General features: G+C 31.5%; 6 protein-coding genes across 10 annotated transcripts; 3 read left to right on the forward strand and 3 right to left on the reverse strand.

Annotated features, from left to right (window-relative positions):
- Positions 1-624: 624 nt before the first annotated feature.
- LOC114196258 (60S ribosomal protein L35a-3) lies at positions 625-2,299 on the reverse strand. Its single transcript, XM_028086845.1, has 4 exons — positions 2,064-2,299; positions 1,330-1,365; positions 1,017-1,245; positions 625-935 (listed from the first exon to the last, which is right to left on the reverse strand). The coding sequence occupies exons 1-4, from the start codon at positions 2,093-2,095 to the stop codon at positions 894-896; spliced, it is 339 nt and encodes a 112-aa protein (XP_027942646.1). The 5' UTR covers positions 2,096-2,299; the 3' UTR covers positions 625-893.
- Positions 2,300-6,448: 4,149 nt separating this feature from the next.
- On the reverse strand, positions 6,449-10,416 carry LOC114196255 (metal-nicotianamine transporter YSL3). The gene is made up of 8 exons (XM_028086843.1): positions 9,867-10,416; positions 9,112-9,506; positions 8,845-9,017; positions 8,566-8,663; positions 8,348-8,482; positions 8,066-8,255; positions 7,834-7,948; positions 6,449-7,641 (listed from the first exon to the last, which is right to left on the reverse strand). Exons 2-8 carry the CDS (start codon positions 9,491-9,493, stop codon positions 6,704-6,706), a joined length of 2,031 nt encoding a protein of 676 aa, XP_027942644.1. The 5' UTR covers positions 9,494-9,506; positions 9,867-10,416; the 3' UTR covers positions 6,449-6,703.
- Positions 10,417-30,607: 20,191 nt separating this feature from the next.
- Positions 30,608-38,330, forward strand: LOC114164067 (ATPase family AAA domain-containing protein 1-A). Of its 4 annotated transcripts, none has more exons than XM_028048547.1 (7): positions 30,608-30,974; positions 32,057-32,357; positions 35,628-35,786; positions 35,928-36,223; positions 37,002-37,134; positions 37,557-37,650; positions 37,855-38,330. In XM_028048547.1, the coding sequence occupies exons 1-6, from the start codon at positions 30,777-30,779 to the stop codon at positions 37,580-37,582; spliced, it is 1,113 nt and encodes a 370-aa protein (XP_027904348.1). In that variant the 5' UTR covers positions 30,608-30,776; the 3' UTR covers positions 37,583-37,650; positions 37,855-38,330. The 4 variants fall into 4 exon arrangements, with proteins under 4 accessions (XP_027904348.1, XP_027904349.1, XP_027904351.1 ...); XM_028048548.1 differs by having other exon boundaries at positions 37,557-37,634; XM_028048550.1 differs by lacking the exon at positions 37,557-37,650.
- Positions 38,331-41,813: 3,483 nt separating this feature from the next.
- On the forward strand, positions 41,814-43,679 carry LOC114195912 (AAA-ATPase At2g46620-like). Its single transcript, XM_028086357.1, has one exon. It carries the CDS (start codon positions 42,052-42,054, stop codon positions 43,480-43,482), a length of 1,431 nt encoding a protein of 476 aa, XP_027942158.1. The 5' UTR covers positions 41,814-42,051; the 3' UTR covers positions 43,483-43,679.
- A 14,584-nt stretch (positions 43,680-58,263) lies between these two features.
- On the forward strand, positions 58,264-60,407 carry LOC114164508 (UPF0160 protein MYG1, mitochondrial-like). 2 transcript variants are annotated; one of them, XM_028049206.1, is made up of 5 exons: positions 58,264-58,686; positions 58,774-59,184; positions 59,350-59,421; positions 59,620-59,850; positions 60,283-60,407. In XM_028049206.1, the coding sequence occupies exons 1-4, from the start codon at positions 58,333-58,335 to the stop codon at positions 59,842-59,844; spliced, it is 1,062 nt and encodes a 353-aa protein (XP_027905007.1). In that variant the 5' UTR covers positions 58,264-58,332; the 3' UTR covers positions 59,845-59,850; positions 60,283-60,407. The 2 variants fall into 2 exon arrangements, with proteins under 2 accessions (XP_027905007.1, XP_027905008.1); XM_028049207.1 differs by having other exon boundaries at positions 58,313-58,645.
- LOC114164509 (rhodanese-like domain-containing protein 14, chloroplastic) lies at positions 59,972-62,337 on the reverse strand. Its single transcript, XM_028049209.1, has 6 exons — positions 61,967-62,337; positions 61,795-61,841; positions 61,375-61,467; positions 61,147-61,285; positions 60,959-61,061; positions 59,972-60,373 (listed from the first exon to the last, which is right to left on the reverse strand). Exons 1-6 carry the CDS (start codon positions 62,172-62,174, stop codon positions 60,259-60,261), a joined length of 705 nt encoding a protein of 234 aa, XP_027905010.1. The 5' UTR covers positions 62,175-62,337; the 3' UTR covers positions 59,972-60,258.
- Between the last annotated feature and the right edge of the window lie 9,752 nt (positions 62,338-72,089).

The following is a 72,089-nucleotide window of genomic DNA, read 5'->3' on the forward strand; positions in this document are numbered from 1 at the left end:
AAAATTAACATTGATAAAAACGAAAAAAAAATAAAGAAAAATTTATATATATATATATGTATATATATATTTTTCTTAATCGATGGATATAAATCCGGTGATTTTTCATCTGAATTTCGAAATCAAATAACTTTCTGAACATGCTTTTTTGTTTTTTTGAAATCCATTTTAAAGTGCAGATTAGATACAAGTTTAAAAGTTATTTTAGAGTTCATGAAAATTTTGAGATGCAAAGAAATCCTTCAGTGAGGAAAAAGAAGTGCCCCAACTCTATTCGTGAGAAGGTTTATCATTAATATTGGAGAAAAGGTTAAAGCTTTCTTCCTGTATCACGTTTAAGGTACAGATGTCAATCCTACCAAAAGTAATATAATGGAAACATAATCCACTACGAAATAATTATTTTCCTTAACATTATTACGATTATTATACTTTCAAATACAATTTAATTTTGAAAATAATAAATAAAACTACAAGGCCTATAATCTAAGCCAACTAAAATTTAAGAACAATTATTCATAAACGCAATAAAATATTTGCTTTGCTATGAAGAACCACAACTATATAGGTTAGAGTATATAGTTAATCCGTTGTTCTACCTAAATAGTTAAAGGGAAAATAATATTTTCATCAATCAATCATACTTCTCTCCCTTGCACCAATAAAAATTAAACTACACTGCAACGAAATTAAGCTATGCAGCTCAGTCAAAATTAAATTCACTTAACAAACACTTAAAATCTGATAAATCTAATACTCAGTAAAGAACCACATCTGAGATTTAAAGGTGAAGTCCACCCAATTACATAACCATCAATTACAAAACCATGAAAATATAAAAAGAAATGTTTCGAAATATCAAGCAAAAAGACAAAAATGACAACCTAATTACCTCAGATGTTACTTGGATACATGAACACTCTAACCCGTGCTCCCTGCAATGCATCAAAAACTCAAAAACTTCAAATACCAATAAAATAAGCGACTTGATAGTAACAACGTTGTCAAATAATTACCATTGATCTGGGAGGAAGGTTTGACTTGAATTTAGCACGAACAACACCACTGTTACCGTGAGGCCTTGTAACCTTACCCCAAATGCAACGGTAGTGGCTTCCATTCTTCTTCACCTTAGCCTTATAAATATAGGCCATTCTCTTGCCAGCATACCATCCTACTTCTTCTTTGGTGTTCACTCCCTCAATTTGGATCAGGGATGTGTTGGGATACTGGTTTGACTTGGACCTAAAAGATATTAAGTGTGAGGCAACTAATAAGGCAATGGCAAAGCAAAATGAAAATAAAATTAACAGGGCAAGAAGCATTTACCTTTTGTATCCAAGGACTGTACCTCTCACATAGAGCCTAAAACAAAAGGAAAAAAGTAGCGGTGTTAATTTCAACTAAAAGTCATGCAGTGATTGAGGAATGAGGAATGGATGTATATGAAAATAACTATATACGCAGCAAATAACATCTGAATCAATACAAAAGCAAAACATGTATTCAAATCATTTTATCAAATCGTTTTGTTTCTAATGAAAAGGAAAGTGAAACATGCTATCTTTGTCAGGCTTAAGGTAATGCATCGGGGATCCCTTGGTAGTAGGAGCATGGAAAGGGAAGACAGACCACGGACTAAGAGATAGAAATTCAGTGACAGCAGATGTGTGACAAGGGCAATATTTCGCTATTTAAAGAAAAAAAAGGATATCTCTGACAAGGGCAACGGCTGGGAAAGAAAAATCCCTTATCTATCTTTCTCTTATTGTCTCAAAGAAATCCATTCCATAAAACCCGTTAAATCTGTAGCACCAACAACATTCCAATTCTAACAACCATCAATAACCCAAAATCCCTTCAACTTCCAAGAACCCTAGTGGGTAAAATAACAATCAACGATGCAGACAATGAACAAAAACAGGAACATCCGGTTTTAGAACTAGGATAAACGAATTCGAGATTGTGATTGGAGTTTCAAAAGAAAAAGAAAAATTAAGTGTTGAAGATAGAAGGTAAACTTTAGCGATGGGCACAAGCCTGTGTGAATGAAAGAAGCATACCTGACGCGCTCTCCTTGACGTCCCTTCACCATCTTCGCAGCTGCAGCTAACACACGAAACAACAGCAACACTGCGGTGCGGTGCGGCGTAACCCTACTTTCAGAGAATTGGGTTTTTAGGGATTTTATAAGAATCTCTAGAAACCCTCCGAAACCTGCGAATTTGGATTTTATTTAGGCCCAATAACAACTGTTTATTGGCACTGCCGCTGTTAGCCCACATTAACTGATTCATTGTGTTATGGAAAAAAAAAAGTATTTATATATGAAGAATGAAACATACGGAGAAGTTGTGGGTACGTATAAATTAAATATACTTGAATGAAAATATATTTTATTAAAAGTAATGTAAAGGAAATTCTAGGAGCTTAAATGGAAAATCGTTCATGTTCAATATCATCATCGAAAATTAAATATCTTATTTTTTTTATAGTAATGTTGAGATCAAATCTTATTCTTTTTATAATAATGTTGAAATCAAGAATATAGAAAAAGGAAGGAGGAAGAGAAATAATAATAATAATAATAAGACATTTGTTTATAATTTAATAAGAGAGAAAATATTATATTTAATGGGTCACAAAATTTAATTTTTATTAATGAGAAACCTTTTCTCTTTAATTTTACAAAAATATTAGAATTGATAATAAAATCTTATCTTGCTAGGTTTTATTTTTATATGAACTAAAAAGTTTTTTAACAATAGTTGACAGCTTTGTTTCTCTTAATATATTTATCGTCAACATTTAATTTTACCTCTTTTATATATAATTATATTTATTCATTTTTCAGATGTATAAATAATTTAAATTAACATTATATATTTTTTAGCATAAAAAAAGAAAAATTAGTTTAGAAATTAAAAATAAATTAAAATTTCAAAATCAACTTAAAAATTTCTTTTTAATAAAATATATGCTCATTCCTTTAAAATAATAGTTAAAACATCTTTTTAATAAAGCTCTTTTAAGTAATTTTTTTTCAACACTTATCTTATTAACCCTTTGGGCTCTCCTAAAATAATAATAATAATAATAATAATAATAATAATAATATTATTATTATTATTATTATTATTATTAATAACTACAATTTTCAAGTTTTAATATCATGTAGAGTAGTTTTATTTATAATTGAATTAAGAATGTAGGAAAACTCAAACTTACATCACCATCGTGAATGTGTTGGCAAAGGAGGAAGATTTAAGTTCAAAAGGTTTTGATAATGACAAGGAATTTCAAGCAAATTGTAGACAAACATTTTTAACTTCACCTTATAATTTATCTACTTCAACCCATAACGTATATTTTGAAGACAAGTTAATTGATTCTTAAAGCTTTCTTGTAATAAGTTAATTATGTTTTGAATAGTTTAAATTAGTTTAGAAACAGCAGTCAGCTCTAAATCTATCTAGGATCCTTTTATTTTTTGTAAAATTCATTGTACTAATTGATTATCACACAGGATAATTGATTATCTTAAGTCGTGTTCAATTTTAGAAAACTCACTAGAATAATCTAAGTTGTGTTCAATTTTAGAAAACTCACTCGAATAATCGATTATCTTTATGGATAATCGATTATCATAAGTGATAATCGATTATCTTTTGGCAGTTTTGAATTTGTCTTTCCAGCTTCTTGACCTAGTTTTCATACCTCTTTAAATATAACTATTTTCCTCTTCTAAAATCACCTTTTTAAGAATTAGAGTTCAAGTGTTGTGACTGCAAAGTGTTTCTTTGAGCATTCTTAAAAATTGCTTTGAAAATCCTAGTGTGGGTAGAGGGATAATTTTTCCTAAGTGGGTTATTGGGAGATTGCGTGTTACTATTGTTACTAGAAAAGTTGATCATCCTTTATGTGATTCAAAAGGAGTGTTTCTTCATCTCTAGTGTTTTCAAGTAAGGGTGAGCAAAATTATTCAATTTGCCCGAAACCGAGAAACCCGAAAGAAAAAATAAGGATTCGAGTGACGATGTTTTTTATTCGAATTAATTGAATAAAATTATACGAGTAGATACGGATATAAATGGGCGTGTACGGGTATCAAATTAAATTTTCGTGGATACCCAACCCAACCCACATTAAAAGAAATTTTTTCTTAACCTTAATTTGTAGTCGCCTCATCTCCTCAATCTTCTACACCTGCCATCTTCCAACATCATAGAACACAAGCGCAACACAAATGTCTCTTTGTTTTTTGTGATTCTTTCTTCAATCCAAACCTTCAAACACCTCCCCAGTTTGAGAAATGATTTTACCTTTGAAGAAGGAGTGTCATAGAAGACAGTGAAATTGCCTACGAAACTTGCGACGTCTCATGCATGTGAACCATCTCCTTTGATTCCTCCAATCTCCTTCGATCTTAAGCGTTCTCCTTCGAATTGTTCTGATTTCCTTTTATCTGTTCATATCTCCTTTCATCTCCTTCTATTTCTTCGGCTTTTTTGTAAAAAGGGGTCACTTTGACCAAGAATTTGTAAAAAAGGGTAGTTTGAATTTTTTTTTGCAAAATAGGATCAAGTCGTCGTGGTGGAGGACGACATTAAAGGTGAAGTCGTTCTCCACCGTACCGGTTTCTTTTTTTTTTTTTTCCAAAAAGCGAAACCGTGCTCTCAGAAGCCGGTTTCTATATATTTTAAAAGTGAAGTCGTCCTTGGGCCTGACGACTTCACTTTTTGGTTTGTTTGTTTTTTTTTTTTTTTTTTTACACATTCAGCTTTATATATATATATATATATTTAATTATATATTATTTAGTTTTTGTTAAATATTTATTTAAGTAAAAATATGAAAAATAGTTTTTAAAAAATTTTAAAATACTTAATCGTTAAACCTTAATACAAAATTAAGAAGATAAAATGATACAAATTAAAAAAATATTAAAAAATCCTTCGATAATTATATTTGAATATTTAATTTGTTAATGTTTATTTTATTTGTGGTTTAGTTAGTCTACTAACTATCAAGTATCATTTAATAAAATACTAAATTTATAAAATCAAACGAAGAAGTAGAGAACGTTTTGACCAAATCAGAAGAAACTGTCGAAAAAATTGCCATTGAGGATGTCACTTTATTTTTCTACTGTAAACAAATATTTAAAAAAAAAATAAATAATATATAATAAAATATATATATATATATATATATATATATATATATATATATATATATATATATATATATATAAAGCTGAATGTGTAAAAAAAAAAAAAAAAAAAAAAACCAAAAAGTGAAGTCGTCAGGCCTAAGGACGACTTCACTTTCAAAATATATAGAAACCGGCTTCTGAGAGCACGGTTTCACTTTTTGAAAAAAAAAAAAAAGAAACCGGCACGGTGGAGGACGACTTCACCTTTAATGTCGTCCTCCACTAGTCGTCCTCCACCAAGACGACTTGACCCTATTTTGCAAAAAAATTTCAACGGACTCATTTTTACAAATTCTTGGTCAAAGTGACCCCCTTTTACAAAAAAGCCTATTTCTTCCAATCTGCTCTGATCTCCTTCGATATGCTTCGATACCCAGTCAAAATTAAATACACTTAGCAAACACTTAAAATCCGATACTCAGACTTACTTAAAATCCGATACTCAGACTTACTTTGGAATTAAATAATTACCATTGATCTGGGAGGAAGGTTTGACTTGAATTTAGCACGAACAACACCATTGTTACCGTGAGGCCTTGTAACCTTACCCCAAATGCAACGGTAGTGGCTTCCATTCTTCTTCACCTTAGCCTTGTAAATATAGGACATTCTCTTGCCAACATACCATCATACTTCTTCTTTAGTGTTCACTCCCTCAATTTGGATCAAGGATGTGTTGGGATACTGGTTCTACTTGGACCTAAAAGATATTTTCAAGTGTAAGGCAACTAATAAGGCAATGGCAAAGCAAGATGAAAAAAAGTACATGGACTTGTTTTATGCTTTGCGACATAAATTAAAAAACGATAATTAAATTTAGTGTTTGTTTAAACTCTGATTATTTGACCATGTATTTAAGGTACACGTGTGTGTGTGCCTGTAATAATGTATGAGTTTGAGTTAGTTTTGGATGGAGTACAAGACTTGTAGTTGAGAGGTGAAAATGTATATTCTGGGTAGTTCGTATAGCAAAAAAAGTAGGCCCTTTCTTTGTTAAGCTGAAATAGAAAACAAACTAACAATGGGGGCGAACTCAAACGTTTTAGGAGGTGCAATTAGTAACACTATTTATCCTTTTTCCAATAAAAAAAACTATCATTTTTATCTTATTTTTTATTCATTTTCTATTTTAAGTATTTGCGCAGAAAGAAAAAAAAACCATAATTTCCTATACGAATGCTTAAATATAAAAAAACATATTAGAAATACTATGACAGCAGTTTTCAGACGTTGTTCCAAAAGCCGACAGCTTAAAAGATTCAAAATTTGACATACTTGCGTAGAGTTATATGCTTAAATTTTGAAGATGTTCACTCTTACACATTTGTGCTGAGAGATTGAAGTGTGTCAAAATATTTACATGGCTCAAGATCTAAGAGCTGAATTTTATGAATGTAATTGATAATAATCATGGTAGCAACTACTAAGCTTGATTGCATCTGTTTCATGGTATCTATTCTAGATATATTTGAATGGTATTGTGAAGTTCTAACTGGCACTGGATGCCAGAAAGCTCATGCAGATTGGTGGACGAACTTTTAACAAAGCTAGAATCGATGAAGGAAGAATCCACAATCCATCTCCACAAATCAAACCAGAAGCAACAGCAGGAACCATCAAACTTGCTTCACTTCTGTGTAGTTTGTGCCACAAAAACACAACCAAACTACCCATGCACATGTCAATGGCAAAGTAACCACCAACTAGGAAAGGAACAGCCATGGCCATTGGAAGTGGAATCCAATTCCTAACCCTTTTGGGGCCAAGATCTCTGACCAAGTTGGCTGCTATGGCAAATGCAAAAAATCCATAGCAGAGTTGGAGACAGTGCAGAGGAAGGGCAGAAAAGCCTTCCACACCAAGAATTGCCATGTTTCTATAAATGATTGCATACGGTGCCTTGTAATCCCCATTTGGGTTTCCTACATCAAAAGCCTTGTAGAAAAGGAAGAATGTGAGAGGAGCAACAACACAGCCTATTGCTGTCCCAATTGCTTGGCTTAGAAGCATTGAACGAGGGGAAGTGAAAGTGAGATGGCCAGTCTTGAAATCATGCATCAGATCAGATGAAATGGAGACAATGGATTTTATCAGACCACACCCCACAAGTCCAGCTACTACACCATCACTTTTTCCTGCCAAGGCTGCAAGCACAAAGAGAGCCACTTTCCCATAGTTATAGGCCATGTTCATGTCTGTTAAGCCTGCACCGTACGCATTGCAGAAGCCCAGAGAGGGTGCGAAAAGATACGCAAACACCACGTAATACCACTTCAACTGCGGGAACATCAAAGGGATCACAATGATAGAAACGATGGAGAACAAAATGTACCCAGCACATGCCAACCATATGGGTATGCTCTCTCTTGCAAACACCTCATTCCTTCTAAGATCATCCATAGGTACCGGTTTCTGGTTATCTGAAACTGCAGAGCCAAAGATATTAGATTTTCAAACACAGACACATGCATAGACACAACAGAAAAAGTGTAAATGTTTGTTCATATGCCTTTGATTATGTTACTCTTTTTCTTTTGCTGGTGGTCTGCTGAGACGATGAAAGCAATTGTTTTTATATGGGAAAAAGCTGTGATTAGTAAGACTTGGAGATTACTTACATGTATTAAGGTTTTTCCTTTTCACGGAGGCGTGGATATTGGTGGCAGTGAAATAGAGGACTTTGACAAAATTGTAAAGCCCATCACCAAGAATCAATGCAATGGAAATAAAAACCTGCAGCAACAAAATGAAAAAAAGGTAAAAATAAAAATCAAGGCTTTAAAAGTTGGATGAACTAAAATAAATATAAATAGTACATAGCTTTGATACAAATTCTGGCAAAATTTAGACCTTATAGCCATTGAGACTCTTCATGCTGCTTTCTGGTATACTTGAGGGAAACCATTCTCCTTTTAGTCCCCGGATTAACGGCCACATAATGCCCCATGAAATCACAGCACCCAGAAGCAAGGATAAATTTACAAGATGGGAACAGATCATTCCTGCTCCGACATAGGTCATGCTGAAATCAAAATAGAATCTGCCAAGTTGAAGCGCTTTAATCAGAAACCAGGAGCAATTATTTCAGGGTTCAGAGACTATTCCTACTTGAATAAAGACAAAGGAGCATACGAATTTTTCCATGCTTTCAATCCAAAAGTGGGAAACTGAACAAATCCACAACTATCTCCACCCGTGTAAAACCATTGAAAGAAAGCCCAGAAGAAACTGGCTGAGAAAAATTTCAAGAAACCATGAACCTGCTTTCTGCAAAAGTTGAATTGGTCGAGCTCTAATAAACACTCACTTGTCTAACTTGAAAATAGCAGTAGGACAAAACATGTTCATACTTGGCCATCGCATCTCCTTTAGGAGTATGGAACCCGTTGATAAGAACAGCAGTGGCAGTTCCACTTGGATAAGTTAATTTGTAGTCTATTATCATAATCTGTTAAATTACACAAACTTATCAGCACCTCCACTCAAGTCAAGCAGAACCAAAATCCTTAAAAGTGAGACCGCCACTTCAAAATGACAGGACAAGACAAATCAACTTACAAAAGAACAACATCTGGACAAGTACTTGCATTCAATGACCATGTGAAACATCATATGACTAAATGAAATACCTTTCTAATGGGAACCAACGCCAACAACCCAACAAAGCTGGTGACAAAGAGAAAGGCTGTCATCCATCCAATTCCAGGCTCCTTAGTACTCGCAGGATTGTTCCCTTCTGTATCAAACCCTGCTTGCTCATATGTCTTCCTATTCAAACCCAAGAGGTAAGACCCAAAACCACCTACAGTTACACAAGTTCAGTTCAATACACACACACACACACTATCATTTACACAAACACAAGTTAAAAGTTCAATTGGAAAAGACCGACCCACCTCCTACCGCGATGCTATAGCAAGCGACCGCACAAGTCTGGATTACGGTATTCTCCTGTCTAGTGAATGGCGTTGAAACAATTTTGGCCTTCGCAAGAATCTTAGTCCAAGCTCTTATGAACACAAAACCAAGGAGAGCAGCTGAGACATTGAGATTGGGGACTAACCCAGTTGTGAGGTTCAGCTTCATCACAATCACACTATAAATTGTTCCAATCAGAAAGCTAGCCACCAGTCCCCGAATTGTAATCTGTTTTGGCCATGGTGCTATTCCACTCACGTCATCAGGCACAACCGGAGCCTCTTCAATATCTTCTCTTCCGAGATTCTCAATCTCCTTGAGTTCTTCGTTGCTTGTTGCATTAGTACCCATTGGATTCATTAAATCCTCAAACCTGATTGAATGATCAGTCACCAAAGAAACGAAAACGGGACAAGAGGCACTCAATCAGAGAGAGAGAGAGGATAAAAGCAATATTCAATGATTGCTTGACAAACCAGGTTGCGGACAACATATAAAGAAACAAGATTTATTACAGGTTCGTGATTCCGACAAAACAAATAGAGTAAAATCAGAAAAATAATTTTAAAACAGTTCACAAGAACAAAAATATATAAAGAAAGGTGGAAGCTTTGTATAGAAAATAGCAGAAGAAAGTGAATCGGAATCGGGTTCCACGGTTCAAATATTTGATGCCACGTAAGGAAAAAAAAGCAGTGATGAGTGAAAGATGAAACAGGGTCAAATATGTTACCTCACTACGACTCAGTTGCGTATAGAAATTTCAATGATGGAGAATTCAATCTCTCGGTGGTGACAGGGACCAGTGCTTGAATTGAATTACGAAGCGGCGAGAATAACTAAGCGCGTGCAAAGAAAGCCACAAAAACGACGACGCAGAAGAAGAAAGAGAGGTAGAAAAGAATGGAGGGAGGTAAAGATTGAAAGGGGAAACGCGGAATTTATAATTGTCATTGGAAGCAAAAGCTAGCTAACCTTAGAAGACACTTTGGGTCTGTGTCGCTGCATGTAGTACAACAACGTAGTGGGTATTGTACTGCAAATGATGTTTTTGTGAAGGAATAATGATTTTGTACTAAACTTGTGAAAAGTCTTAAAGAGATTTTTCTACTTTCCAAATAAGCTTGCAAGCTCCACACACAAGAATGAAAATAGTTGTCGTTGACTTAGTTGCAGAGTGGGTGCTGTTGAAAGTGGGTGTCTGGTCTTAGTTTCATCAGTTTCTGGCATGAAAGTAATCAAAAAGCGGTTATGTGTTGTTGGCTCCTGTGTGAACGATGGCGTGTGGCACAAACATGTGGGTGATGAGCGTGGAATAATTTATGAATGTGGTAGTGGCTGTGGAGTGAGGGAGACACACTCCTTCTTTGAAAGGTCAACCAAACGCCAAATGAATAACTACGCTCTCAAATCAAAAAATAACATCTACTTAAAAAAAATGTTACAAAAAAACTATATTAATTTAAAAGTCAAATCTAACATTTAATTATATTGATTTTTTTACATTATTTAAATATGTAATTAATTACTTGTTGGAAATTAAAAGCTGAAAAGTTCAATACTAAATGACATTTAAGATATACGACCTGTAGTTAAACTCAGTTAAATAAATATTAAAATAAGTTGGAATGAAATTAGAAAAATAATTTTTCACATTCCGGTGACCAGAATATTAGGAGAACATACTTCTCGCTTTTTAACAGGAGAATAAAAAGTATACAAAGATGAGAATTCTATTTTGTTTTTAATAAAAGATACCTTATAGTTTTTCTGTAAGCTTCTAACATTGATGAAATTAAAAAGATGATAAATAAATAAATAAAAAACAAAAAGATTCCATAGTGGAGAAATTAGAAAATGAAAGTGGGGCCCACATGCTGCCGAGAGAGATCATTTACCTTGTATTTGATTTTCGGACAAAAGACGTGAAAGTTTTAGTTCTTTCGATGAAGAGAAATATGACGAGATTTGAGGAAAATTGAGAAAAATATTTACGACGCGATAAATATTATAGATTAAATAGATATTTTAAATTAAGACGTGTTGTTTAAAATTAATATAAATTATATAAGAATAATTTTGTCAAAAAAAATTATATATTGATTGAAAATATTTTAAACAAAATTGTCCATTAAAAATGTAGAGATGCATGGCATCCACCTTGAAAAAGATAAAAAGAAAAAAAAACTCAGGCACGTTGCAAAAGTGAAAAGGTGAAAAAACATGTAAGATAGAATGGTAATTGTATTTTAAAAATATTAATCATTTTACATTATATTAATTTTGTATAAATATAATGTAAATTTAAAAATGTTCTAACTCTTTATTTTAAAATTTAAAGGATTGTGGGTTTGTTGTAATGGAAAGTAAAAAATTTCCTTGAAATTAATATGTAACATTGATTTAATTTCTTGAAAAAGGTAAATAAAAATATACATGTAAACACATTATAGAGTTTTTGCACCCAGTACAAATTAAGTATACATTGATTGTTATAAATTATAATAATTCCTTTAAATTATATTATATATATATTTTTTAAGAAAACTTGTATAGTAGTCCTATTCATCATGATTAAAATTGATTGTCTTCTTCGGACAAAGAAAGCGAAAGAAAGAAGTTTTTGCTAAAAACAGAAATGTATATTAATTAGGGAAATATTAATCATTTTAGAATGTTATTTTTGCATATTTGGGGGAATAAGAGAAGATAAGATAAGACAAAGGTAAATATAAAATTTTATTATTTAAATACAGAAAATAAATAATTTTCAAATCTTTGACTAAAATAAGAACTGTATTAAATGTTATTGTACATTTTAAATTTAATACCATTAAAGCTAAATAATTGAGTAGATGGGGACACTTACCCTTTTCATAATTTATCTTGTTCACTCTCATTCTGCTATTTTTCCCTCAATAGAAAAATCATGCAAGTGTAATTATACATGAAATGGAAGTTTATCAGAAAATAAATATACATATTTCTAAATTTAAATAAATAAGTATAAAGATTTTTCTTTTCTTTTAAATAGTATAAAAATATTTTCTCTTTCTTTTTTAGAAAACGTCTGTGACGTTTTAGTGAAGCTACTTATTTTATATGTACACGCTAGCGCGTTAGATATAAAATAAGAAATTGGAAAGCTACTTATTTTATTTAAATTAAACTTATTTTCTTCTATAAAATATCAGCCCAAGAACCAAACTATATAATATAATAAATTTTAATATAAAACTTATTTTTAAGATAACTTTTTCCAGTATAAATCATAATACACAAATATATAGACACACTAAATTAAGGAAAAATAAAAAGGAGAAAAATGTTATAACTGTGTTTTACAGAGTGGTTGCTCTTATTATGGAATATGGCGTATGCCTTCGACAAATTCGGGTTAGGGCACCCAATTCATACTGTCCTTATTTTGTTTTCTATTATATTAATTAATTTTTTAAAATAAAATTACATTATTTTGTAGGTATTTAAATTCTGACGTTAAATGTAAACAAATAATTTTGTTGTATTTAAAGCTTTAAATATTAAAGTGTAACTTAAAATAATAAAATTTAAGTTAAATTAGACAATAAATATTTTATCATAAAAAATTATAAAAGGTTATAACAATATAAAAATATATTCATTTTTTTTATTTATCTAAACCATTTTATTTTATTTTTTAAAATGTAAAACATTTTAATTCTCTTTATGTTTGTGAATATTTGTGAAGTCGTTTACATTTTGAGTAAATTTTTATTTTAACTCTAATAGTTGGTTTAGTATAAAACAATTATATGTTCCTCAACTAAGAAATACAGTATAATTGGTATGGAAGCTAATGCCATAAATTTAATCCCAATGAGATAATTGGTTTAAAAGTTTGATAGAATTTCTCAACTTTTGACAAATCTACAATTATATCTCAAATTAAGATTGATCTATACTTTATTACCTTCTAAATGATGTTTTTTAAGAAAAAAAATTACTTCGACTCAAAAAATTTAAAGGAGTCAAATATTTTTTAAAAAACTTTAGAGAGATTTTTCCAAATAAAAACTAAATTTATTTGATATTATATATATATATATATATATATATATATATATATATATATATATATATATATATATTATTCTAGCAGTGAATGAATGTTAATTTAATATAGAAATTTTACTTGTTGTAAATATATGTTAATAGTTTTAATTTCATTTTTTTTTTTTACTTTCATTATTCACTTAGGCCATATTTTTAAATGATTTTAATCAATTTTAAAATAAACAAAGTGTTATATTTGTGAAACGTGATATATGAATATATCAATATGCAAGTTAACATCATGATTACAAATAACAAAAATATTTGTATTTTTAGATATCATAAAAAAAATTGCGACCGCATTCATAGATAATGAATAACTGGTATTTTAATATCTATCGTTAAACGGATATCATACTATGTTATTTGTACACACGTAAAAAATTAAAATTATATTTTATTGAATTTGGTTTAATTAAAATTAAATTTTATATTATATTATATTATATTAAAATTAATTAAATTTATATTTAATTTATGTTATATTTTTTATTTTTTTAACTTTATTTTAAAATCTTATAAAATATTTTTTATAAATATTTATCGGTATCCGGTATACGGTATCCGGTATCCATAAACATCTACAGTTTTATTTAAAACTACATATGTATTTTAAATAGATAGCTGGATAGCTAACATAAAATAGAACAAATGACGAATTAGGTTTTTTATTTAAATCGAGTAGGAAATATATACTACTGTCTCTCGTTTAGATATTAATTTACAAATTAATATTTATTGATAATTAAAATAATTTTAAAAAATTATATATTTAATTTTAAATTAGTAATTAAAATAGTTTTTATTTTATAAATTATTCTCTAGATTATCATTAATATTAACTACTAGATTCTTATTTTCAAAAGGACTGATCTCTAATTTAATTTCTAATTCAAAAATTAATTTCTAAACATATTCTTTTTGTCATAAAATTAGTTATTATTTATAATTTTTCTTTGTAGTAAATTATACTTGAAAATTTATTTAATTCTACTTGAAAATTTATGCTTTTACTAGCGTTTCTTGTTCAACAAACTCTTATTAAATAAAAAAAGTAGGCTATGACAAATTTTTTTGAAACTAGGTTCTTTAGATCAAGGGAGTTAAGAAACCGTCACCAGTTACTCTTTTAAATTAACTTCATTATTTTTATTGCATTGTGATATAAAGCTTAAAATATCTTTCTCTTACAATTTTTGTCAAGTTTTTTCAAATAAGTTCTAATTTTGATTTTATGTTTAAATAGGTCCCAATTTTCATCAATTTTGTTCAATTGGGTCATTTTTTGCTAACACCGTCTAAATCATTAACGGCCATGAACAGTGACTGCAGTGGCGAAACTTGGACAAAAAATATAGGGGTACCAAATTAGATTTGTTATATATAATTTGTTTTTAGTTAGAAAAAAAAATTCTTCATCTTTTCTCTTCATTTTCTCTGCTTAAAACAAGCACACATAATAGTAGAATTTAAAAAATATTACTATCATTCGCTATTATATCATGATACCAAACCATGAATACCATTTTAAATAAGTCCTTCGTACCTCATCAATTTGATTTGGTGGTATTGGCAAATTTGAGGTCGTTTTACCCAAATCGTGTTCTAATAAATTTTTAAATTCATTATATGTAACTCTAAAAACTTTAGAGATTTGTTTTTTATTGTCTTGAATTCTTGGTTTTCATGAAATTTCTCAAGTTCAGTTAATGTAAATGCATTTTTTTCATCTTTATCATAAACTTTCCTCTTTAAAAAAAAGAATCAATTTTTTTACTTTTTATCATAATCTTTCTAATGTAAATTTATCACCTCTCGCCTATCTAGAAAAACTAAAATTTATATTCCCAAATCACAATTATCACAGTGCAAAACATAACAAAACTCATACCACTTAAATTGAATAAGCAACATTGTATAAATTAAAAACTTAAAAAAAAAATTACCATAGGCACCGAAGAACACAAAATCCCTAAACTTCATAATTAAGGGTTATAATAATTTGGGAAGAATTATAATTAGGGTTCATACCAATTTCATACAAGAATCCTTAAAATCATAATTATGGTTTATATTAATTTGACATAAACTTAATTTGAGAGAAACATCTTAAAAAAAATCATAACTTTAATATACATAAATCATAATAAGATATTAATCTTGATCTGTGAGAGATTATGCAAGAATGTATACTTCAATCTCAATCTATGTTTTTCTCAACCTTTATTTCCCAATCTATCTCTTTATATTTATCTATTTTCACACACTTTCATGATAATTTACATGATGGAAAGGTCTTATAGCCCTGAGTGACTGCCACGTGTCACTTTGTGGTTTTTTTTTTATTTTTTTAATTTTTAATTTTTTAATTTTTTGATTTTTTTTTGATTTTTTTAAATGTACACATGTCAACTCAGTAGTATGTCACTTCGTGGTTTTTTTGAATTTTTGTTTTTATTTTTTTTAATTTTTTTTTGAATTTTTTTAAAGTTTTATAAATGTCCACGTGTCAACTCAGTAGTGTGCCACGTGTCAAAGTCAATATTCTATATTCAATTTGGTCCCAACATTTATTACTTTTGTTCAATTAGGTCCCAATATTTGTTAACATTAACCAATTTGGTCCCTCTCCAAATTAAAACCAAATTTAATTTTTATATTAAAATTCACATTTTTATTATATATTTTTATATAATATATTAAAATTCACATCATTATAACTTTGATATAAAAATTAAATTTGGTCACATCTTTGATAGGGACAAAATTGGTCAATTTTAAACAAAAATTGGGACTAAATTGAACAAAAATAACAAATATAGGGACTAAATTGAATATAGAACATTGACTTTGACACGTGGCACACTACTGGGTTGACACGTGGACATTTAAAAAAAATTTAATTCAAAAAAAAATTCAAAAAAAAATAATAAATAAAACCATGAAGTGACACATGATACGCTATTGGGTTGACACATATACATTTAAAAAAAATTCAAAAAATTCAAAAAAAACACAAAGTGACACGTGTCAGTCACTATTTATAGACGTTAATGATTTAAACGGTTAGCAAAAAATGATTCAATTGAACAAAATTAACGAAAATTGAGACCTATTTGAACATAAAACCAAAATTATGACTTATTTGAAAAAACTTCACGAAAATTGGGACAAAAAAGTATTTTAACCTAATATAAATATATTTGTAAGAGAATTGTTTTAGTTATAAATAATTATCCGTGTATAAATAAGAAAAACTAAAACGGAATTAATTGCTAGAAAATAATATCATATAAATTATTAAAATTAAAACACAAAGTATGCGGCAATTTAAATAATCATTTGATAGTTTTAATCCTTTTAGTTTCAACCGTACATAATATATTAGGTGTCATTCTTTGTATGAGCAACCTAAACATTATTTTCAATTATAAAGAAGTTGCCAATAGAATATATAGTAGTGAATCTTTATCTTGCACATTCTTTTATGGAAACAATTAATTCGAATAATATATAGAGATATTTGTGTAAGAGTTTGTACAAATTATTGTATAAACTCAGTGATCACTAAAATTTATTGTTTTTGCTTCGTATTTTTCTAACTTCGGCTTTGTTGTTGTAATAGAATAACGAAGTACACTAATAACATTAAAAAATACCTTATAAATAGAAAATCCTTTAGCCATGCTCTTTTTGTGCAACCATCTTCCACATGCACCATGTTAATTATGTTTGTTAGATTTTTAAGGAGGGGTATCACTGAAGAGATACAAATACCAATAAAATCTGAGTCTAACCATATAAAACATTTTGACACTATTTTTAATTTAAAATTTTAAGATAATAAATTTATGAATCTTTATTTTTACTTGGATTTCTGACAATGTTGACCATTACTGTGTGACCAACGTCAAAACGCCCATGACATATGCTAGAGGTATTTTTTTTCAGTTCACGTGTCCTCAATTAAGAGTTTGATTTATTCTTTGCTTATATTATATAAATAAGCTTTATGTGTGCAACAACCTTACATTCATATATATATATATATATATATATATATATATATATATATAGTTTTGGATTTCCCCTCATGTTACGTGGCAATGCATGTGCCACAAATTATTACTTTTGAAATTTGGAACCAAACATTTTCTGAATGGTAGTTTAACTATAACTTGTTTTAATAATGTTTTGAGATTTGCGACTATTACAGACATTCAGACGATAAATGTTACTTATGTTTACCATTTTTTTATTTCCTTCTTTTGTTTCTGTGTCTCCATTTGCATTGATTACGAGTGTTCTTTATTAAGGCTCTCTTTGTCATAGAACACATATTTTCTTATTTGGTATCTATCTTTGCAATAAAGTTTGTGTGTGTATCGGTGCAGACGGATTTGTAGTTTTGCGTGTGTTCTTTTTAGTGAATTTTCAGTGATTTGCAAGAGTCGATTTGCGAAATGCAATGTTTATTTCATCCATCCATGTATGAGATGATTTGAGTATATTATGTGTAACATTACCAAATTAACCCTATTATTTTTATCAAACACGTGAACCCATTGCTCCTTTCCTAGGTGGTGAGTAGTGGTGTTATTTCATCAAAAGAACATACCAACACTGATGTGTAGGTGAAGTCAAGCAATAGTGTGGTGGTATTCTTTAATTACATTTTTTATCAATGTGAGTGAATGCACCGATGTTGGTTTGTGGTGTGGGTGTGTGAGTGCAGACACATGAACTGTGAGTGAGGGAAGGAAGATGGTTGGCTAAGGGAAGGGATGCGCATCGATTACATAACCGGTGCGGTGATGTGTGTGTGACATCGGTTACATAATCGTTGTCGGTGCAATTGGAAGAGTGACACCGGTTACGTAAACGATGTCGTGTGTGTGCTGATGTTTTTTTAACTTTTTTTTTACAAATTTTCTTTAAATTTAATTGTATAACTTTTTTCATATTCATAAAAATTTAAATTTTTTTATTTTAAAATTTCATATAATTTTAATATTTTTTAATTCGTATTAATCATTTGTAATTATTTTTATAACATCAAATTACAAAATCATTCTTTTTTCATCAAGGGTATTTTGGTAACTTTATAATTCTATTTATTTTTACAATCAAATCTCTCACTAACTTTCATAAAACTTATCTTCAAATTCACTTACTTTATTCTCTAAATTCATTAAAAAACACACACATATTCATTCACTCAAATCCACACAAAAGAACACACACTTAGGTCTTTTTTTTCATATATTTTCTGATATGTGTAGGAAAAATATATTGCTGGAAAAAGAAGGTCTTTAGACGTAGGTTTGTCAACAATTATTTGTTATGCTCTGTAAATTCGTGTAAACACTATAGAAGATTAATGATTTATGTCTTCCTTCAAGTCACTTATCGCTAAAATTCAAGAACAGAAAATATGAAAATGTTGATTTCTGTCTACTTGTTATATAAAAGAAGAGTAACTGAATATGGTGAGGGATGAAAAGAATCTTCAATAATGGAGTCTGAATGCTTTTTTCTTAGAAGATGGATTGAGAATTGTAGCAACGTCACCTGTTATGTAACAAAAACATCAAGATATGAGAGAGTAATCGATGTTTTGGGGTCCTTTTCCCCATTAAATTTTGCAAAAAATGTATACTAATATATAATAATGTGACATTTTTGTATTTGGAATGTTGATTTTTCCTTTTGAATATCACGATGAGGTCATGCTGAACAATGTAAGATATGTTATTTATATGTTTAACGAATATAATAAATCAAGTTGTTATCCAAAATGGCCTTTCCAATGATGTTCAACACTTTGTTATCACAAGTGTGGGGTACTGCTTTCCAAATCAGTCCATATCTTCAATAAGCTTGATATTGACCATGGTTAATTCTTATAATTAACTATTAATATGATTTATATCGAAAATTGAGAAAGTAGAAAATCCAAAAATTTAGTGTTTTAAGAAAATCCATGGTTTAATTAAAAGTTTAAACATATTTTTAGTTTATCTAATTTTGGTTTAAAAATTGTGTTTTACAATGGAATTATAATGTTACTACTTTCTTTTCATTGAATTGACACCCCATTTCACATCACTTACATATTCTCTTTGTTTCAATTTTCTGATTTTCATTGGCCCATACTACAGCACAAAAAAAAATCTAGGAAAAAGTTGAGCATCTAGCTAAACCTTTTCACATTGAATGAATGATTGTGAAGATAAATATTGACATTTGGATATATACCATCATCTTCAGATTTCGGTGGCATCAATCAACCTAAAGGGTAAGTAACGAATAAAATAGGATTCCATTAAAGAAAGAAGTGATCCTAGCTACAACTATCATTCACTTTGTTCTATTGCGATAGCCATTTTTTTTAACATTTATTCAACAGTGAAGATTCGGAAATCCAAGTTGTTTCTCACCACACAGCAGAAAATGGTTCTGCTGTTAAAATTGTCCAACGACCCGGACGGTCCGGTCCGATGACTAGATAGGTCAATTTGGCCGTCAGTTCGTCAATCAGACAGGTTAGTCCAACCCAATAATAATATAAGTCGCTCTGATTTAACAATTTAGATGAGCTTGATTTGGGATAACAACTAAGATAATTTTGACCGATAATCAAGATGGATTGGACTTACAATTAAGACAGACCGGGTGTGACTAACAATCTAGACAAACTAGACTGACTTTTTAAATGTGTTAGTTCTGAATCAACGACGAAAAATTTAATGATATATTTCTTTTTAAAATATCCAAAAAAATAATATATATATATATATATATTTATATAATGACGTGCTTTTACATGATTTTGTTCTACTTTTTGGTGAAATCTTTCATTTTTTAATTCAACGATGAAAGGTTCATAAATCAATGATTGCCGCTATATTATTAAAGTTGTTTTACTATTCGAAATGCACCAAAGGGTAAAAAAAAGTGTTAGAATTTTATGCATTTGGATGTATGTTTTTTTTTTCTCAAAAGATTGTGTTTTTTAATTCTAGTTCACAGAAATTCAAGTTTTGATATATTATACCATTTTAATAGTTAATTAATGTATATTAATATGATATTTATGTCAATTTTGAAAGTCTTATATATATATATATATATATATATATATATATTAATTTAAATGATGCAATAAATAAAAGTTTTTCTTCACAATACGAATATATTTTATCATGCCTTATCCTTAATTATTTGACAATTGTAGTGCTTTTTGTTTATATTTTTATGTTATACTAGTACAAATAATTGAAGTTAGAATACATTTTTATGCCCTTTTTTAATTTGTTTAATTTTGAGTTCATTTCATGATTGTTATTACGATCTAAGTTATAAAAAACGTCAACCTTTGTCTCTTTGTCTCTCCTGATAAGAGTTTGGTTTTGTTTATATAAGATTTTGAAATTATATTTTATTATTAAAAACATCTCATTTATTGATTGAAATTTTTTTTATATGTACTAAATCTATACTTTCATCTACTAGTTACTTATATATCAATTACTCATATCATAATATCATATTTCAATTAATTGACTCTCATATCGACATAGATTAATGACATGTCTAACTATTAGACTTTTTTACATTTTATGAGATTTTTCATACAATTTTATTATACAATTTTACAATAAATGATTTTTTTTTTAATTTTTTGTAAGAATTTTAATTAACAAATAGTTATTTTGTGAAAAATTATTTCCTACAAAATTATAAAATTTACAAGTATTTCGTATAAAATTTTATACAAAAAATATTTCATGTAAAATATTTTTAAAAAAATTGATAGCAAATTCTTACAAATTATTATTCATAACAAAATTTGTAAGTATTTTTTAAGAAAAAGTTTTCAAAAAAAAATTGGTAGAAAATGTATATTTTTTCAGGTGTGTCTTTCACTCTAATTTGAGTGAGTTAAATTAAGTTAAAATATTTGTACCTATTATACCAATTACACTCAACATAGAGTTGTATTTAAAGGAATTAAGATAAATTGCTTATGACTTATCAAATACACTTCTTATTCACACAACAAACTAGGTCATAGAACCCAATTGATTCACATGATATTTTTATCTATGTGATTCTATAATGTTATCATAGAGTTAAAATGATCTCATTCCTCATACAAGATATCACATAAAACAAATAATTTCATTCTTTTATATATATATATATATATATATATATATATATATATATATATATATATATTAAATGTTAAATAATTTATAATAAATCTTCCATTGCAATATAATAATATTCAAATACAATATATTAACCAAATATAGCAAAATAGTGAAAGATAAACAAATTTTAGCATTTAAAAATATTTAAATATTTAATTTTTTTAAGTTCATAATGCTCCCTCGCTTAGTTTAGCACTTGGTTCGCTCAGTGAGAAATTCGCTCAATTAAAACTTTGCTCGCTTAGTTAAAGACATCAGCATAACAAGTAAGTGTTAATTTGACCAACAAAAATTTTGCCTGTTCAGCAAGAAATGACTCGTCCATAATTCTCTCTAAGCTTTTGGATTTCTCACAAAACTAATTTCGCCTAATGAGATAGTGACTCACCCATCTAACCAAAATACTAATAGTCCTATTTAAATATTGTCCAATGAACCATGCTTTATGAGTTATCTGAATTTTAAAATTTTGAATTTCACTAAACAAGAGGATGACTTATCTGACAAGTCTACATAATTCAGAACTCCAAAGAACAATTTTAGTCACCAAATTGGTTCAAATTGAATTTTTCTCTTTAATTCTTATACCAAATATAAAATATTCAATTATATAAGGACATCACTGTAAACCAAGTGGACTCAAAAGAAAATACTCTACCTTTTCACTATTTACGTAAAAAAAAATCATTTTCACCTACAATAAAACAATCTCTCATTTCTTAATATACTCATAGTCTTTATACATTTCTCATTCAAATGAATAATCATTACAATAGACACTACTCACATGACCAAAAATTAAAATAAATTCAACATTAAAAAATCATCAAGTACTCAAACATCAACTATTAAATTTGGTGATTATGTCACTCCCACGTTCAAATCTTCTAAGCTAGAGTAATAATACAAAACAAAACTTGAATATTTTTTTTTTAATTTATAAACATTACATGTTAATAATAAAGTATTCAAATTCTATATTGGATAAACAATTTTTACTCTTAACTATTACCCTAAAACTTTTGTACTAATTAAAAATGGTTTAATACATTATTAATGTACGTCAAATTTATTTAAATTTGAAGCATATGTTTAAAATTATACGGCTAAAACTTATTTCTTCCTATTCTTATTTATTTTTCTTTAATAATAAAGAGCCTTGTGCTTATATTTTTGCTTTGGTTTTATCTTATTTTTAAGTTTTAGTTTGGTCTTTTGTCTTTTGAAAATTACATTTTCACCCTTTATTTTTATATTTAGATATTTAAAACTAAAAATTAAAATATAATTTATGCAGTATTGCTTATTTATTATAAATATATAATATTGGTTTAATCAGTGGTTTAGTTTTCTAATTCGTTGGTTTGGTTCATTTTGATTTCCTTATTATTTTTTGATTCATTTTAGTCCTCCAATATCGTAGATAGGTTCAACTTGATCCTCAAATTGTTTAAAAAGGTTTTTTTTTTCAATTTAGTCTTCCTATTTAAAACTTTGATTCAATTTAATTCTCTTATCTTTTAAAACGATCCAATTTTATCTTTTTCGATTTTATACCAAATTAGTAACTAAACTTAATTATAACTTATATATCCATGTTAATTATTTTTAGAAATTATACATCAAATCACTCATATCCTATGTAAGAAATTTGAGTATTTAGGTGGTGTGTAAAAAAGAAAAGTTTGAGTATCTAGTTGAAGTAATTTGATATATAAATTATAAAAAAAATATTTTAACAAGAATATATAAGTTGTAATTAAATTTAATTACTAATTTAGTCTTAAATTGGAGAGGACAAAATTTGTTCATAGAGAGACTAAACTTAATCAAAATTTTAAATAGAGGGACTAAAGTGATTTTTTTTATAAAAATTGAACCTTTTAAAACAATTGGGGGACCAAATTTAAATATTTTTAAAGAATTGAATGACTAGATTAAACCTAAAAATAATAAGAGAACCAAAATATACTAAATCATTAATTAAGCTAATAATATTCTAAAGTTTAAGTTGTGTGTCATTTAGATTATTTATGCAAACGTGTGTTTATGCAATCATGTACTTTTTTAATTTTAGAATATATATGTATATATTATGAATTTGTGAGTTCTCGTACAAATCAAATCAATATTCATATTAAATTATAAGACATTTAAATAAATAAAAAAACTTGTATTAAATTTAATCAATATTATATATGACTAAACACTAGGGGTGGTAAAACGGGCTAGCCCCTACCTTTTTTATCCGCCCCACCCTTGCCCACCAAAAATGGGTCTAGCCGGACTGATCCGCTATTGAAAAATGGGCAAAAAACTGTAGCTCGTATTTATTCAAAAATCTAAAGTAAATTCTCATATTGTGAACATCCTGTCATATGGCAAAGGTAACGTGATGTGATTGTGACCACGTGTCAATGTTATGACAAGTGTCATATGAAAAATCTCATTTTATATAGCTTTATAAATTTATATTTCAAATAGTTGTATAATAATATATATCAATATTTTATATACAAATGTTAGAGCTAGTTTAAAAATACAATTTTATAAATTCAAATATCAAATTTTAAAATATTTTTATAACAACTTAAAATAAGTACATTTAATATTTCAAAACAAAATTTAATGTAAAATATAAATTTAAATAAACTTAATATTGTTATAAATATTTAATAAAAATTTCATTACAACGTTTATATAAAAATAAACTTGATCTCAATTTGGAGAAAATGAAATTACTCAATTTAAATAACAAATGTGATCGAATTGAATCAAAATAAAAAATACATGAACAAAATTAAAATTCCAAAAATGACATTTGACGTTGACGGTAACATACAATACTGTCACGTTACAATGTCATTATCACACGATACAATATTAACTTGACATATGACAAAAAAAAAAAATTTATTTAAAAAAAATTAAAATATAAAAATAATGAACCGATATGTGGTAACATTATTAGTATAATACTACCATAAAAACAAAACTACATCATATATTTTAAAAAATAGAAACTCTATTAAGAACAAAATATAAATACATATATTTAAGTGTCAACCGAATATTTTAACTTTATTTTAATTACCAAAATCTATCTTTACTCACATACAATTGTTTACGCTTGGAACTTTATACAGTTTTAATATTTAACAATGAAGATTCGATTTCTGTTGGTGTGCTGGTTTAACAGTGAAGAGTCCAATTGCTGCAGCATATGCTTATATTTCTCAAATGAAGACACTGAGTCACAGCACAACCTATAACTCTATGTACATCGCTAAACTCTTTCACTACTATTTACACCCGTTTTAGTGGATTGCTACTGCGTATTTTATTTATATTTTTTCACAGCCTTCTCATAGGAGCCAAAAGACATTTTTCTTTAATAGTCTATAAATATTATAACTTATGAGGTTTCATTCAATTCAACAAAGTTTAACTAAAATATAGTTTTCAAAATTATATCAACATAAAGAAAGAAAAAGTCTTTCGAACAAAAGGAGATGAGCTACCTATTTAGACCGACATGAGGCTATTTTTTTTCAACCCACAATTATTAATTACACTAGACATTACATTTAAGTTCGTATTAATTTAAGTTTGGATTTCGCATAGATCGCATTTGAAAAGGAAAAATTTTCGGATCAATATTTTGTGATTTTATTTTCAGAAAAAATCATATAAAGTCATTTGACGATTATTATCGATTCATTGATATATGGTTGTCAATTGACTATTTTGTAAAATGTGACAAAGGATAAAAAGTGCACCTTTAGCTTCACTTGATTTCTTTAATTGATGATAAATAAGAAGAATCTTTCAACTCACTCACGTTGACATCAAGATTAATAACACCTTCTAATAAGTTGAAAATATCATTGTGTTGGTTAACTTCAACTTCGTTCAAACCAATTACTTATATGCTATTACATTTTATTATATATAGAGAGAGTATATGAATAAAATAAAATAAAGGTTTCTCTTATAACATATCTCTTATATCTATCATTTTTCACAATCTCTAAAAAATTTTAACTATTACATACTATAATTATATGACCTGTAATATTTCATATTGTAATGTGAATCTTAAAATTTTATAAGTCTGTATCTCAATTAAGTCCGCATCAAACTTTCAATATTAAAATATTGATTTAAGTAAATATTTATTGTACATCCTATAATAATAATAATAATAATAATAATAATAATAATAAATAGAATTAAATTAGTCTTTTATCATTGCATCGCATCATTGTTCTATTTTTATTACAGTAAGCGCTTCTATCATTACTACTCATGCATAGGAAGAGGAAGAAGAAGGAAAGAAGAATGACGAGGAAAAAACAAAACGAAAGAAAAGTTTATTTTAAAAACTTTTCTGAAACATATTTTATGGGAAATATTTCCGAAAACTCATTCTTAAAAGTATTATATATAAAGTTTGTTTTGAAAGTTCTTTTCTAAAAATTTTATTTCAAAAAGTTTGTTCCTTTATATATTTGATGCGTTTAAAAAATTGTTTCAGAAGTTTATTTTTTGAAAAATCTGAAAAGCTTGTTTCATAAAATTTCCTGAACATATATAATCCTGAAGTCCTTTTATGAAGGATAAAATTGTTATTTTCAAATTTTGGTAGGTGCGCTAAGAAAGTTGGGGTGCTGTACCGACATTAATAAGAAGGCCATTTTCCGAACACCCTCTTTTTTCCTTCGTGCACCCCTCACTTTTATAATTCTCCTTATATCCTCACTCAAATAAAAAATACTAACTACTTTATCTCTCCTATATTTCCCATACATCTCCCCAGCCCTCCTCCCACTCCACCATATTCACAATTTCCCTCTAGCAAATAACACGCAACACACTTCAGTTTGCTCAATCTCGAACTAAAGGAGTGCGTATTCTTCAGCTTCTTCATCTTCTCCTAAGTATGAAGTGTTGGTGATGGCTCCGGTCGGGTGCTGAGACAATGGTGGCGACGACCTATGGTGGTTGATGTCATTCGGCGTCATTGTCAGGAATATCACGACTACAAAGGTCAGGGTTATCTTTTGCTCCATCTTTGAAAAATGCAAATCTACATTGTGTTCCACTCGTAGCTTCTAGCTATTGTGCGCGTCGTTGCAACACAATGTAACATCATCAAAGACAATAAGTCGGGCTCGACTGAGAGAGAGGCACGTTATTGTCTTTGGACTTGCAACGAAGGGTGAGATTGATGAGGGAAAAACTCTGAAGTAGATAAAGTTTGGAGGTGAAGAATGAAAACATAAAGAAAGAGTTTGATGAGAAGAAGAAAGTGGGTAAGTTGAAGTTGAAGTTGCATTGCAAAATTGTAGGAGTGAGAAGTGATAGAGATAAGTTGGTTGAGAACAAAACCCATGCAAAAGGAATGCCAAAAAAATAAAATTGCATGAACTCCCGAATTTGTCAATCCGATATACATCACCGAATCTGGGAGTTCATTATGGATTGGGCAATTCAGTAAGCATCTATGAATTTTGGATCATGTAATTTGGAATGGTCTTTAGGATCGGGTAGTACATGTTGGGCACACAGATTAAAACTGTAACAGTGACACACACACACACATAAACACACACTATGTAAAGAGAACAAAAGTCAAAGAGAAAATGAGAGTTATTTTCTCAAGCACACTGAAATTGTAAAACTGCATTACATCAAAATTAAAGTATAGGTAATAAAAATAAATGTAAAAAGATAATTAAAAATAGACAATGAAACAATACATTTAAACTTTAATTTCTTTCAATATTTCCCCTTAATTAAAGAATCTAAACACCTTAAACCCATAAGCTCTCTTAACTTCTCAAATCTTGAAGGGTTGAGTGGTTTGGTAAACACATCAGCCACTTGTTCTTTAGAAGCATAATGCCCTAACTCCAGCCTTCCTTTGTTGACTTGATCTTTCAATAAGTGGAACTTTGTTTCAAATATGTGTACTTTTTCCATGCAAATTTGGATTTTTTTGATAGACTAATGGTTGGCTTATTGTCTACAAACACCTGGACTGACTTTTCATACTCCAACTTTAACTCATCCAACACTGCCTCCAACCATAAGCATTGGCTTGCTGCCTCTGCTGCTGCCACATATTCTACCTCACAAGAGAATAGAGCAACAATGTTATGCTTCTTGGAACACCAAGAAATTGGTGCATTCAAGTATATAAATAGATAGCCATATGTGTTATCCCTTTCTACCTTGTAACCGCACCAATCCAAATAAGAGAAGGCTCAAAAGTAGTTGCATTATCATCAACACCTTTAGGGAACAATAGACCATAATCAGTTGTACCCTTTAAGTATTTAAGAATGTGTTTTGCAACAACCATGTGAGAGGCTTTCGGGTTGTGCATAAACTTGCTTACCAGGCCTACTCTAAAGTTTATATCTGACCTACTGTGGCAAAGAAACCTTAGTGATCCTGCAATCTGCTTAAACAAAGTTACATCTACTAGTTTCTCATCCATTTTTTCAATGAGTTTTAATCTTGCAATTACTGGTGAGAAACAAAATTACAATTCTCCATGATGAACCTCTTCAATATTTCACATACATACCTCCTTTGATGCACAAATATCCCTTCATTGGCCGACAAAGTAGTTTAAAGAGCCAAGGTCAGTCATCTCAAATTCTGATTTCATGCATTTAAACTGCTCAATCTTAGTTTCAACATTTCTAGTCGCAATGAGATCATCCATGTATAGGCAAACCAACAACAAGTTCCCTTGTTAAGTTGTTTACATGTAAACTAGAAATTCAACTGTGTACTTAATAAAACCTTGCTTCGAAAGGAAATTATCAATATGCTTATTCCAAGCTCTAAGAGCTTACTTAAGACCATACAAGGCCTTTTTTTAACCTACACACAAACTGCTATTTTCCTTTTACATCAAAACCTGGTGGTTGTAATATGTAGACTTCTTCCTCCAAAGGTCCATTAAGGAAAGTTGATTTGACATCAAGTCAACATATTTTCCAGGTTTTAAAACTTGTCACTACTATCACCAATCTCATTGTTTGCAATCTTACCACTAGAGCATATACATTAGTATAATTAAATCCATGCTTTTGAAGGAATCCCTTTGCTTTAAGCCTAACTTTATGCTTGGCTATAAAACCGCCTCGTCTAAACTTGGTGTTAAAGATCCATGTCATATCGATAGGATTCTTATCTAGTGGAAGTGTCACTAATTCCCAAGTTCGATTCCTTTCAATTGCCTTAATCTCCTCAACCATAACACGAGAATGGTAAAACCACTACATTGAACAATAACACAAATTTAGATTAATCCAAAATCAGTGAAGGTTGGAGTAAAAGAGATGACATCATGACTCACATATTTAGCTTATCTATTTAGTCAATTATGTTTTTTAATATAGTAGTCTTTATTATTGACATGATTATCTTCTTTTGAAAAATATAGGTTCTTAAACATGTGAAAATAGTAAAGAGGTAATTTAATATGGCGATCTCTTGCGATAAAGTGCATTAACTTCTAAACAATATGATTTTTGCAGAATATTGCATATGAACGACTTCTACTAGTAAATTTCGGAAAAAAAAAATTATGTTCAATTGGATCACTTACATAGCAATCTCATGCTTCTAGGTTAATGATTGTAGTTACATTTATTTAAGCTCAATATTTTAGTCATTAGTTTATACTTAATTATATTTATTAAATTATTTAATTAACAATGAAACATTAATCTACGATGTTTCTTATACAATTATAATTTATACTCAATGTTAAAAATAATCTCGTGCATCGCACAAGTAAAAAAACTAGTTCATCTACAAAGGAAACAATATATTTGTTACCACCAAGAGTTGTGTCAATCAGCCCACACATATCCGAATAGACCATTCCAAGTGGTTGCTTCGATCTATGAGGTGCAGTGGTTTGGAAGACCTTCCTTGGTTGTTCTTCATGGTAGGAACATACAAAACATCATTCATGAAGGTTGTTTATCCATCCTTTCATTTGATTAGATCATTGTCAATGCCTTTAGCCATAATTGTGCTATTATATGCAAATTTCACATCATTCTTTACACGCAAATTGAGATCAACCAACCAGTTCGTATTCCCTATCATGTGGTTATGGTTGCCATCAACAAGACTTGGTATGAATTAGACCCATTTTCCTCTTGCACCAGATTCACCTTTTCAATCTTCCTTCCTTTTTTGTTTCCATTATCTTGTCAACACTCATATGAATAGTGACCCCATTTATCACAATTGTAACGATGAATTTTCCTCTTATCCATTTTTTCTTACCATCTCTTCCTCTCCCTCTATATTAGTGCATTCTTTCCTATCACAACCGATGTTAGATGGGTGTTATTGAGAAATAGAAGTAGTGTTTCTATATGCATTTCTTACTCCTTTGAATCTCCCTTGGCCTCTCCTACTACAACCACCACGCCCTTGCTACTTTGACTAATCTTTGCTTGTAAGGCTTGCTCTACTACTTTTTCACTATTCTTCCTATCAACCACTCTTGGACACAAAAATTGAAACCAAAACATACATACACTCTATGTAGAGAGAACAAAAGTCAGAGAGAAAATGGAAATTATTTTCTCAAACACACTGAAACTGTAAAACTGCATTACATAAAAACTAAAAGTCAAGGTAATAAAAATAACTATAAAAAGATAGCTAAAAACATTTAAACAGATAACGAAATAGTACATTTAAACTTGATTACGTTTATTTGTTTTGAGTGTAACTATGGCTGTGAGGTTTTGTTGTAGAAGATGAAGAAAATGGTGGGGATGGTTGGAATTTGAAGGGGAAGTAATTGCAAGATGATATAATGAGTGGGAGGTGCACACGAGAGATATGATGCATGGGGATATAGTGCTGCGTTGGCAAAGATGAGAAAGGGGAAGATGGGAGGGAAAACAAAATTAGGATTTTTAATGTATGAGGGTAAAAGTGGAATTTTAAGTTAGAGGGGGTGCATAAATAAAAAGAGGAAGTGCAGAAAGAAATGGCCTGATTAGAAAGGTGAGAGTCCAACGTAATATTGGGCGTCGCCGAGAGATGGGCTGAGCCCACCAACCAAACCTCTTTTTTTATTTTATCATCCTTAACATCAACCCCAAGCGTTGGGATTCTTGACTTTTCTTTCTTACTTTGTTTCTGTTCGAATTTGAGTTTGAGAACCCTTGTTCATTGTTCCTCGCCACAATTACAGAGAGTGAAAGAAGAAGGAATTTTGATGATAAACTGATATTATTGTATCATAAATTGGAATTTTGATTTTGATTGTTGAAAGAAGAATGGGAGGTTCATCGGAGACGAAGTTCCTGCAAGACCTGTTGTTGTACGCTGCGAGCGCGGCGTTGAGTTGCTTGGTGTTGTTCGCGGGACTCAGACACCTCGATCCTAATCGCGAAGCTTCCAAGAAGGTTCTTGAGCACAAGAAAGAGATTGCAAAGCGTCTCGGTCGCCCCCTCATTCAGACTAACCCTTATGAGGTTTATTCGTTGTTCTATTCTTTGCATTCCAATTTTTCATATCTCAATTTTTTCAGTGCATAAACCTTAGTGTTGTTCTTTTGGGGGTCATTGGATGGTAATGTGAAATTATATGGCTAGGAAGATGTTCAAGGACTTGACTATGGAGTATCACAATGTTAATGATAGAAATGGTTCATGAGATTTTTAGGGATTCTAACGTCGGTGTTGGGAACATGTTTTGATATTGAACGAGTATATACTTGTTCCAATCCCGTCAGTAAGTTTGTAATTTGTAAAACTGATGTGCTGAATGTCACGGTGTGCATCATTGATGTTCAATGTTGGACGGTATTTCTTTTCCCCAGTGTGATTAGTTTGTAGGATCAGTATCTTGATTTTGTTATTATCATTTTTTAACTGTCTCTTTGTTGTGATTGGTTCCTGTGAAAGAATTTCTAATTATGCCTGTCTTAACTTAGTAATGACTAGTGTACGGTTGGGGAAGAGGAGAATGGTTAATGTGTTTGTATTGGATCGTAGTACCTAGGTGGTCGTATAATTATGAGTGTTTCTGCGTTTGTCTGCTTGTTGATCATTTGCCTTCACGTTGCATCTTAAGTATTTTAGGTTGGGCTTCAGACTAATTTTGATGGGTGGAATAATGTTATATTGGATTTGGATACCTATGCTCTAATTGTGAGCGTAAATATTACCTCTGTTATTGTCATTCTGTTCTCAGAGGGATGAAGCTTGGTTGTTGATGATGTACATCATGAACTAATGTCCTGATATTGTCATGTTACTTCTATATTCTGTAATGGATTTCTAGCGCTAGGAAATTGTACTGCTGAAAGGGATTTTTCAATGACTTAAGGATTAATCTATTATGATTTCCTAATTTTGACCAATTTATTTATTTATTAAGAAATCAGTTTAAACACATAATTTATCCAAATAATCACAAAAGTTAAGGTCTAGATCCATTGATGTCCTCTATGGGGATATATGGCCTTACTTCATGTTGACAGTGAAAAACTTTTGACCACATTTAACTATTATCTTTTATAAGATTTTAATTTCGTCCCTTTATGTGTTTACAGGATGTTATAGCCTGTGATGTTATAAATCCTGACCACATTGATGTGGAGTTCAATTCTATTGGGGGACTGGAAACAATCAAGCAAGCTTTGTTTGAGCTTGTTATTCTGCCTCTAAAAAGACCAGATTTGTTTTCACATGGTAAGCTTCTTGGACCACAAAAGGGGGTTCTGTTGTATGGACCCCCTGGCACTGGAAAAACCATGCTTGCCAAAGCTATTGCTAAGGAGTCGGGAGCAGTTTTTATCAATGTGAGGATATCAAACCTTATGAGCAAGTGGTTTGGAGATGCCCAAAAGCTTGGTAAGTGCAGTATATGGCTAATTTTACAATGTATTGTAAAGCTTTACTCTTCTCTCTAACATAGACTTTAGTGTTGAATTTGTGTGAAAACATAGATTTTACAATTATATTGGTTCAATAAATTAAAATATGTTATACTCTTATATTCTTACTTTTTCAAAAGGTCCAATAATTTGTCAATAATTACTTAGAATCCACGTAGAAGCTTGACACAGTGTTGTTGAAAGATGGCCATGGTGGATTTTTGGCCTGCCACCACGTGGCAGGGGCAAACAGGGTTTTGCATGGTGGCTCGTAATAGCCTTAATAGGTCTCACAGAATGGTGGTTTGAGGCAACCATGAAGGAAATCGGGATCTGTGGGACACACTACGTTAAAAGGAAGAAGAAGCCTTTAATTAGTGCGACCCAGCCCAACCCAACCCAAGGCGTGTAAAATCCCTAATTTCTCTTATCTTTTTGTTTACTATTTCTGGGTTAGAAATCCTTACTTAATCCAGTAGTTTGTTCACTGGGGTTTTTTAAAGGGTCGGGTGACACTACCTGACCCAAACCCGAACAAAGTATTACAAACTTAAACTACGTGGCACCCCACCCGATCTATTCAACTGTGGTTCTTGTGAACCATTTCTGTAATCATATTTTTGAAGTACTCAATCTTTTGTTTCAATGTAAAAGGATCTAGAAATTACTCTTTCATGGAGCAAACCTTATATTGAATATTAGGGCTACATTGGGGAAATTTTTGCTCTCATTTCTTATTTACATTTTGAATTACCAAAATGTCATCTTATTTTCATATTGTTTATCTGTTTCCAAAGATTTATATAGAAAATACTAAAAATACCTCTTTATTTTTTCATGGTTTGTAATATACATATTTCAAAAAGTAAACAAAGTAACGTTTTCTAATTGAAAGTAAAAATAGAAAATTTTCTTAAACCAAATGTTTCATGTTTTATTTCTGAAATAAAATTGGTGATTGTTTCACTCTGACGGAAAAATAAACATAGAGGTCATTTGTGCAATTTAATCAAAATACCTTTTCTATAGTTTCCCTCTCAATTTCGAAAGCCTTGTCTCTTTAATTTATTCCACCTAATAAAATAGATTCCTCAACAATGAATACATTTCATACCATACTTATTTTCTTTGAGTATGTGTTCTTATCAAAATTCAAATGTCTTTGGGTCAACCAATGTAGAAGGCAATGTTTTGACCTCAAGTTTGCTTAAGATAATATCATTATGTTTAATTACCACATCTAATGTATTGTTTGCTTAGGTGCTAGATGGTTTTGTTTTGTTTTTAAAAGGCATCTCAATGTCCTAGAAGAGGAGGGTTGTATCTCTAGTTAGCTTAAAAAATAATATCATTAAGTTTAATCAATACATCAAATGTATAGTTTTCTTTGCTGCTAGATGGTTCCATAACCATTTTTATTTTTAGAAGGCATTTAAGTGGGTTAAAAGAGGAGGGAGTTGTATGTAAACTACCCCGGGCCTTAGTTCCTAAGCAATATCAAACTTTTGAGTGTATAGGAAAAAGGCCCCCAATTGATGTTTAATGGGTAAGAGTAGTTTAGAACTCACCTTTTTGGTCCTATAAAGAATGTCAATCTTCTGATCTCAAGTCCTTTAAGATACCATTGTTAGTCATTGCAGTCGAGGTATTATTTGTTTTGGACTTGATGATTTTGCCCTTATAAGGTACTTCCATGGGTCAACAACAGATGAGGGTGTATATAAACAATCCTTAGTCTCTATTCCAAAGCGATGTGAAACTTTTGAGCTATTGGAACTACACAATTTCTGACATTTTAATTATTATTTTATTTACACTTCAAAATTTCACATGTACTCGTGCAATGTATAGAAAAATCTTTAATGTGATAGACTTTTATTATCATATTTAACATAGTGAGTCTTAACGACTTATTGTTTTTATGCATGAAGGTTTATGAATATCTTCTAAGGTGATATGTTATGCAATCTGATTTGTTTGAATTCAATTGCATGTTCATTGTTAATGTTTGCATATTATCATTAAAGTCATATACATTTTTATAATGTTTGTATCCAACAAAAATTAATGATTTTCATTTTTAATATAATGCTATTGTTTTCAATTTGATACTATTTCCCCAGACTTATGCGTATATCCTAATTTTAGTTCTTTGACCATTATGTGTTGTACCTTGTCTTATAACTGTCAGAATTTGTTTTAATGTTGTATCTTGTGAATGAAATAATTACATTGTTCATCCATGCCATGGAAAGTCAACGAAGTTTTACATTGGCTATTGACTCCTAATATAACTGTGATACCTCATGGGCTTGGGACTAGCTAATGTAACACAAGCAATTGGGCCGAATAATATACTTGATATGGAAGGGTTTAAGAGAGAAAGGCATTGGATGGTTTACAAAGTTCTTTCATGAAATGATGAGGTCTAAAATGATACTGGAGCTGGATTCAGACTAAATAAATGTTATGCTGTATGAGATTCAGTGGAAAACTACTTACCCTTATCTATTAGAAGATGGAAAAGCTGCAAAAATAGGTGCTATTAAGAAGGGTATTTGGGTGGAGATCAAGTCAAGAGACTCAATTTACAGAAAACTAACATCTTTTTTGTTATCTTCTTCGATCAATACTACAGAAATGTATCTTTGTATATAATAATTTTTTATCTTGTCCTTTCTTGTATGGCTAAAATAATTTTCTAAACCATAAGTGTCACTATAGCTTAAAGTAAAATTTTATCATAGTTTAGGACTTGTGCTGGTGTATTAGAATAAATTTTGGGATCTACAGTGCCAACAGAAAACTATTGAGCTAATATTGAGAGCTAGAAGAAGGCATATAAAATCTACAGGTCATTTGGAAAACCCATTAAGAAGGATTTAGATTTAACTGATATTGTGGTATGCATGATTTAAAATAGGACCATATGGTATCGTTTTTATTTTTCTGTGTTGTCTTGTGAAAGAATAATTGAAATATGTGACTGATTAGGAATGTAACTTTCTTTTGAAAGAAGTTAATAAAGTAACTGATTTTTAAAACATAAAGATTAAATCTTACAATCACTTCAAGTTTTGGTTTGAGTAAAATGATCACCCTGGATGTTGTTACTACTGGTTGAGTGAAATGATTACATGATATAAGTTTGCATTTAATTTTGAATGTGCTTAATTATACTGTATTTCTTCTTTTTCTTTATTTAAAGCATTTTTTTAAAAACTGTTAATATTATGCTGCTCTGCAGTGGCTGCTGTATTTAGCCTGGCTTATAAGCTTCAGCCTGCCATCATTTTCATTGATGAAGTAGACAGTTTTTTGGGTCAACGCCGTACAACAGATCATGAGGCTTTGTTAAACATGAAAACTGAGTTCATGGCTCTGTGGGACGGGTTTACTACAGATCGTAAGTTTAAACCAATTATCATGTTATTTATTTTTGCTGCATAAATATTCACAATTTTCTTAGATTTAGTTGGTTAAAATAATCTTCTCAATTATTTTTATTTGAGTAGATTTGTTGACCCACATGATGTGTTGTGTGTAGAGAATGCTCGAGTTATGGTTCTTGCAGCGACAAACCGTCCTTCAGAACTTGATGAAGCAATACTACGGCGTCTTCCTCAAGCCTTTGAAATCGGAATTCCCGACCAAAGGGAGAGGACTGAAATATTGAAGGTTATCTTAAAGGGTGAGAGGGTTGAAGACAACATAGAGTTTGGTCATATAGCGGACTTGTGTGAGGGTTACACTGGTTCAGATCTATTTGATCTTTGCAAGAAAGCTGCCTATTTTCCTATTAGAGAACTACTGGATGAAGAGAAGAAAGGAAAACGATCTCCTGTTAGTATATTTAAGTTATCTCTTTCATTTTCTTCTATGTCTTAATTTTTCATTTTCTGGCCTACCAACTTTGAGTATGTTGATTTTATTTAAGCTTATGATGTTTTGTCTTGCTATTTTAAATGTTCTCAATTTGATTCCACTTTTTTTTAAAGAAAAAAAATGGGTTAATTTAGTCTAATCTGTCAAATTGATAGTAATGATGTTGTCACAATGACAACTTGGCGCTTTGTGGGTGATGATGTGGCACACCCTTCTCTATCTCCCAGACCCTTCTACATTTTCTGCTGTTACACATTCAAGAGCCACCACCACCACTCCTTCAACTTCATTTTCCTAATCTGTGTTATGGTTCCGTGTAGCATTACAATCTTAACTCTCCTTCTTTCATCGAGAGCCCTCTCCCTTTCCTAAATATCATCGACTCTCATTGATGTGATGTCGTTGCCATCAATTTGTCAAAAGAGACTACATTGACTTGTTTTTTAAAATAATAGAACTAAATTGAGAATGTTCAGAATAGTGAAAAAATATCATAATAGTTAGACAAATTAATATATTAAGCCTTTTATTTAAAACTGTTGTATATGCGCAAGGTTATATTTGCATGCCTGGAAGTGACATCTCTGGTCAATGAAAGCAGTTACTTAATGTGCTAGATCAATTTGTGGCTCTGTTGACGTGGTTTCATATTTTCTCTAAAGAAACTGATTAGTTTTCTTGGTGGCTTTTTCATATAATAAGTACTAAACTTTATTGTTTATCTTTCTCATTTCAGGCACCTAGACCTTTGTCCCAGTTAGATTTGGAGAAGGCCCTTGCCACTTCACAGAAGACAAAGGTTGCTGCAAGTGAATACGCTGGATTCAGCCTTCAGTCACCTTCAAGATGGTCGGTGCCTGGTGAGTCAGGTGATTCTCAGATTCAGGCTGCAATCAATGAATTCTCTAAGCTTGTGGTTTCTCACATGATTAACCTCCAACCAGAATCCCAAGATCCTTAAAATATTCACTTTCTCTAGATCATTCTTCTACGGTCATTTAGCCTAGTTCAGATTGTACCAGTGATTACTTAGTTATACTAATTATAGGAACATATATTTGTTATACATCGATTATAAAAGTTCCATGGTTGGCTATTGCATTTTGTTCTGTATTTGATGCGTCAATCATTCATGTAGCACTTCCATTTATGCCAAAACTGATCTCTGATTACTATTTGGGTACATGCAGAGATAATTTTTCAATTTTGTTGTTCCACCCTCCTTTGTGTATTGTATACTATAACATGATGCCGTAAAATGACATAAAACGGTAGCTAATGTCTATTTCAGGTGTCAGATCCGTCAACATTGTATAATAAACCAAACATACAAAAGAAGGGATTAAAAAATTCCCATCTGGCCCGAGCAGTTAGGTGGACTCAAGGTTGAATTTTACGCTTTCTATTCTGTTTAGCATGTGGATAGGGAAAAATGTCATCATTTAAGTCAGCTCTAAATCACTCTTACTTCCAGTCCTATTTACACTACTAGCATGAGCAAAAGTTCATATCTTCTGTTTTATTATCTAATTAATCTGTATGATTAATACAATTGGATCTAACACTTACATGCCCAACAACTTGAACAGACTAAGCTTAAGACTGATCAGGACGGTGCAGTGCGTATCAAGTTGTTGCCAACAGCCATCAATTATTGAGACCTCGGAGAAATAACTGGCATTGGAGTGGGTTCAGCAGGGTTATAATTTTAAGCAGTGGGTCACTTATCATCGTTGTGCTTTTGTTGTCTTTCTGGTCCACCCGCATATGCTGATGATTAATTCAAACCCTTGAAAGTTGCGAGTTCTTCCCATCACATTCATTCATTGTGTAGTCAGGACCACAAATTTGTACTTTTTTTTTTCCCTCTCAAACATGGTTTCTACAGTGTAGACAGGACCACTACGTGGGGGGCGTATCTCCCTCACTTTGTTCCGGCTGATGCCTGCCTCGTGCTTCCATCATTACACAACCACTTTTTATGTTTGAGGGGAAAAGCTAAAGCCAAACATCCAATAAATGTAATGTAACAGAGTAATAAAATATAGTACACAATTCATCGCCATCCCACAAGGAACAACATCTCTTTCTTTTCAGACATTAGGATTTTGGAGTTGCAAGTGACCATTCTGTTCGAAATATCCCCGTCCCTGTCAAAATACCTGCTAGTCTTGTGTAGAAAACACCCTTGCAGATTATAGGACACAGACTGAAAGGGCCATGACAGCTCTCTCTATTTCTTCAATGTTATGACACTTTAGTTTATGGGGATTTTCGATTTTTAATGGCCACAATCATTTTTTGGGTTTTTATTTTTAATAAATTAATTTAGCCTGTGTGACGCATTGAGTCGTTACTGGTCTAAACAACGAACGGTCCCTATTGTTAACGCCATATCCTCGTCTTACGATACAACAATAAAACGCGTCTACCACAAAAATGAACTAAATGGTTTTCAAGGGTTCATATTTTTTTCTTATTGATTTTGGTTTTAAAATGACGTGGAACCATTATAACCACAGCGTAGTAAAATATTTTAGTATTTTTTTACTAGAAATTTCTTTAGTATTCTACATCATCCAGTGAAGAACCAATTGCGACATAGTAGGAGGGGATGTGATACTTTAACTGGCTGCAACAAGGGTAGTGGTTAACAGTAATATTTTAAAACTGAAGTTGTTTAAAGTATAGCAGTTTCGGTACTAGAATGAGAGAAAAAAATAATTGTCTATGCAACTTCCTCAGCAGAGTAGTTGTGTATGCTTTTGTCATGGAACAAAAGTTAATGATGCATAAGGTTATTTATCTATCATAATAATTGAACAAAGATGCTACTTGAATTAACTGTGTCGGTTATTGAGAAAGGAAAGTGAGATATTAATAAGTTAACGATCAATTAGTTATGTGTCATCCGTATAAGTGTAGAATCAAAGGTAATGTGAGGAGAATAGTTGAGGAATAAGATTGCATTCAAAGGTACGTTTAATTGTCTCCTCTGATCTCGAAGGTTGGCTGGTCATCAAAACATTTGTTTCAACGTTCAACCGCCAACAACTGTAATTGATTATTATTCCAGTTGACACATTGGTCACTGTTAAATAAAAATCAACAATTATACTTATACGCAGTCATAGCCGTAAAATTAGTTAATATCAAGAAATATACATTAATGTGAATTTTCCATACCATATTAAAGTTACGTAAAATCTTGTTTTTCTGTTCCATATTATAAACACTAGATTAATTATTCGTGACGTGTACGCAAATGTTGAATCCCACTCATGGTTAAAAAATATTACTGTAAATGTGACTTTTTCTTACGTAAAATTTCAGCTTCCGGTAATATGAATAATTAACAAGCTATTCACAAACATTACATGAATTGTATACATTTTGTGAAAAATTAAACAACTAATTTCTTTTTTTTAAATTTAATTAGCTTGTGTAGTTTGTGTAGAAATGTTCGCACTGTCAATTAGTCAGTAAATATTATAGATATACATTTTGAAAAGATTTTGTAGGAGTCAATTTACTCATCATACGTGTTGGTTTCTTATTAAGTGGCAGTGTCAAGCAAAGTAGGCTTTTTTGTAAAAAGGGGTCATTTTGACTAAGAATTTGTAAAAATGGGTCCGTTGAAATTTTTTTTGCAAAATAGGGTCAAGTCGTGGTGGTGGAGGACGACATTAAAGGTGAAGTCGTCCTCCACCGTGCCGGTTTCATTTTTTTTTTTTCAAAAAGCAAAACTGTGCTCTCAGAAGCCGGTTTCATTTTTTTTTTTCAAAAAGCAAAACCGTGCTCTCAGAAGCCGGTTTCTATATATTTTGAAAGTGAAGTCGTCCTTGGACCTGACGACTTCACTTTTTGGTTTTTTTTTTTTTTTTTTTTTTTTTTACAGATTCAGCTTTATATATATATATATATATATATATATATATATATATATATATAATTATATATTATTTAGTTTTTTTTTAAATATTTGTTTACAGTAAAAAAATAAAGTGACATCCTCAATGGCCATTTTTTCGCCAGTTTCTTCTGATTTGGTCAAAATGTTCTCTACTTCTTCGTTTGATTTTATAAATTTAGTATTTTATTAAATGATACTTGATAGTTATAGTAGACTGACTAAACCACAAATAAAATAAAAATTAACAAATTAAATATTCAAATATAATTATCGAAGGATTTTTTAATATTTTTTAATTTGTATCATTTTATCTTCTTAATTTTGTATTAAGGTTTAACGATTAAGTATTTTAGAATTTTTTTAAAACTATTTTTCATATTTTTACTTAAATAAATATTTAACAAAAACTAAATAATATATAATTAAAAATATATATATATATATATATATATATATATATATAAAGCTGAAAATGTAAAAAAAAAAAAAAAAAAAAAAACAAAAAGTGAAGTCGTCAGGCCCAAGGACGACTTCACTTTTAAAATATATAGAAACCGGCTTCTGAGAGCACGATTTCACTTTTTGGAAAAAAAGAAAAGAAACCGGTACGGTGGAGGACGACTTTACCTTTAATGTCGTCCTCCACCACGACGACTTGACCCTATTTTGCAAAAAAAAATTCAAACGACCCTTTTTTACAAATTTTTAGTCAAAGTGACCCCTTTTTACAAAAAAGCCAGCAAAGTAAGTTGTCAGCACACAAATATTTCGTGATAATTTATCGCGTGAATATAATTGGATCAAAGTATATAAAGTAATATACACAAATATTTATAGATTTGAAAATATTTACCCAGTTCATAGTTTTAAATGTTAGTATCTGATCATTGAATGTTATAATGTAATTAATTAAGGTTAAATTTTTTAATAATAAAAATGTTAATATGTGGTATTCAATCTTTTTTTTCCAATAGAATTATAGGTTGGGAAAAAAAGATATATAATTGGTGAGTTGGAATAGAAAGCTGTTAATAATAAATTCAAAATTACATTCTTATAAAATTTAAACCACTTGACTTCAAACCCAAAATTACACCCTCGAGAATTTAAATGACTTTTACGTTAAGCAACACATGTTAAGATTTATTTGGAGACTAATTCTTTCTTCTTCCAAACAAATAGTTGGCACAATTCACCAAACAAATAGTTGACACAACCACATATATTTAGATAAATCGAAACCCAAGGATGATTTAAAACAACTTATAGCTAGCTGCAACTGTGTCATTTTCTGTAAAGTGCCAATTTGTGAATCATGTCACCAACCTATCATTTGAAGAAATCCTATACATAAGTAATATCATGTAAATTTTTATTATAAGTAATTATTTAAATTTAAAAAGGTAGTTACTAATATGATAAATAAGTGAATAATTTTTTTATAATGAGTAATAATTTAAATTGAAAAAAATAATTATTAAAATAATAAAACTAAAAAATAATCTTTTATAATAATTAAAAAAATAAATTGAAAGAAAAAAAAACACTTAGTTATAAAAGTTATAGATATATTCGAAGAATATTTAAAAAAATGAAGTTAGTTATTGTGGAAGAAAAAAAAAACTTATAAAAATCCATATAAGAGGATAATTGAGAAGTGTGTGCGCAGTGTTTGGCAGCAAGAGTCAAAAACCTTGAAAATCAAACACACCAAAGAAGAACACATGCTCTTACTTATATAGGAATTGAAAATAATAAAATTGCCGGCACCTGACCTTTTCAAAGCTCCTTCTCTTACAAAGTTCATTCATTCATTCATTCATTCCTTCTCTCTGTTCCAAGTCCAAGCGCATGCATCATCTGCCAAATTAACATGCTTTCCATTTTCTTCTTTCTCTCTTCCTTTTCTTTAATCCTTTTCTTCTTCCGCAAAACCTCTGCACTTCACATCCTCAACCAATGGTTCATCTCCTTTGAAAATCGCCTTCACATTCACCAATCTTTCAAAATTCCTCGCCACAACCTTCATGCCCAGGAGAATCAACTCTACCGCAAAATTCTCATCTACCTCGATTCTCTCCCCTCCGTTCAAGACTCCGATTACACCAACCTCTTCTCCGGTCCCAATCCCTCCGACATCTTCCTCCACCTCGACCCTAACCACACCGTCCACGATACCTTCCTCGGCGCAAAGCTCTCCTGGACAAACGACGCCGCCGCCTCCGGCGGCGGCGCGCTCGTCCTACGAATTAAGAAGAAAGACAAGCGCCGAGTCTTCCGGCAGTACTTCCAGCACATTCTCTCCGTGGCGGACGAGGTCGAACAGCGCCGGAAAAAGGACATAAAGCTATACGTGAACTCCGGCGCCGGCGAGTGGCGCTCGGCGCCGTTCACTCATCCGGCTAGCTTCGACACGGTGGCGATGGAAGCGGAGCTGAAGAACAAGGTGAAGTCCGATCTGGACCAGTTCATGAAGTCGAAGCAGTACTACCACCGGCTAGGCCGTGTTTGGAAGCGGAGCTACCTCCTCTACGGCGCGCCTGGCACAGGAAAATCGAGCTTCGTTGCCGCCATGGCGAAGTTCCTCTGCTACGACGTCTACGACGTGGACGTGTCGAAGTTCAGCGACGGCGGCGATTGGAAGTTGATGCTGATGCAAACGACGGCGAAGTCTCTGATCGTGATCGAGGACCTCGATCGCTTGCTCGCACAAAAGTCAAACACAAACACAGCGAGTTTGTCGAGCGTGTTGAACTTCATGGACGGAATCGTATCGTGCTGCGGAGAAGAGCGCGTGATGGTGTTCACGATGAACGAAACTAAAGAGGATGTTGATCAAGCGGTTCTGAGGCCTGGGAGGGTTGACGTTCACATACACTTCCCCTTATGTGATTTCTCCACCTTTAAGATTCTCGCCAGTAGTTACTTAGGGTTGAAGGAGCACAAGCTTTTCCCTCAGGTCGAAGAGGTTTTTCAGACCGGGGCCCGGCTCAGTCCGGCCGAGGTTGGCGAGATTATGATATCCAACCGGAATTCCCCCACGCGGGCCTTGAAAACCGTTATCTCGGCCCTCCAGGTCCACTCCAACGCCCCCAGGGAGGGACAGAGGTTGAGCCACAGCGGGTCGGGTCGGAACAGCGACGATAGCGACCCGGGTGCGGTTGTATGCAAGGAGAGCCTCCACACCGTGAGGGAGTTCCGCAAACTGTATGGGCTTTTGCGCTTGGGAAGTAGGAGGAAGGACGAGTCCTATTCGGGGCCCATGGACAAAGAGCCTCCACGTATCGATGGTCGGGTCGGATAAAATGGGTCTTTTTTTTTTTTTATAAATGTAAAGTTTTTCCTTAATTTCCCAATGATTTTTTCTATTATATTTTTTTCAGTTAGCAATTATATTGTAACTACACACACCAGTAATAGTCACAAGAATCTGCAATTCGCATTCTTGTTTAGTCCCTTCAGAAGAACACAAATACATGCTTCACTTATTCTTTAAATTCCTTTCTTCGGTCAATGTTTTTTTCTTTTTTCTATTTTTACGCTGGTCAACATCTTTATATGTGGTTGATTTTTCTACCTGTAAACAAATTTATTTTTTTATATGTAACTACGAATTTTGAGTCATTGACTAATATCGGTAACTGTTGGATTGGAGACCATGGAATTTGAAAATGCGCGTTCTACTTTATTAACTTGTTGTGACCTATGATGATGAAAAACAAAGATGATTTCCTTTGACAAAGAAAATCCAGATAAACGACAACTCCGTCCATGCATCAGTTTCTGTTTAAACCATAAATTAGCCTAGAGTATCATAGTTTAACAAAGTTTCTTTTTTTATAAACTTTGACAGATTATTTATATAGTCAAAAAAAAGTATTACTTTATTATTTTATTTTGGTTAAAAATAAAAAAATTAATCTATTTTAATTTTGTTCTGGTCTTGTATTTTAAGGAGACAAAGAACAAATTTTTATCTCTCCTCTTCCTATCGACTTTATCACCAAATCCTCTCCGAGAACAAGGAAAGGAAGAAGAGGAAAAAAAAATTGATCCCTCCCTTAACTTCGTACCTCCCTCTTTATAGAGGATGTTAATTGCGCTCTATCGACCTTCCCATTACCTACTCTACATTTGAGTTGTATGATGATTTTTATCTATCTTAGAACGACTCAATTGTCACATCTTTTGTGGGGTCCTCGTAATCCTAACGTTAGGATTATCCACATAGTACGTGACCTAACCAAGCTTAAGGTGGGCCGACCTGAACTAGTTTGACGTGGTTTCAGATGATTCAAGGTCAGATTTCGACACGATGTCGTGGGCAGTACAAATTTTATTTATGAAAATTTTGACAATTTTGTCAAAAACAAAATTTGTCATAAGAAAAATTCCATTTAGATATGAATGAATTTGAGCAAGTTTTTCAAATCAAAAATAAAATAATTAGGGTAGCATTTGGCTTAAAGGAAAAGTGTGCTTTAAGGTGGTTGACCTAATTCCAGCAATGTCCAATCATGTTACTCAGAACTAGGGTTGCACAATGATTTATGGTTGTATAAGGGTTGGGTTGAGTTCGAATTCAATTTGACCAATCAAGCATAATTTATATTTAAAATTTTAAAATTCATTATGACCATTTAATTTGTCATGTTATTATTCAGATACAAATAATTTTGAATATAATTAAATATGGCTAGATTATTCAAATTTAATTCTCGGATAACATAATTTAGACAAAGATTGTGATACGAAAAATCCCTTCCAAAAAAAAAAATTGTAAACTATTATGAATTAATGATTGTCCATTGATTTGATACATTTACTCATATGATTGATACTCGTATGATTCAATACTCTTTATGTAAATATTTGTATTAACTAAGTTGATTTGTTTCCTTTATGGATTACATGTTGTATCTATAAATAGGACTCTTCCTATCAATAATAATACATAGATGAGTTGCTCCCTATACTCTCATTCTCTATTCTATATTGTTTCTTCTCTTCTGTATTATCTATTATTTTCTCTGTTATTCGCTTTATTTCATAACACGTTATCAGCACGATGCTCCAACCAATTGAGGACTAATTGAATCTTTTTCTCTATAATGACAGTGCTCTGCGTGTCTCAATCCAGGCTCTTTCTAATCTTTTCTCAAATTATAATTTTACCTTATATTCTTCCTCTTGTGATAAGAATTGTTTAACTTTATTAATTTTCATCTCCGTCTTATTATTTTTATTTTTATTATGACGGTGATTATTATTATTACTAATATTATTATTTTATGTGCTAGTTCTAAACACACGAAATGTTTGCAAAATTTGGATTTGTGACCCTTGATATTACAAGGAAGAATTCCTTATATTGTATTTTAAATGTTAAAATATATTTAGATGCAATGGATATTGGGATACCATTAAATAAAGAAATAAAGCATCTAAGCAACATAACAAAAATATTATGAAAAGAGATTTCACAAATATTGTGAATTTATTTCATGCCTATGTATGTATGGCTGGCTAGACAAAGCAATAAAGCTTTTGATGAAAAATCATGAGATCCGCCTAATCTGCTCCATTCCGAGAAGTGAATATGCAGCAATAAATATTATGAATTTATTTCATGCCTTTGTATAGCTGAACAAAGCGATGAGCTTTTGATAGAAAATCAAGAAATTGGTCCAAATTGGTTCTGCTCCATTTCCAGAAGTGAATGCCGCAACATTTGATTTATATTTTCATGATCGTGATCGTGATATTGATTATGAACATGATTATAAAGAAAATTTCAAAGCCACATTTTGTCACCAGAAATGGCATAATAATGTGAAAAAGGAAAAGGAAGATGTGAAAATATTGACAAAAGGATGAAAGTATATATTATCATTATGGTGGTAAAGGCCATTTGAGTTGTACTCAGTGTACACCAAAGCATCTTATAAATGCGGAGAAGAACATAGAAACACACTTTGCTTATGAAGATGGTGATTCTGATTATGGCCATATGGATGCTACTCATCTTGATATTATTATTTTCTTTGCTAAAGCAAATGGAAGCATTGATCACCTCATTGATTATGAGAGTGTTAAAAAATAAATCTCATATTGATATTTACGTTTATATGAAAAACGAATGTTTGCACTAGTACCAAAAGATATGTGTCTTATTGATAGTGCAACAACTTATACAATTCTCAAGAGTAATAAATTTTTCTCTTGTTTGATAATGTGAGACATCAATGTTAGTATTATTTATAGTACTACAAATATATTTGAAGACTCTAGGAGAGCTATTATAATTATACCAAGAAGTTGAATAGAAACTTATTAAGTTTCAATGATATTTGTCTAAATGGATATTATATTGAGACAAACAATGAAAAAACTATGAAATATCTTTATATCTCTATGATTGAGTTGAAAAAGAAAGTGTGTTGGAGAAATTATCAACATTCTCTTATAATTTGTACTCCAAGTTTATTAGTACAATTAAAATGCATGTCATGGTAAATCAGAAGTTTACAAATCAAAATGATTGCCTTGTTTGACATGATCAGTTATTATGATGCGAAAAAAAAGGGTTGAAAAACTCATGTGGACACGTTTGAAGCGTGATAGACGTATTGGTTCCAAATATAAAAACTCTTGAATGAGAAAGGGAGCTAAAATGCAAAATGACCTAATCGAAAAGGTTGAAATCCCAAAAGATTCATTTGACATAATTAATGGTTCGGTTTTAGAAGAACCTCAGGTACCTGAAATTGTTGAAAATGATGAGATCTCAATAAATTATGTTATGAATCATATAATATGGAACCAAAATAAAGTTAACATTGACGAAACTTTTACTTATAACATAGCGATGAAGGCTATGAATGACAATGAGGATCAATAAGCAATGATCATTGAAGATGGTCGGCAAAGAAAAGATTGGCCAAAATGAAAATATGCAAAGAAGCATAATTATATTTGTTTGCTAAACGAAAGGTTTTTAAACATATAGTTCGCACACCTCAAGTTATGAAACCCGTTGGGTACATGTGGATTTTTGCGCAAAAATCAATTAAAAATGATGAAATTGTTAGATACAAAGCATAATTGGTTGCTCAAGTTGTTCACAAAACCTTGTATTGATTAGTGAAAAAACATGTTCACTAGTATTGGATGCAACAATATTGCAATATTCGATTATCCTAGTTGCACAACAAGGTTTGCATTTACATCTAATGGATGATGTTACAACCTATTCGTACGGTTCTTTTGAGAATCATATTGATATGAAAATCCCTGAAGGATTTTATTTGCCCAACAAGACAAATTCTAAAGAGGGTTATTCAATAAAAGTGAACATGCTCTTTTATTGATTAAAGAAATCAAGACGTGTGTGGCATAATCATGTTATTGAGTACTTATTAAAAGAAGGATATAAAAATGATCCTATTTGTTCTTGTATTTATATGAAAAGATCCAAATAATGAATTTGCCGTAATTATTGTTTATGTAGATAACATAAATATCGTTGAAATTCCTAATGAGCTCACAAAGGAAATTGATTACTCAAAGAAATAATTTGAGATGAATGATCTTTGAAGGGCAAAGTCTTATTTGAAATTAGAAATTGAGTATTTAAATAAAGGTGTTTTTATACGTCAAGAAGCTTATATAATTAAGGTGCTTAAAATGTTCTAAATGGACAAGTCATGTCCATTATGCACTCCAATAGTTGTGAGATCGTTAGATGTTGATAAAGACTCTTCTTAGATCTCAAGAAAATGATGAAGATCTTCTTGGTCTAGAAGCACCATATCTTAGTGTCATAGAAACACTAATGTATCTTACTAATTATACTCAATCTAATATTGCATTTGCTGTAAATTTGTTAAGCAAGATATAGTTCTTCAACTACAAGAAAAAAATGGTTTGGAGTAAAACATATACTTCGTTACTTTAAGGGTACTACGAATATGAGCTTATTCCATCCAAATGATTCAAATTCAGACCAATGCGTTATGAATATGCATGTTATTTTACATATTCTTACAATGTCACAATGGTTGATCACAAACAAGATGTTTGTTCACGTGTGGTAGCACAATGGTTTCATGAAGGTATATGAAACAAACCATAGTAGCAACATCGTCTAATCATACAAAATTACGAGGAAAGTTGTGAATATGTTGGTTAAGATCTATAATTCAACATGTGCAAGAAATTTGTGACTATCCCCGACAAAGATGGAATCAACAACCATATATGAAGACAATAGTGGATTGTTCAATTGGTTCAATTGAAAGGATGACATAGATATCCAAAAATTCATTCATCTGAAAATATAACAGGTATATTTGTAAAGTTTTTGCCAAGAAGAACTTTTGAGCAAATGACTCACAAGTTCGGACTCTGTCACCTTAATGATGTAAGTTTATATGAGGGGGAGAAATAGAATATGTGATGAACAATATTGTATTAAAGAATACAAAATGTTGTACTCTTTTTCCTTCACTAGGTTTTTTATCCCAAAGGGTTTTTCCTAGTAAGGTTTTAACGAGGTACATTCTTTTATCAATGGACACTCAAGGGGGAGTGTTATGAATTAATGATTGTCCATTGATTTGATACATTTACTCATATGATTGATACTCGTATGATTCATTACTCTTTATGTAAATATTTGTATTAACTAAGTTGATTTGTTTTCTTTATGGATTACATGTTGTATCTATAAACAAGACTCTTCCTATCAATAATAATACATAGATGAGTTGCTCCCTATACTCTCATTCTCTATTCTATATTGTTTCTTCTCTTCTCTATTATCTATTATTCTCTCTGTTATTCGCTTTATTTCATAACATAAACAACATTTTTGAAATGAAAAAAGAAAAGAAAGAAAAAACTCACTGTCATCCATTTGTTTGCTGTTTCGCTGCAAGTTTGTTGTTTCTACCACATTTAATAGTCTCATATAGCTTAGAAATCGAGGTTCGAGGCAGTTTAAATATTTTTTCCTTTTCCATTTTTCGAAGTGTCTTTTAAGGACAAAATCGTAACGGAGGTAACACTCTAACTGAGAACTTATATGTTCCTATTACACCCAATAATTTCATATTGCTTATACTTATAAATCAAGACATGAGATGATTAAATATCTTAATTTTGGACATGTGTTTTTTTTTTCTTTTTCTCAAGCCTACTCAGAACTTGTATTGTGTTAATTTTAACTTACATATACACTCCTACATATTCGATACAACACAGAAACTTCAATACGTATGACCTCTAAGACATACATATATACACACACATTTATATATATATATATATATATATATATATATATAAATGTTAATATTTATATAACGTACTGTCACTTAGTAAAAAAATAAATCTAATTATCTATCTAATATAAAACGTAAAAAATGATAAATAAATAAGATTTATTCTTTATTTTTATAATTACAATATAAACTTTTACAATAAATCTATAAATTTATGAGTTTTTGGAAAATGAATGTATTTGTCTAATACATGTGAGACATAATAAAGACACCATTTAAGAGGTGTGTCTAAGCTTGATGTATTGGAACCATTAAAAAAAAATAGTGGCCCACAAGTATAGGCATAACTGTGGTGGGAACAAAACAAGTTTCTTAATTTGCTAACCGCTATACTTCATTAATTCCATTAGCTGGCTTTAGGTTGGACTATCCAAAACCCAAAACAACCAACTACACATTACCATTTGACCAAAACATTCAAACAAAACATAAATGCAAACCCCTCGTGTTATTGGTATTACAGTATTTCAATGCTTAACCAAAAACCTCGTGTTAGGGTATCAGTGTAAGTGGTCAAAGCAACAACTACATTTGTCAAACCTTTCATCATTGTTTTAGAAAAAAACCATACAAAAATAATAATCCTTTTCTGCCTGTAAAGTGTAATATTGATCTAGTCATAGATAAAAACACAAATTCTTCTTCATTATTTATATGATTGGACTATTTTATTACTTTGAACAAGTATCATGCTAGTAGTGTTTACTTTAATTACTTGGAGAAATTGCGCTTCACTCCACTTTTTTATAATGACTTTGTGTAATTAAGATTATTACATGCGTCTACTCTTTTATATCATCATGTACTTTTTTATTTTATTTTTTCAAACATTTTGACTTCACCGATAAGAATTCAAAATATATTGATGAATCAATATATTATTCTACTTAATCATGTCAAATTGACTAAGTTAACCGTTACAAATCATCTAGAGTAAGGTTGTGTCTTTTGGGAGAAATTATTTGAAGGAGAGGACAAAATAAGATTAGAAAGATTAGAGAGGAAAGTTGTTATTATTTTTTTAAAAGATTTGGAGATGATTTTCAAGTGGATAGAAAGTGAAATTTGTGAAGATTTTTGACTGAATTGACTGATATGACATATTAAAAAAAATTTAATAAATAAAAAAGTTATATTACTAAAATGTCTATATTGTTAAAAGAAATATAAAATGATATATAAATTATTTAGAATTATTTTTATAAATTTTATTGAATGATTGAAGTTATAAACAAATTATTTATCAAAAAAAAAATAATACAATATATTGGGTATGAAAATAAATTTAATAAGTAAGGTGGAAAATAATTTATTTATATGAAGATTTTATTTTATTTTTAATAGTAATTTTAGAAGTAATAAATTTTGATTAATATCCATAATAAATTTTTATTTGTGTTATTAATTTTTATTATGTTATTTTCATAATAAGGAGAAATGAATAAATGGCATGTAAGGAAACAAAAATATGAGGGTAATTTTGTAAATTTGAGTGTGTTACCCTTTAATTTCGTCATGCATATCAGGATTGCATTTAGAATGAATCTCTCTAATCATCATTCAACATCACCATCTATCACTTCCAAAGGAAAAACGTAATCACCTGCTAATCCTATCTTCTCATTCCACATGAATAGTAAATCCTCCCAAAAGAACATAGTGTAAATGTCATTTTAAGTCAGACTGGATCAAGAGTTGATTTGAGCTAGCTCCACTTGAAGGGTCTAGCTCAATCAACTCACATAGAGAACAAAGTCAAGTCAACATGATCCAATCTTATCTCTCACATAAATTAGTTTATGAGTTAATATGATATATGAGAATTTTAAGTTTATTTTGGCTCTGAAGATTTTTCTTTATGTAATAGACCTTTTGTTCATGTAAATATATTTTACCTTAACACTACAAAAAATTGAAGTAAATATGGCGGTTATAAAAAACTGCCATAATTTGCTTCATAATACGATAGTTCTATAACTGTCACATTTTGTATGCAAAATATGGCATTTGAAAATGCTATTATACTCCCATTACACATTACGCCGTTTTTCCAATGGCGCCATCTTTCCCTCCATAATACTTTTTTTTATTTACTTCTCATTTAATTCTATCTTTTTATTACACAGTAAATTGAATTTTAACGAGACAAATGCACAGACAAGACACAAAACTGGCTCATGTGAAGACAAACCCTACAAAATCCTCTCAGTCAACCCCAACCTTTGATGGTTTCGTTTCCACACTCCCCGCACCTTGCAGTTTCCCATTCCTCACTGTTTCCACCCTCCTCGTTGCAAGAGATCACCACGTTGTCGTTCCATAAAACTTCGTTGCGACTTCGCACTCGGATTGCGACCCAGCAACACTTCAGTACTCCACCTTTCCAACACCACCACACCGTTCTTGCTATCGATTTCGTCGTAGGAGATCTCGTAACTCGTCGCTGCAAGTGGAGATTACCAAGTCGTCGAAGATTGTGACTTCCTTCGCCACATTGATTGGGAACCCGTAAAGCGTCGAACATCTCTAGCAACTCTGACGATAGTGTCAAACAAGGTTTCATCGCGATCCATTTCTCCACTGCCCAAACCCTCAACCAATCGGGCACACTAGCAGTCGCCACGAGCATTCGCTCTACATTTCCTCATTTTCGGCACGGACAAGGTCCTTCCACTTCTTTCCCTTTGTTACGATTTCCTTTTTGGTTGGTTTGCACTTTGATTAGTGACTAATGTGTGACTCCTATTGTTTGCTATGATTATTGGGTTAATTATGGATAAATGATGAACTCGGCCAAGTACTAATTGTTGGTTTGCTTATTTGAGTCTGGACACTTTTCTCTTCACCAAGTACTTCAACTTATATGATCACTTTCAATTTGCTTATTTGTGTCTGAACTAATTATTGGTGTACTGGTTTATCATTTTAAGTCATCATAATTTGTTTGTTTGGCGGTCTTTTTCACTTTTAATTTAATGCAGGAAAAAATATATGAGCTAATGTTGAATAACCCAGAGATTGCATCAGATATATCTCCAAATGATCCGATTGGTCTCATATTTGGTAAGGAGCATCTAGGTCAGGTAAGAAGATTATCACATGGAGCTTGTCCCACTCTTGCATTTAAGCAATCCGCTACAAGGTTAAATGATATGAATTTTGCTTCATGTAGTGCAACATTAACAAATACGGATGAGAAGTTTCTAAAGATGAAAAATGAGCTCACAACTCTCAAAAAACAAATGCAAACATTGGTTGCCTACATTGCTTCTAGAGATGACGTTCCTGACCATTTTGCTGTTATGGCTGCTGGTTTGGTACATACTTTGGTTAATGAGGTAAAATTTAATAGTTTATTTAACAAATTACATAAGCTTATTATAATACACATTTGAATTTGAATAAGTTATAAGTTTTTCTTTTTTATTTCAGGTACCCAATGTTGGAAGTGGTGCTCCATCACCTATTGGTATTAGAAGATCAAGCAGGACAGAAAAGACAAGTTAGAAACATAGCTATAGGAACATAGGTATATAAATTTAGCAAAATGTATTATAATAATGTTTTAGATTTTTTTTTTGGCTTTTGTTTTTAATGTGAAAACTTTTGGATGGTGTTTCATAATATCAACTTTTTAAATATGAAATATGAATTATGAATGAAAGTATTAATGATCAAGATATTGTATGTGATTTTTTTAATTTTATGGAAAACATGTTCAATAATAATGGAAAGCATGTTACATAAAAATAATATAAAAAAAATCACATTCAAATTATGGTAGTTGAAACGTCGTATAACACATCCGTACAGTGCAAATAATGACATTTCTAGGTGTTGTATTTCGCATGACAATTATTTAAAAATAAACAAATTAAGACAATTTTCACTGTCATTATTTGCACACAAAATACGGTGGTTTGAAGTGCCATTATTTGAACAATGCATTTAATGGCGGGTGTTGTAGCGTTTCGTCCAAGACCGCCATATTATGCATTGTGACGGCAAGATATATGACGGTGCGCCTACCCACCATATGCACAAAATATGGTAGTCAAAACCGCCATTTTATACCCCAAATAACCGTCATATTTAACAATTTTTTTTTAGCTTAACTTAAGTATTAGAAGACCAAATCGTGTAAACTTTGCCTAATTGACACATCATAGTTATTTCATAGGACATTTAGATAATTTACAAGTTAAATGCCTTGTGTATTTGACTAGAAGTAATATATATATATATATATATATATATATATATATATATATATATATATATATATATATATATATATATATATATATAAGTTTTTAATATATAGGTTAGAATTTTTTTAAATGGATTAAAAATAATTTAGTTTTTTTTACAACTTTTTAAAATGTGATTTTTTCTCCTTTTATACAATACTTTTGAACTTTATTAATGTAAGTATACCATTTGGAATTTTTTTCCCAAACTATGCCCTATTACTGTTCAAGTACAATTTGGTTTTCGGAAATGATATTTAGACATATATTTTGAACTTACTTTTGACATAGTGACGTGTCAATCATTTTTCTTATTTAAAAAATTGTTTTTTTTATTCTTTTAAAACTGAAACACGTGTGTGAGAAGATGGGGAAGAGGTTCAGCAAAGAGAACCCATGGTTTTCTCATTTGGAAGAGAGCACTGCAACTTGAGAGAAGAGAGAAGCAATGCCTCGCGACGTCATCGAACATAGAAGTAGGGTCTGAGGTTTGGGTTCTCAACGGCGATGGGTGGTGGTTCGTTTTGACTTTGTTCTTTGTTTCACTCTCATAATCGCCAATGATTCATTTTCGTTCAAATACCATACGTGATTGAAATGTTTGTGGTTGGTTTTGTGGGTGAGTTGTAGGGATTCTCCATTCTATCATTGTTGTTGGTGTAGATATCATTTAGGATTTAGGTTTTTTCTGAGTTGAAGATGACAACACTAGAACCACTCTTAACGAAAAAAAATATGACAGCAGGAGTCACACAATGTGGGAATTTATGTGCAAATAGGCGGGGAGTTGCGTTGAAGTTTTTGTACAAATACTGGACAGTTCTGCAAGTATGAGACATCATGTTCAATGTACCTAATATGAACCATAAAATGATATTGAAGTCCTCATGAAGAACTAAAAAGTCTGTTAGACCCAATCTTAATGAAAAAAATATGACAGCGGGAGTCACTGACATGTGGGGAGCCATGTGGAAATAATTAGGGAGGTGCATTGAGGTTTTTGTACAAATACTAGACAATCATGTAAATATGAGACAACAACTTCAATATACCTAATGTTAACAACAAAAATCACATTGCAATCCTCATGAAGAACAGAAAGCTTCATTGGACCCAATCTTAACGAAAAAAAAAATATAACAACAGAAGTAACACAAATGTGGGGAACTATGTGCAAATAAGTGGGGAGTTAGGTTGAGTTTTTTGTACAAATACTGGACAATTATGTATTTATGAAACAACATGTTCAATGTTCCTAATATGGACCACAAAAATGACATTGCAGTCTACATGAAAAACAAAAAAGTTTGTTGGACCCAATCTTAACGAAAAAAATATGACAGAGGGAATCATAAATATGTGGGGAACCATGTGCAAAGAAGTGGAGAGTTGCGTTGGGATTTTAATACAAATACTAGACAATTATGTAAGTATGAGACGACATGTTCAATGTATATAATATGAATCAAAAAAAGTGACATTGCAGTCTTCATGAAGAAAAAAAAAGAGTTTGTTGAATTCAATCTTAATGGAAAAAAAATATGACAGCATGAGTCACAAATGTAGGGAGCCATGTGCAAAAAAGTGGGGAGTTGCATTGAAGATTTTGTACAAATACTAGACAATTATGTAATTATGAGACAATATGTTCAATGTAGTTAATATGAATGACAAAAATGACATTGTAGTTCTCATGAAGAACAAAAAAATCTGTTGGACCCAATCTTAACAAAATAAAAAGACAGCAGAAGTCACACACATGTGGAGAACCATATGCAAATAAGTGGGGAGTTATGTTAAGATTTTTGTACAAATACTGGACAATTCTGTATTTATGAGACAACATGTTCAATGTGTCTAAGGTTGGTTATAAAAATCACATTTTAATCCTTATGAAAAACAAAATAGTTTGTTCGACTTAGTCTTAACAGTCATGTTGTACGTACAAGTTAAAAATTTATACATGTTATGTTCTATACAATTAAGATAACTGTCTAGTATTTGTATTAAAATCTCAACGCAACTCTCCACTTCTTTGCCACATGTTAATGATTCCTTCTGTCATATTTTTTTTATTAAGACTATATCCAATAAACTTTTTTGTTCATCATGAAGACTACAATGTCATTTTTGTGGCCCATATTAGGTACATTGAACATGTCTCGTAAATATAGAATTGTCCAGTATTTGTACAAAAAATTTAACATAACTCCCCACTTATTTGCACATGGTTCCCTACATGTGTGTGACTCTTGCTGTCTTTTTATTTTGTTAAGATTAGGTCCAACAAATTTTTTTGTTCTTCATGAGGACTACAATGTCATTTTTGTCATCCATATTAACTACATTGAACATATTGTCTCACAATTACATAATTGTCCAGTATTTGTAAAAAATCTTCAATGCAACTCCCCACTTTTTTGCACATGGCTCCCCACATTTGTGACTCCTGCTGTCATATTTTTTTTCCATTAAGATTGAATTCAACAAACTTTTTTTTTTCTTTATGAAGACTGCAATGACACTTTTTTGGTTCATATTATATACATTGAACATGTCGTCTCATACTTACATAATTGTCTAGTATTTGTATTAAAATCCCAACGCAACTCTCCACTTCTTTGCACATGGTTCCCCACATATTTATGATTCCATCTGTCATATTTTTTTCGTTAAGACTGGGTCCAACAAACTTTTTTGTTTTTCATGTAGACTGCAATGTCATTTTTGTGGTCCATATTAGGAACATTGAACATGTTGTTTCATAAATACATAATTGTCCAGTATTTGTACAAAAAGCTCAACGTAACTCCCCACTTATTTGCACATAGTTCCTCACATTTGTGTGACTTCTGCTGTTATATTTTTTTCCGTTAAGATTGGGTCCAATGAAGCTTTCTGTTCTTCATGAGGATTGCAATGTGATTTTTGATGTTGACATTAGGTATATTGAAGTTGTTGTCTCATATTTACATGATTATCTAGTATTTGTACAAAAACCTCAATGCACCTCCCTACTTATTCGTACATGGCTCCCCACATGTCAATGACTCCCACTGTCATTTTTTTCATTAAGATTGGGTCTAACAGACTTTTTAGTTCTTCATGAGGACTTCAATGTCATTTTATGGTTCATATTAGGTACATTGAACATGATGTCTCATACTTGCAGAACTGTCCAGTATTTGTACAAAAACTCCAACGCAACTCCCCACCTATTTGCACATAGATCCCCACATTGTGACTCCTGCTGTCATATTTTTTTTTCGTTAAGAGTGGTTCTAGTGTTGTCATCTTCAACTCAGAAAAAACCTAAATCCTAAATGATATCTACACCAACAACAATGATGGAGAAACCCTACAACTCACCCACAAAACAACCAACCACAAACATTTCAATCACGTATGGTATTTGAACGAAAATGAATCATTGGCGATTGTGAGAGTGAAACAAAGAACAAAGTCAAAACGAACCACCACCCATCGCCGTTGAGAACCCAAACCTCAGACCCTACTTCTCTGTTCGATGACGTCGCGAGGCATTGCTTCTCTTTTCTCTCAAGTTGCAGTTCTCTCAGCCAAATGAGAAAACTATGGGTTCTCTTTGCTGAACCTCTTCCCTATCTTCTCCCACACGTGTTTCAGTTTTAAAAAAATAAAATAAAACAAATTTTTAAATAAGAAAAATGAGTGATACGTCACTATGTCAAAAGTAAGTTCAAAATATATGTCTAAATATCATTTCCGTTTTGTTTTATTAGATAATCATGTTTTTTCTAATTTTATAAGTTGTTTGCTATTGAAATTATGTATTTTGAACAACGAATTCTTAGCAACATTTTTTGTATAACTTTATAGGTTTGGATATTTATTTATAATAAATTATTTTATTAAAAAATATAATTTTTTAAACTCATGTGAATATAAATTTAAAATATATATTTGATTTAATATTTTTAAATTAATTGAAAATAAAAAACTTGAAAAATGTTTATAATAAATAAGATAAATTAAATATATTTTAATAAAAGGTTTCTTCAAATCCTTCCATTTTTAAAACCCAGCAATGTGAAATACAATTAAGAGTAAAATTATTAACAAATGAATATTTGTTTCAATTCACACATAGTGTAGTTAATATCTAATGTAAAATAGAGGATACATTGTTTCACTTTAAAATTAAAAAAGTTGATTGAAATTCCTTTTTATTAATAGAGAGATAAAGTTTTAAAAAATAAATAAATAATAAAAAGAAGTTGAAGTCTTTAATCATTTAGTTTTTCACATTTAATTATTATAATTTTAAGGTTATTAAAAGTATTTTCTTACGTTAAACTTCATCTGACAATTAATCAAAATACAATGTAAAAAAAAGTAACACATAGGGTAAAAGTATTGAAATAAAAAATGACTTAGTATTTATTTTGGAATTTTTTTATTTTAGTTAAATATTTTGTATATATATATTTATTAATTTACACAAATAAAAACCTTTTCTCCACAAAAACTAGCTTGTGTGAATGTTCTTGAGGCAGGGACACAGTAGAGGCAGTCCCAAAAATGGTTAAACTCAGTGTCTCAGGATTAGTTTGGCACAAGACCTTCGCATTCCACAAACCACGTTTCCTATTAGCGTCGTGCTTCTTCTCAACGCGCGTTGGCACACACAACGGAACCTTCCACTGCGATGAAGCACTCGCGTGCTTCATGCTTCGCCTCTCCAAACGCTTCTCCGGCGCTCAAATTGTTCGAACCAGAGACCCCAACCTTCTGGAAACACTCGACGCAGTCGTCGACGTCGGAGGCGTTTATGAACCGCGACGACACCGTTTCGATCATCACCAAAACGGCTTCGACCAAGTATTCGGCCAAGGTTTCCACACTAAACTCAGTAGCGCTGGCCTTGTCTACAAGGTGTTTGTACTATGTTCATCACTCTTTTTTCTTTCGCTGTTAATGTCGTAACTCAACCTAACTCGTCACTCTTTCCTGTTCCTCTAGCATATTGGTTTGGAGATAATTGCAAATGTGCTGAAGCTTCACGAGGACCATCCTCATCTGCACCGCTTATATCCTGCTATATACAGAAACTTTGTGGAGGCAATTGATGCTGTGGATAACGGAGTGAGTGAATATGACCTAAACGAATCTCCGAAATACGTGGTTAATACGTGTCTCTCCTCTAGAATTAAACGCTTGAATTTGAACTGGATGGATTCTGATCAGTCTTCTGATCGAGAAAATGAGTTGTTTCTTCAAGCAATGGCACTGGCTGGTGCTGAATTTTTGGACAATGTCAATTATTATGCAAAATCATGGTTACCGGCGCGGTCGATTGTGATGGAGAGTCTTGTGGCCAGGGAAAGTGTTGATTCGAGTGGAGAAATCATTAAGCTTAGCCGACCTTGTCCTGTAAGACACAACCCACAGTGCATTAAATTAATCTTACTAGATTTTAGTGGCTATTGTTAGAGTCTGCTCTTCGTGCCAGTAGGAAGATTAAATTGCAATCTTTGCAGGTTTTGGATATCATTGTGATTATTATCTAACTCAAACCTTTTGTCACTTGCTACACAGTGGAAACTTCACATACATGAGCTTGAGGAGGAAATGAAAATCAGTCCTTCTATCAAATATGTTGTTTACCCGGTATGTATGTTTAAGCGAATTAGTCAAATGAATCTTCAAGATTGAGCCTAAGCATAAATCATTGTTGCCCCGAAAATCTGTACTTTTTTTTTTGCTGATCATCATCTTCAGGTTACATGTAAATTTTAGGTTTCATTCTATGTTTTCCCATTTGATCGATAACTTGTGTAATAAATTATAAATGATTATTATTTGTAGGATGATAGAGGTGAGAAGTGGCGACTGCAGGCAGTGGCAATTTCACCTGCCAGATTTGAGAGCAGAAAACCGTTACCGTGTTTATGGAGGGGTTTCGAAAATGACAAGCTGTCTGAGGTTGCTGGTATCCCAGGTTGTACTTTTGTACACATGAGTGGTTTTATTGGAGGAAATCAAAGTTACGATGGAGCTGTAGCCATGGCGAGAGCTTCTTTAAAGGCTTAGGCAACGGTAGGTTTAATCTAAATACCTTTTCCCCAAACGTTATTTTTTTTCCTCGGGCAATAGTTGATCATCTTTAGGAAGCGAAAGCAACTGAACCAGAAAATGCTTTAATGCGAATTTTGGTTTATTCATTGAAGCAGTATGCATCAGTTGTTCAGAATCATGGTTTATGCATGGAGCTAAATCACACACTGCTGATAAATTATTGAACCCTTAACAGTTTAAGCCAGGGATGCACTTTACAGAAATGAAACCTGATATTTTTGTTGTGAATTCTTGCATACTAATTTTCCGCTCTACTTCAATAATGACATTTCAATTCGTTGGTTCTACTCTTTATATGCATTTATCAGTATTTTCATCATGGTCAAAACTAGGTCTAGGCTTCACTAATACACATTCTTGGCACTACATTTACTCCTCTGAAACACTTGGCAGATCCTCTTTAAACCACGAGTAAAGACCACCTTCAAGATGGAAGACATTGGTATATCCATTAAGGACCAGCAAGTAAGCTGCTATGAGAGACCTGTGAAAGTATCAAGACGTGACAATCAGAGCAATATATCAATCATTTGAAGAGTCAATATTATTTCTTTTCATAATCACACAACTAAAGATGCAACCAGAGTATAGCCGTTAGAGGATTACACATTGCATTGCAGACAATATAACTTTCTCGTTCATACATCCATGCAATCCAAGTTAATTAGCTGTACTTTTCCTTTTTTGTTTTAGCCAATGAAAGAAATCATTTGGTGAGAGCTAATTGGTAATTGTGGTTGGATTTGACTTAATTCTTGTCAACCGTTCGTACTGTTATTATTCCTTTAATTAATAGCTTGGTAGGATGGTTTACAATGACATTTAAATCTATTACCCTGTTTACTTTTAATGTTGCTGAATCCGTGGTTGGATGCAAAGTCAAGACTCATCTAAAATGATCGCTTCAGAATTGCATTGCAAAATGGATGCATTTCACAAAATGTCTACAACCACTTTGGACTATTTTTTATTCTTAAATAGCATGTATGAATTTCTACTTGCAAAGTTAAAAATCCAAAAGGAGAAGAAAATAGACAATCGGCCACAAGAAATTGGAAATAGTTAATACCTTGATTGTTGACCTTCGGGCAGATTTTGTGATGGTTTCAGTGTACCTCCAGCTGAGCAAGCTACTATTATCTTTGCATTTTTATCCAACTTGGCTTCAACAGCTGCCAGCATAAACCAAATATTTCATTTCAGAAAACAAGAAATGCAGAATTCAAGCATTGACATGTTGAGGTAAATTAATCGTACACTGGATGAACTCAGGGTTCTCTTCAGTCCCGGAAAAAATACCAAAAAAAGCAAATGCAGCACGTCTTGCAATGTCCCATGCTGTCCACTCCTTTATAAGCCTGTATATTTGCACATTGATAGCATCTGGAGGATGAGCCTGCACCAGTTGCCAAACTCGTCAGTTTTATCCTTCGCACATGTGTACGTTGGATTTGAATACAAAGCTTATAAAATTTGTCCACTAACCTCTTTGAACTCTGCTTCCGGCCTTACGTCGAGAATCACAAAATTATTTTCTTTCTGAAGCCGCAGAGCTTCCTTTGCATCCACGCTTCTTACCTGCGATGACAAACAAATATTACACCTTTAAATGTTTACTCTGCATATAACACAAACAAGATATCGCATTTCCTTAATTCAACTTTTTGAGGTACGATTTATGATTAATTATTCTATGATCTCCGATGCTTTCCCATACCCTCATGAGATTCCTCTTGTTTGTGTACTCAAGATATATATTGTGATACAAAAGCATTACAATATTACGTTTACCTTGATGTTCTGCACAGTATGCATTTATTTCCTTATTCTTTGTTCTCGCTTCATCATGATATGCTATGAATGCAAATGAAAATATACTTGTTTATGACAGAGGTGGAGCTTTACCCTTTTCTGCACCAGATATTCTCTCTTAACCTTCCAGTCTTCCTCAGCTAATAACTCCAAAAAAAGGTTTACACAAACAAAAAAAAAAAGAGCTATTAGGGTTCTGTGATATCTTCCAAGTGCCATGTGAATTTATCTCAGCAAGAGTGTAAGAGTAATTTAGAACAAGTACCTGGCGACTTCGCTGGTTTTGTAGCTGCACTCTGAATTGTGAAACCCCTTGTGACATTCTGTTGAAGTGATCTTTTTCCTGCGGATTTGTATGATCTGACTTTCCCCCACCATGAACTATGATCACGTGTGGCTTCTAAAGAAGGAAGCAAAGAATGCAAAGATGATGTGGATGAGTACTGTAGAGCAATTGGTGTAAAAGCTGCCATGCTTGGTGGCTCAGTTTGAAGTGAAGAATAAAATATATGAGACTTCAAATGTTGTAGTTAATAAAGGGTAATATATGAATGATTGAATTAGGGTGAAAGGATCAGGGGTGGTGCTTGTGTTATACAGAGTGCTGTAGGTAGTTAGTGTGAGAAGAGTATCTGCTTACTCAGGATATTTAGGGCTCAGAATCTGAGATTGTGGTTGAGGTTTTACGAGTGCTTTAACATTTGGATATCTTTGCCATCTCATCATTATCTCTCTCTTTTCTCTTCTGTCTGTCTCTCAGCCTGCAGTGTTTGTTTTTTTACCAAATTTTATAACCTATTTAATGTTCTCAGAAAAAATACATTTGGTTTTATATAGCGTTTATTTTCCTATTAAGACCCTCCTATATATCGTGCTACTTTTTATAATATGCTTATTCTTGATTAAAAAAATGTAGTTATCGTGCGATATAGTAATTGACGTATAAATAGATACAAACGTTTTTAAACGTTTACTATAAACGTACAAACAAAAAAGGTGAGCTGCAAAAATAGTATTATTAAAAGCCGTTTTTTGCACACACTTTTATGCTGTTTTGTATAATTCATACTTGATAAATATGGGATGGAAACACTTTGAAGTACTTCAATTTTAATTTTAATGTAGTCACAATAAATATGAAGTAAATTATCTATGTACCATATTGAAAATTTAAATTGTAGAAACATTAATTTATCCAATTCTATAATACATAGAAACATTAAATTATCTATGTATCATATTGAAGTATATTGAAAATTTGAGGGTTCATCTCACAACCCGTTTTCTTGTCTATTTTTATGTTTTGTAAAGGGTTAAATATGTTTTTAGTCCCCGAACTTTGACTCAAAATTGGAATTCGTTCCTGTTTGAAACTTCGATACATTTTGGTCTCTAAACTTTATAAATGAATGAATATAGTCCTTTTAACCCAATTATATTAACTTTTTTTTATGTGTCGAACGCTTTTCATATTAGTATTGGAGTTTTTTTATACTGTTTGACACATTCTTGGTTTAATATCTACTGAGAAATATGTTCGACACTTCAAAACAAGTTAACTTAATTGAGTTAAAATGACTATATTCATTAATTTTTTAAAGTTTAGGGACCAAAATATATTGAAGTTTCAGATAGGGACGAATTCCAATTTTGGGTCAAAGTTTACGGACTAAAAACATACTTAACCCTTTTTTAAATTTATTTATCCATATTTTTTCTTCCATTTTCATAATTTTTATGGCTTTTTAATTTGTATATTTTTCTCTAAGGGTGGGCAAAAAATCTAATTTTTATGATTTAATCCTTTTTTTCTATGATCCAATCCATTTAATATCCATTCTATTAAAAATCCAATCCATTTAAAATCCATTTTATTGGATCTGGATATCAATCTAATCTACATTTTATATATTTTATGGATTGGATATTCATTCTCAAAATCTAGATTTTCAAAATATATAATCCAAAATATACAATCCAAATTTTCACTTTATATTTTTTGTTAGGTTAGGCTAAAGGTTGAGACAGACTAGCCCAAATTTAGTTGTATTTGATTGAGTTGGCGTGACCCTATACAAAATTTGGCCGAATTAGGCCAAATTCTGTCAAGTCGGTCCCCATCGAGATTTGACCCAGTTGGTCCTGGACAAAATATGGAAGTATTCGGCCAAATCTGTCAAATTCTTTGGTGTCATCCCTATGGATACAAATTTGGATCCACATCCATTATTTGGATCCAAAATGGATGTAGATTAGATTTTTGATAGGGCTGACACCATAAAATTTGGCAGATTTTTGTCGAGGCCAACGAGGCCAAATTTCAGCATGGGATGAATATGGATGATTTTCGAACGAATTTCGGTCGGGGACGACGTGACCAAATTTGGGCTAAGGTCGACTCGGCAAAATTTCAGTCGAGATCGACTGGACTGGATTCGACTGAATTTTGACCAGGGCTAATTTTGCCTAATACGACCAAATTTCTGCCAGAGTCGACTTGGCTAAATATGGCCACGTTTGGGTCAGGGCCTGATCAGTCAAATTTCGATCAGGGTTGACTCCACTAAATTCGTCGGCTGGGACCGACTTGATTGAATATGGCCAATTTTCGATCACAACCGACTAAGTTGAATATAGTCAAATTTCATTCGGGACTTAGTCGACCGAATACGGCTAAATTTGGGCAAGTGCCGACTTGACCAAATTTTGGTCATGACCAACTCGACTGAATTTGGCCAAATTTAGGTTAGGACCGACTCGCCTAAATATGACTAAATTTCGGTCGCGATCGACTCTGCCGAATACGACCAAATTCAGGCCAAGACCAACTCGGTCAAATTTTGGTCGAGGCCAACACGATCGAATTTTGACCAGAGCCGACTTGACTAAATTTGGCCGAATTTCGGTCGTGTCCGACTCAGTTGAATATGGTCAAATTTCGATTGTGACCAACTCATTTGAATACGGCCAAATTTCACTCTAGGCCGTCTCAGCCAAATACGACCAAATTTGGGCCAGAGCCGACTGGGCCAAATCTCAATCGGTGCCAACTCGATTGAATTCAACCAAATTTTGACTGGAGCCAACTAGGCTGAATACAACCAAATTTTGGTCGCGATTGTCTCGGCCGAATACGGTCAAATTTTATCTAGGTCGACTCAGCCCAATGCAGTCAAATTTGGGTCGGGCTGAACTCAATCGAATACTTCCAAATTTTGTCCAGGACCAGCTTGGCCAAATTTCGATTGAGACCGACTTGACAGAATTCGGCCAAATTTTGTATAGGGTCACACTAACTCAATCAAATACGACTAAATTTGGACTAGTCGGTCTCACCTTTTAGCCTAACCTAACCAAAAATATAAATTGAAAATTTGAATTGGATATTTTGGATTATCCATTTTAAAAATTTAGATTTAGAGAATGGATATTCAATTCATAAAATATATAAAATATATATCAGATTAATATCCATATCCAATAAAATGGATTTTAAATTGATTGAATTTTTAATAAAATAGATATTAAATGGATTAGATCATAGAAAAAATAGATTGCATTATAAAAAATGGATTTTTTGCCCACCCTTGATTAGAATTTTGTAACACATCTCTTTGCATATTGAATGTCAGAACAGAAAACCAATAGCAGACATTTGCAAAAGTTTCAAATTACTGTTGTTACATAAGGTTAGCTTTCCTATTTCCAGTAAAATAATGTCTTTTCTCTTCCTTCATTCGATCAATAAGAAACTATTATCTGAAGAAGAATAAATAGCAAAGAAGAACCTTAGCTATACTGCAACCAGTAAACCAAAGCACCATTATTTTATGAAAGAATCAAGTATTTAAATGCAGTAATGTGAGACGTGCGACATGTAACGTGAAACGTGCTATGTGGGACGTGGAAGGTGAGACGTGGACGTGATACGTGCAACGTGAGACGTAGGACGTGGGACGTGAGACGTAGGACGTAGGACGTGAGACGTGAGACGTGAGACGTGAGACGTGAGATGTAGGACGTGGGACGTGAGACGTGGAAAGTGGGACGTGGGACGTGAGACGTGAGACGTGGCACGTGAGACGTGAGACGTGGCACGTGAGACGTGGCACGTGAGACGTGGGACGTGAGACAAGAACGTGGGACGTGAGACGTGAGATGTGAGACGTAGAACGTAGAACGTGAGACGTGAGACATGGGACGTGGGACGTGAGACGTGAGACGTGAGACATGGGACATGGGACATAGGACGTGGAACGTGGGACGTGGGACGTGAGACGTGAAACGTGGACCGTGAGACGTGGAATGTGGGATGTGGGACGTGGGAGTGAGACGTGAGAGATGTGAGACGTGAACGTGAGGCGTGCGACGTGCGACGTGCGACCTGAGACGTGAGACGTTCGTAAACACTAAACCTTGAAATTTACATTCATAAACTTTAAACCTTACAATTTAATTGAAAATTTTAGAAGTTTAATAAAAGAATTGTTAATGTATCCATAAATTCGTACTAACAAATTTAAATTATATTCGTGTAAAAAAATGTATTAATAAAAAGAGATTAAATACATATAAAAGTGAAAGAATAAAAATATGAGGGTAAAAGTAATAATTAATGTTTATTTAAGACATAAAAATAAAAATTACGAGGATAACAACAATAATTTATATTTATTGAACTCTTAAATGAGCGGAAAGAAGCAGAGGATGATCTGAAAAGTTAAACTAAGGATGGGCAAAAAATCTAATTTTTATGATCCAATCCATTTTTGCTATGATCCAATCCATTTAATATTCATTTTATTAAAAATCCAATCCATTTTATTGGATTTGGATATCAATCTGATCTACATTTTATATATTTTATGAATTGTATATCCATACTCTAAATCTAGATTTTCAAAATGGATAATCCAAAATATCCAATCCAAATTTTCAGTTTATATTTTTGGTTAGGTTAGGTTAAAAGTTGAGACCGACTAGCCCAAATTAGTCATATTTGATTGAGTTGGCGTGACCCTATACAAAATTTGGTTGAATTAGGCCAAATTCTGTCAAGTCGGTCCGATCGAAATTTGGCCCAGCTGGTCCTGGAAAAAATTTGAAAGTATTCGGTTGAGTTCACCTCGACCCAAATTTGACAGCATTGGGCTGAGTCGACCAAGACAAAATTTGACCGTATTCGACCGAGACAACCGCGACCAAAATTTGGCTGTATTTAGCCTAATTAGCTCCAATCAAAATTCTGTCGAATTCAATCGAGTTGGCCTCGGATTGAGATTTTGCCGAGTCGGCCCTGACCCAAATTTGGTCGTATTCGGCTGAGATGGCCTATGATGAAATTTGGCTGTATTCAAATGAGTCGGTGATGATCGAAATTTAGCTGTATTCAACTGAGTCGGCCATGACCGAAATTCGACCAAATTCAGTCGAGTCGGTTGTATTTTTCTCTCCATTTTTTGCACCCATTGTTTTTCGTATCATTTAGTTTTTTTTCCCTGCTCGTTCACATTTTATTGCTTATTGGATGGTTGGTTTTGTCCCCTCGTTTCTGTCCAAATTGGTTAATGTTAACAAAAATTGGGACCTAATTAAACAAAAATAACAAATATAGGGACAAAATTGAATTTAGAACATTGACTTTGACACGTGGCACGCTACTGGGTTGACACGTGGACATTTAAAAAAAATTCAAAAAAATCATGAAGTGACATGTGGCACACTCCTGGGTTGACACATGTACATTTTAAAAAAATTTAAGAAAATTAAAAAATAAATCAAAAAAACCACGAAGTGACACGTGGCAGTCACTGTTCATGGTCATTAATGATTTAAACGGTGTTAGCAAAAAAGGACCCAATTGAAAAAAATTGATGAAAATTCAGACTTATTTGAACACAAAACCAAAATTAGGACTTATTTAAAAAAAATTGACAAAAATGGTGATCAAAAAGGTATTTTAACCTATTTTATATTATTAACAATATTATTAATAATAATATATAATAATATAATTAAAAATAATAATAATAGAATTGTTGTTATTGGGTCTTTGGACCTCTATACTTAGGCTTTTAACTCTTTTTATTTATTTTTTAAATTAACTATGAAAACTATGGGATAGGCCTTATAAAAAGAAAAAATAACACATGACTCACTGTTTGCACATAAAATAAATTTTGATGTCGTTAAAAAATTAGGAATTAAAACTAATATTTTTAAAAGGACAAAGACTAAATAGTATATAAGTTTCGACTGTCAAGCAAAAAAATATTTTTCCCAAAAAGTAATGCCTGTTGTTTGGGGGTTTAATTACTATTTGAGTTAAAGGTAAACTATTCTCACTGAATTTAGTTTAATTATATAACTTAGGATCTTTTTTCTCTCTATTTTTTAATCAAACTGTATATTTAAATTACTGTTTACGCTTTAAGAAAATTGTTATACTTTTCACAAAAATAACATGAAAATTAGAAAAAACATAAAACATTTCATACCAAATATATTTATAAAGTTTAAACAAACAAAATAATTCTGTTGTTTTAATACCAGACCATGTTGTAAACGCAATAATAGAATTAGTTTGGAGGTAGTTTTCTCCCCCACCTCCATAAATTTTCTCCTATTTGAAAAAAAAAATTACTCGAAGAGGATTAAGAAAAAAATTACTTCTGAATTTGTATAATTCGAAACTCATTTTGTTTTCAAATTATATTATCAGAAAGTTATTTTTTATTTTCAAATTCTACAATCTGAACTTCATTTTAATTTGAAAATATTCTTTAACTTTTAAATTATATAATTGGAAAATCAGAGATAACCATCAAATAGTACCATTCAAAAAGATAAAAATGATGAGGGTGCAAAAGGAAACTTATGGAGATACAGGAAGAAACTGATTTAGTTTAGCCATTTCTGCATCACAGTACGTCCGATTCAAATCTCTAATCTAGAATAGACCATTATTTTGTTGCGTTTTTCTTTCTCCACTTCCAAGTTTGATTGTGAAGACCATTATGTCCTTTAAAAAAATAAAAATAAATTATAAACTAAATATTTTCGTAGCTGGTATCCAAGAATGAAAGTCGATAATACCTGGTTTCTGAAAACTAGTAACACCGAATTTTGAAAGCCAGTTACATCGGATTCTAAAAGTCGGTAACATTGGATCTCATAGTTTAATAAAAAAACTTCGTAACATACTACAACCATGACAGAATACTATAATCTAAAAACATAAATATTATATATGAGTATGAGATAATGAAACTCGTCTCGTTCCACTCCGTTGACATCCTTAATAAAGATCAACATCGACCACAGACGTTTCGATCTCCTCAACTCTTCGCACTTCTTCACACCATCATTTGTTATCTAATGGAAGTGTTATATTTATTATGTAACTACAAACAAAAAGGGTAGCATTGGAATTATAAAAAATTTGGGGATGTAGGAAGAAAATTGGGAGTTCAGGAAGAAAAACCCTATTTTGGTTTAGGCTTGAAGGGTTTAAATGTGTCATAAAACTCAAACAAAAATAAACCGAGAGAACCCTCAAAATACTTTTATTCTTCAAACACTAATTTTTCTTTCTCTATTTTATGTTTTATATTAAAACTTTAAAAAATGAACATGAAAATCCAAAAAACCTTTCTCAAATTTTATTTAGACATAGTTGTAATTGTTTTTCGTAAAATACTTCGTTTTTTCCATGGTTTCCCAGGTTTCAAGTAACAGTAACCAATCTTTTAGAGAAGAAAGAGAAATAGATGTAATGTGAAAAGAAAGTTGGAACATTTACTGATGAAGTTGATTTGAATGAATTAAGAAAAAATGGGTAGCATTAGTGAATGTAACGTCGTGCATAAACGTTTGTTTGTGGGGAAGAAAACAAAGTTCAATTATGTTCGGCAAATGTCAATGTCTGCCATGAATCGTGACGATGACTTGTTAAGCAGTTATGCATAGACTGAGATCAAATTGCTGCATTACCGACATTCTATATTTTAATAATTTCACTTTTTTTTCTATCAATATCTACTTTACCACCAACCCACCACATGGTTAAGGCTACCACATGCTCCTATAAATATCATGTGTAAATACATACAAATTTTATATTTAATGCTATTTAAACACCCATCGTCAACTTCATTCTTCTTCATAAATATGATTCTTCAATAAATAGTTATCGTGCAACCTACAATTAAGCCACGAAGATCGCACATAATTAAAAATCCTTTTTTTAAGTTTTACTAAAATTACGTAAATTATGTTTTCGGTATGTCCAATCAATTTCGTATGTGTCTTAAAAGTCGAGATCAAGAACAATTTAAATATTCATTTTTTTCTTTTATCTTTTTAGATATCTTCTATTGTAAAATCGTAATCAAATTCTACACTTTAAAGCATAATCAAATTCTACACTTTAAAACAGACAATATCTAAAGAATGTGATGATTGATCTCAAGAATAAATCTAATAAATTCACGCTCCGAATACTTATGCCGCATCATTTTAATGTGACGAGAATTGTTTAGTTGGGTTAAATTGCTCTTAATTTTGTTGTCATAAGTTGGTATTGTTGGTATAAATCTTCAATATCAAAATGCTGTTTGGTCTTGGTTTTCCTGCAACTTACCGAAAATCTTGGTTCTTCTTCCACTCGTTGACCTTATTCAACCAAAGAAAAAGCTTTCGTTGAATCTCAAAAGCTAGGGTTGAAGATTGTGGTTTCGTTAAACAAGCATATGTGAGTGGCCTGTTTATTTGTTTATTGATGGAATACAATAAAGTGCTATTTGTTAATAGATCTTCCAAGTAGGCAATTTTCCATTCTTATTTGTATGTTAACTATAGATGGCAAATAAACTCGTCTCCGCGGGTATTGTCCGAACCCGTTCCCGTTTTGACGGAGAATTTCCGCATTGACTGGGTATGGGTATAAAGAATTCCCGACTTTTTCAATTAGGTATGGGGATGAGTATGAGGATGTACATATCCCCACTATAATACCTGTCCCTGCCATATCTCCGTCTCCGTTTAAATTATTAAAATATTCACAATTAATTAAGTAACATATATATATATATATATATATATTCTATCTTTTATTTCTTCTAATTATTTGGTTTGTCATGACTCATTTGCATCTCCAATATATATTTTTCATCTTATCATAACCTTTATGTAATTATGTTAAAATGATGTATGTCAATTAAAAAAAATTTATGCTTCACATTTGAATATTTTTATTATTTTTTAATATTTTTATTTATTATATATTTTCCTTTCACATGAGAATGTTTAATACTCTCAATTTAAAGGTAATATAAAAAAATCTTTACTTATTATTATTAATTTTTGTTTAATTTGAAGAACTTTTTTGTTTCAATAAAATAATTTTTGTTATTTTTCAACTATTGAGTATATATGTTGATATTTGAAAAGTTTTCTTAGATCAAATATTTTTCATCTTATCATATCCTTAATTATATATTTGATTTCCTTTGTACGATTTCTTTCAAAGTCTCTCAAAATTATTTATAAGACACACATTTGTTAATTTTTTAATATTTTTATTTCTTGTTTATTTTCATCACGTGGAATAATATTTTGATATATTCTATCTAATTATTTTTTATTTTCTAACTCATTATCAATCATACTATAATTTTTCCACTTTAATTGTATAAATAACTTTTATTTACTACAATATAAAAATTTAATGTAATTGCCATGAATATTTTTGTCACTATCCAACATATATCGGAGTTCAAAAGATACAAAATTTATGTCAAAATTATATTATTATTGTAAGGCCACTTTTTTTCTGCTTCCTTTTTAAGGGCTGCCCTACAATAATGGGCCTAAAGGCTGGCCCATAGGATAAAAGCCCTTCGTGTTGCCCTAATTTCACACTTCCTTTCACTTTCAGAAACGTAGTCGTCATCTTCCCCCGTGCGCCAAAAATAAGCTCTGCTAGGGTTAGGTTCCTGCCATCTTCAAGCTAGCTCGAAGTTGTTTCCTACTCCATGTAAGTACTGTGGCTAGCCCATACTCGTCTCTATTGTTCCTTTTCGTTCTTTTTCCAGTTAGGGTTTCCAAGTGACCCATATCGTGCTTCTGTTTCTTATCCTTTCAGCTCCTCCGTTCGTTCCTTGAGCTGCTGTGCTTGTGCGTTTTGTGTCGAGGGCGTGTCGGGTTATTTTGCTAGCTTATTTCCAGGTAAGGGAAGCTAGAACCCTATTGTTCGGTACAATAATGGTTGTTTTGATGATATTCCGTGATTTTCATGCTTATATGTGACTGTGAGTGTTTGGTATGAGTTATTTTGTTGTTTGGGTATGAAACTATGCTGATGGCAGAGAGGAACAGTGGCGGAGTCT

This window comes from Vigna unguiculata, chromosome 9 (assembly GCF_004118075.2).
Source record: "Vigna unguiculata cultivar IT97K-499-35 chromosome 9, ASM411807v1, whole genome shotgun sequence".
NCBI lineage: Eukaryota > Viridiplantae > Streptophyta > Magnoliopsida > Fabales > Fabaceae > Vigna > Vigna unguiculata.

Coding starts and splice junctions, on each gene's coding strand:
- LOC114196258 (XM_028086845.1), bottom strand. CDS start 2,095: ATGGTGAAGGGACGTCAAGGAGAGCGCGTCAG. Junction 1,366..2,063: donor CGTCAAGGAGAGCGCGTCAG/GTATGCTTCTTT, acceptor CTTTTGTTTTAG/GCTCTATGTGAGAGGTACAG. Junction 1,246..1,329: donor ACAGTCCTTGGATACAAAAG/GTAAATGCTTCT, acceptor AATATCTTTTAG/GTCCAAGTCAAACCAGTATC.
- LOC114196255 (XM_028086843.1), bottom strand. CDS start 9,493: ATGAATCCAATGGGTACTAATGCAACAAGCAACGAAGAACTCAAGGAG. Junction 8,256..8,347: donor TTGAAAGCATGGAAAAATTC/GTATGCTCCTTT, acceptor TCAACTTGGCAG/ATTCTATTTTGATTTCAGCA. Junction 7,642..7,833: donor AAGGAAAAACCTTAATACAT/GTAAGTAATCTC, acceptor TTGGCTCTGCAG/TTTCAGATAACCAGAAACCG.
- LOC114164067 (XM_028048546.1), top strand. CDS start 30,777: ATGGGAGGTTCATCGGAGACGAAGTTCCTGCAAGACCTGTTGTTGTAC. Junction 32,358..35,627: donor TGGAGATGCCCAAAAGCTTG/GTAAGTGCAGTA, acceptor GCTGCTCTGCAG/TGGCTGCTGTATTTAGCCTG. Junction 35,787..35,927: donor GGACGGGTTTACTACAGATC/GTAAGTTTAAAC, acceptor TGTTGTGTGTAG/AGAATGCTCGAGTTATGGTT.
- LOC114195912 (XM_028086357.1), top strand. CDS start 42,052: ATGCTTTCCATTTTCTTCTTTCTCTCTTCCTTTTCTTTAATCCTTTTC.
- LOC114164508 (XM_028049206.1), top strand. CDS start 58,333: ATGGTTAAACTCAGTGTCTCAGGATTAGTTTGGCACAAGACCTTCGCA. Junction 58,687..58,773: donor GCGCTGGCCTTGTCTACAAG/GTGTTTGTACTA, acceptor CTGTTCCTCTAG/CATATTGGTTTGGAGATAAT. Junction 59,422..59,619: donor TCAAATATGTTGTTTACCCG/GTATGTATGTTT, acceptor TATTATTTGTAG/GATGATAGAGGTGAGAAGTG.
- LOC114164509 (XM_028049209.1), bottom strand. CDS start 62,174: ATGGCAGCTTTTACACCAATTGCTCTACAGTACTCATCCACATCATCT. Junction 61,468..61,794: donor AATATCTGGTGCAGAAAAGG/GTAAAGCTCCAC, acceptor TTGTCATCGCAG/GTAAGAAGCGTGGATGCAAA. Junction 60,374..60,958: donor CCCGAAGGTCAACAATCAAG/GTATTAACTATT, acceptor ATACTTTCACAG/GTCTCTCATAGCAGCTTACT.